At 46.5% G+C, this 71,157-nt stretch overlaps 2 protein-coding genes across 7 annotated transcripts in view; both read left to right on the forward strand.

The window, feature by feature from the left end:
- The first annotated feature begins 17,216 nt into the window (after nt 1-17,216).
- On the forward strand, nt 17,217-49,895 carry ENTPD6 (ectonucleoside triphosphate diphosphohydrolase 6). Of its 6 annotated transcripts, none has more exons than XM_046679533.1 (14): nt 17,217-17,336; nt 31,960-32,356; nt 33,987-34,063; nt 35,859-36,002; nt 37,134-37,209; nt 37,920-37,955; nt 38,847-38,935; nt 39,667-39,746; nt 40,422-40,486; nt 42,559-42,660; nt 45,131-45,271; nt 47,220-47,276; nt 48,461-48,573; nt 48,708-49,895. In XM_046679533.1, exons 2-14 carry the CDS (start codon nt 32,065-32,067, stop codon nt 48,804-48,806), a joined length of 1,371 nt encoding a protein of 456 aa, XP_046535489.1. In that variant the 5' UTR covers nt 17,217-17,336; nt 31,960-32,064; the 3' UTR covers nt 48,807-49,895. The 6 variants fall into 6 exon arrangements, with proteins under 6 accessions (XP_046535489.1, XP_046535493.1, XP_046535491.1 ...); XM_046679537.1 differs by having other exon boundaries at nt 45,134-45,271; XM_046679535.1 differs by having other exon boundaries at nt 17,224-17,336; nt 32,036-32,356.
- A 20,319-nt stretch (nt 49,896-70,214) lies between these two features.
- The window catches only part of PYGB (glycogen phosphorylase B), a 56,714-nt gene continuing 55,771 nt past the window's right edge, over nt 70,215-71,157 (forward strand). The window contains exon 1 of the mRNA XM_046678022.1: nt 70,215-70,564. Within this exon, the coding sequence (XP_046533978.1) occupies nt 70,322-70,564 (243 nt within the window). The 5' untranslated portion in view covers nt 70,215-70,321. The remainder of the gene's footprint in view (nt 70,565-71,157) is intronic.

A 71,157-nucleotide genomic window follows, 5' to 3' on the forward strand; every position in this document is an offset into this window, starting at 1 on the left:
TTTCTACTGCTTTTTTTTTTTTTTTTTGGCAGGGGGGGTTCAATTTCAATTATTTCTGCTCTAATTTTTATTATTTCCCTCTTTTTTTCCAAAAGATTTTATTTTTTCTTTTCCTCCCTAAAGCCGCCCCCCCATACATAGTTGTGTATTTCTTTTTTTTTAGTTGTGGGTCCTTCTAGTTGTGGCATATGGGATGCCGCCTCAGCATGGCTTGATGAGCAGTGCCACGTCCGTGCCCAGGATTCGAACTGGTGAGACCCTGGGCCGCCAAAGCAGAGTGCATGAACTTAACCACTCGGCCACAGGGCCGGCCCCTTATTATTTCTCTCTTTCTATGGACTTTGGGCTTTGATTGTTCTACTTTTTATAGCTCTGTTAGATGCAGTTTAAGATTGCTTATTTGAGATTTTTGTTGTTTGTTAAAGTGGGCCTGTATTGCTATAAATTTTCTTCTTAGCACTGCTTTTGCTGCACCTCATATGAGTTGGCATTATGTATTTTCATTCTCATTTGTCTCCAGTTATTTATTTCTCCTTTAATTTCTTCAGTGACCCATCAGTTGTTCAGCAGCATGTTGTCTGGGCTCTGTATATTTGTCACTTTCCTAGCTTTTTTCTTGAAGATGATTTCTGGTTTCAGAGCATTATGGTCAGAAAAGATGCCAAAATATGGTCTATCTTTGAGAATGTTCCATGTGCACTTGAGAAGAATGTGTATTCTGCTGTTTTTGGATGGAGTGTTCTATAAATATCTGTTAAGTCCATCTGGTCTAGTTTTTCATTTAAATCCACTATTTCCTTGTTGACTTTCTGTCTGCATGATCTAATCATTGGTGTGAGTGGGGTATTAAGGTCCCCTACTATTATTGTGTTGTTGTTAATATCTCCTTTTACATTTATTAGTAGCTGTTTTATGTACTTTGGTTCCCTGTGTTGGATGAATATATATTTATAAGTGTTATGTCCTCTTGGTGGAGGGCCCCTTTTATCCTTATACTCTGCTCTTCTTTGTCTCTCATTGCCTTTCTCATTTTGAAGTCTACTTTGTCTGATATAAATATGACAACATCTGCTTTATTTTGTTTACCATTAGCTTGGAGTATCATCTTCCACCCCCTCACTCATTCTTGAGAGCTGAGATATGTTTCCTGGAGGCAGCATATTGTTGGGTCTTGCTTTTTAATCCATCTGGCCACTCTGTGTCTTTTGATTGGAGAATTCAATCTATTTACATTTATAGTAATTATTGATATTTGAGGGCTTAATGCTGCCATTTTATCACTTGTTTTCTCATCTTTCTAGTCTGTGTATTTCAGACTGCCAATTTAGTTTGGTAGTTCTCTATGATGGTTTTCTCAGTTTTCTCTTTATTTATCATTTGTGTCTTTGTTCTGGTTTTTTTTTTTTTTTTTTTTTTTGGTGGTTACTGTGAGATTTGCATTAAAAATCTCGTAGATGAGATAGTTCATTTTCTGGATAGCCTGTTATTTCCTTAGTCTAAGGAGGTTCCACCTCTTTCCCCTTCCCCTTGTTATTTTTGTCATAACTTATTCCATTTTTTGTTGTTTGTGGTTAAAATGATGATATTGTAGTTACTTTTGATGTTTTCCTTCCCTTTAATAATTGTTTGCTAACCTGTTCTGATAGAGAGCTGCAATTTTCTGATTTTTGTCTGCCTATTTTCTCCTTGCTCAAGGTTTTGTAAACTCTTTTTTTCAGGTACAAGGGCCTTCTTGATCATTTCTTGTAGGGAGGTCTTGTGGCAATGAACTCCCTCAGTTTTGTTTATCTGGGAAAGTTTTTATTTCTCCATAATATCTGAAAGATAATTGTGCTGGATAGAGTGTTCTTGGCTGAAAGGTTTTGTCTTTCATAACTTTGAATATATGGTTCCACTCTCTCCTATCCTGTAAGGTTTCTGCTGAGAAATCTGCTGCAAGCCTGATAGCGGTTCTTTTGTAAGTTATTTTCTTCTGCTTTGCTGCCCTTAATATTTTTTTCTTTGTCATGGACTTTTGCCAGTTTTATTAATATATGCCTTCAAGACGGTCCTTGTACTTCTCCAAGGTCCTTTTAGGTTCTTTCACGTTTAAATCCAGCTCCTTCCTCAGGTTTTGGAAGTTCTCAGCTATTATTTCTTTGAACAAGTGCTCTGCTCCTTTCTCTCTCTCTTCTCCCTCTTGAATACCAAGAATCCTTATGTTGCAGTTTCTAATTGAGTCGGATATTTCTCAGAGACTGCATTTCTTTTTAGTCTTAGTTCTCTCTCTCCTCCATTTGAAGCATTTCTACATATCTGTCCTCCAACCTTCTAATTCTGTCCTCCATAACATCAGCTCTGGTATTCAAGGGCTCCAAAGTTTTCCTTTTTTAATCTCATTCATTGTTTTTCATCTCTAACTTTTCTGATTGAATTTTCTTTACTGTTTCAACCTCTTTTGGGATGAATTCCCTCTGTTCATTAATTTTGTTCCTGATTTCATTGAACAGCCTTCCCAAATTTTCTTTTAACTTGTCAAGTTTTAGAATAGCTATTTTGAACTCTTTGTCATTTAGATCATAAACCTCTGTGTCTTCAGGATCGATTTCTGCATGCTTGTCATTTTCCTTCTGGTCTGGGTATTAAAATACCATTTCTTACTATTTGATAGGGTGTATTTATGCCTTCAAATAGTGGAAGTATCTGGTTGCAGGTTTCACCTGCAGCCACTGGGGGTGGGGGGGTAGCTGTGTTTTCTGAGCCTGCCATGATCCTTGGTGTCTGTGCCTGTCCTTTGAAATCTATGCCAACAGGGCCCATCTTTGATTGCCTGCTCACAGCTGCTGCTTTTCTAAGATCTATATGGGCACTTTGGCAGCGGTCCCTTGCTCTGGTCAATGGCCAAGCTGCTGTTCTAGGCTGGGGGAAGGGTGCTTTGTTTTGCGTGTGGAATCCCAGGGGTGTTCTTGCTCTGCCCTCGCTATCTGCTCTCCTGGGGTGCTGGCTTGTTGAAGACATTCTTGCAATTCCTTGGCCTTCTCTGTGTGGGGCTCTCTCACGGGTGGGAGGCAGCTTGGAGAGCAAAGGTGTTCGTGCAGAGAGTTGCCCCTCCTCCCTCTCCTCGGAGAGCTGCACACAGTCCCATGCCTAGATCACTGCCAGAGAGAGAAAGGAGATCTCTTTACCTCCTTCCACTTCATCCTGGTGGTCCACCACCTCCACCTTCAGATGCATGACTGTGCATCTCTCAGATGTCTATTGTGTTGTGTGAATGTCCATTGTTGGTTTGTTAACATCCTTTTTTGTTCTATCTTAGGTGGAGGAGTTTAAGGGAAGAGCCCACTCTGCTATGATGCTGATGTCACTCCCCCTTTTTTCCTTTTTAATATGTTTTTACAACTATAAATTTCCCTCTAAGCACCGCTTTAGCTCCATCCTATAAGTTTCAGTATGTTGTGTTTTCATTTTCACTTGTCTCTGATTTCCCTGTGACTTCTTCTTTGACTCATTAGTTAAGACTGTGCTGTTTGATTTCCACATATTTATTGATTTCTAATTTCATTCCATTACAGTCAGAGAATAAACCTTGTATGATTTCAATCCTTTTAAATTAATTGAGGCTTGCTCTGTGGCCTAACAAATGGTCTATTCTGGAAAATTTTCTACGTGTGTCTGAAAATAATATGTGTTTTGTATTATTCAGTGAAATATTCCATAAATATGTGTTGGGTGTAGGTGGTTTATAGTATTATTCAAATCTTTTATTTCCTTTTTGATCATCTGCCTAAGTGTTCTATTCATTACTGAAAGTTAGATATTGAACTGTTCAACTATTATTGTTGAGTTGTCTATTTCTCCTTTCAATTATTTCCACCTTTTCTTCATGTATTTTGAGTTCAATTGTTTCGTTTCATTTATTTCTATCTGTTGCTAGGTAGACATACATCAATAACTGTTACAGCTTCCTGGTTCTTTACCCTATTAGCATTATAAAATGTCATTCTTTGTTTCTAACGAAAATTATTGTTTTAAATTCTATTTTATCTGATCTTAGAGTAGCCATCCCAGCTCTCTTTCAGTTACTATTTAAATGGCATATTATTCCCAGCCTTTTATGTTCAACTTGTGTCTTTGAATCTAACATGCATTTCTTGTAGACAGCATACTGTTTGATCACCTTTTTCATCCATTATGGCAATCTTTGCCTTTTTATTGGAATGTTTAGCCCATTTACACTCCAGGTAATTAATGATAAAGTAGGATTTATGTCGTCTGTTTTGCTATTTGTTTTCTACATGTTTTATGTCTTTTTGGTTCTTCTATTCCTCCACAACCACTTTTTCTATGTTAAATATTTTCTAGTGTATCATTTTAACTCCCTTGCTGTTTCTTTTATTACATTTTCTGGTGATTTCTTAATGGCTCCCCTGCGGATTACAATTAACGTATTAATTTAAAATATCTAGTTCTGACAAATGTTAATTACTTTTAATAGTATAGAAAAACTTTGCTTGAATGTTGCTATGTTCCCTTCCCCTCTTTTACTTTTTATTGTCATACAAATTACATCTTTATACATTATAAGCCCATCAACACAGTTTTATAATTATTGCTTTATACAATTGTCTTTTAAATCACATCTGAAAGGAAAAGACTTCTAAACAAAAATAGAAGATACTCTCTTTTCTGTTTTTCTGTTTTTTTGTGAGGAACACGCTCCCTGAACTAGCATCTGTGCCAACTTTCCTCTATTTTTTATATGTGGGATGCCACCACAGCATGGCTTCATGAGCCATGTGTAGGTCCACACCCAGGATCCAAACCCATGAACACTGGGCCACTGAAGCAGAGCGTGTGAACTTGACAACTACACCACCAGGCCAATCCCAGGATACTCTCTTTTATATTTACCTACATAGTTATCTTTTCATTCCTTGCTTTTTCATGTGAATTCAAGTTACTGTCTAGTATCCTTGCCTTTCAAACTGAAGGAGTTCTTTTAGCATTTCTTGTAGGGTAGGTCCTCTAGTGGCAAACTCCCTCAGGTTTTATCTGGAAATGTCTTAATTTCTCTTCCATTTTTGGACGGAGTTTTTGTTGGATATAGAATTTGTGGGGCTTTTCTTTTCACACTTTGGATATGTCGTTTCACTGTCTTCTGCTCGTCATGGTTTCTGATGAGAAATAAGCTGTATAATGAGATTATATGGAGAATCCTTTACAGGTAATGGGTCACTTTTCTCTTACTGCTTTCAATATTTTGTCTTTGTCTCTGGCTTTTAACAGTCTGATATGACACGTCTTAGTGTGGATCTCTTTGAGCTGATCCTAGTTAAAATTCTTTGAGTTTCTGAAATACTCAGATTAATGTTTTTCTTCAAATTTGGGAAAACGTTGTCCATTGTTCCTTCAAATCTTCTTTGTGCCCCTTTTTCTCCTTTCTTTCTGGGACTCCCATTGTGTATGTTTGTATGCTTGATAGTGTCCCACAGGTCTCTTAGCCTCTGTTCATTTGTCTTTATTCCTCAGACAGGATAATCTCAATTGACCTATCTTCAAATTTTCTGTTTCTTGATTCCATTAATTCAAATCTGCTATTGAGCCCCTCTAGTAATTTTTTGTTTCAGTATTGTTCTTTTCCAACTCTAGAATTTCTATTTGGTTGTTTTTCTTTTTTATTCTCTTTCTCAGTATTCTCTATTTGGTGAAACATCATTCTCATACCTTCCTTTAATTCTTCAGGCATATTTTCATTTAGTTCTTTGAACATATTTACAGTTCATACATAAACATATTTACAGAACATATTTACAGCTGGTTTAAAGTATTTGCCTAGAAGTCTAATATCTGGGCATCCTCAGGAATAATTTCTATCGACTGCTCTTCTTCCTGTGAATGGTCACGTTTTCAGGACTTGCTGTTCCTTGTTTGTTTATTGACTTGTCTGTACCTTTTCATTGATGTCTATTTCCCCTTCTATGTGCAACTTCTTATGTCACTACTCAGAGGGCACAGTGTTTGACATTTGTACAGTCACCCTGACCCCTTCCCCTTCTGGGGATGACAGAACTGGGCTTAACTGGGCTCTGTCTCTTTCCCTGAAGAAAGGACTGTCTCCTTTTATGTTTCTAGATCTGCCTACTGGTATCATATCCAGATTTAGCCTCAACTACTTGCTACCTGATGGTTCCATTGTTTTTGACAACATCTTGCTCTACAGGTTGGATCCAATTAAATTTGGAGCCCGTTTAAGGACTAGTCTTTGAAATCAGTTTTTGAGACTTGCTCTGACCCCACTACAGCTCTTGTTAACTGCCTCTTTCCCTGATTCTGTAAAAGTATAGCTAGCTTACCATTTCTCTTGCTGCTATTGCTGACCACCAAAATCCCCATTATTTTTGACAGTGTGATTAGCCTTGAAATTCTCCATTCTCTGTTCCACATAAACTCAGTCCCCTTGAGGAGAGCTACAGAGCCGTTTGTCATTCTGATAACCTTCCTCTCTCCTTTACAGAACCACTGCTCTTTTTCTGGAGGAAGGGACAGTGTTTCTCTTTTCTCAGAATGATACTCCTGCTTACTAGCATGGCACTAACCAGGGATGTACCCCTGGTCTCCTCAGGTCACCTCTTCTGGTATGGAGCTTCCATATTATGAATGAGCTGGGGTGAGGGCAATCAGGACCCATTATTCTTGGCATTCCAATAGAGAGTGAGTGCTCATAGGCAGAGAAAGGGAGCCACGGACCTCTTGGCCACAATTGTCTGGAATAGTGCTTCTGCAAAATGGAGCTGGGTGAGATGAGAGATGCCATCGGTCTTCCCCTTCTAGGACTAATCTGTAGCCCAAGATTGGGAGCTGAGGGAAGAAGGAGTCCATCTTCTCAATTGCATTCATCTGAAGTAGAGCTTTAGGGAGGGAGAGAGGGCAGATCGTGGCTCAATGCCACAGGCTCTCACTGTTCTCACCAAGATTTAGTGCCATTTCTTGAATAGATGTTTTCCATTTGCTGTATGCCCTTAGGAAAATTTTCATAGACTTTAAATGGCTGTCTCTTTTTTAAAATTTTTACCATTTTGGTTGTTTTGCTTGGGAGAGGGTCTGAAGAGCTCTTCACACCACAATTCCAGAGGTACTCCTCCTGTGTACGCTGAGTTTGGGGATGGTTTGTTACATACTACTGTAGTAATAGCTAACCAGTACAATACGCCTATTCCGCCTATAAACGTAACATTTGTTGTTTACACTGTGCTACCCATGGAGTAGATATTATTTTTACTTTCCATTTCACACATGATAAAATTGAAGCTCAGAGAAGTCTAGCTTCATCTCACCATCACAGAGCTAGTAAATTGCAGAGGTGGGACCTGAACCCAGAGCCCATTTAAATACCACATCACATTAAGAGAGCCTGTTGTTCACATGTTAGTGTGTGTGTGTTGATATTTACTTCAAGGGGGAGAGCCAGATGTTTCCTGAATTTTAAGTATTTCTTTAAATAGACTAATCAGAGTAAAGTAGTTAAGATATATCAATTATAATAATTAATTCTCTGTATTTAATATATTCTCTGTATTTAATATAGAAATGAGAGTCTTCCAAACTTACCTAACAAAATATATGTATATCAGAGCATAATCTCTCACTCTTATCAGATTTGAAGGGAAAATGAAGTCTGCAGGAAATTTTCCTTAGCTCTCTCTTCTTAACTAAGGATGCAATGCTCAAGGAAGAACACCCGTAACTCCTTGTGGGGAGGAGGAGGGAGTGGACTAGATTATCTCAGAACTCCCTTTCTGAAAACCCTAAGATTCTATTAACCAGGTTGCCAGTACCCTCACCCATAGCCCTCGGACCCTACCTTTCCAGCATTGAGTACAGTCAACTCCAACTGCCAGTATCTGATCTCTGCACCTGAGGGCTCTTTCCAGAGCTTGCATGTACAGCAGGCCCGGCATGCAGGGGAATTAACACTCAACCAATACCTGACAGGGGCTGATGAATAGACACCCCAGTTCCCTCCTGCCTCAGGCTCTGCTTCTGGGGGAACCCAAACTAAGACAGCATGAATCTGGAAGTATAGCTATGGAGCAGAAGAAACTTGAATGAGTGAAACTTGGAGCTGTGCCAGGCATAGGAAAGGAGCTCATGGCCAAGTATGTGCCCACCATGAGCACACAGTGGGGTCAGCAGTGGGGGAGCAAGGAAGCAGATGACTAACAGCCTTTCAAGGGTCAGAAAGGGCTGCGGGGGAAGACAGGTCAAAAGAATTAGAGGGAAAAACAAGGAATCAGGAGTAGGTCTGCTCAGACAAAGCCTCAGGGCCTGGGAGTCTACAGCCCTTGGTGAGCTTGGACACTAATAAACAGACTTATTTGTGAAGCAGGCCTGTAGCTCTTGTTAACGTGGCATTACAAAATATAAATCAATTCTTTTTTGTTCATGACAATGATGGCAACTTCTTCACCATGCTTCTACAATGCAAGTCATGAATGTAGCCAAGAAGCTCAAGATTTAGGGCTCGTCATGACCTCTCAACAGCTACAAGGAACTTTCCCTCAGAATAGGGAATTGGAGTGGTGGTAACTTCAAGCCAGTCCAGCCCTGACACTCCAGAGGAGGGCCAGGTCAGCACAAACCACACCTCAAACCATCCTTAACAAAATTATCCATGGAATAACGCTGGAATCCAGGGAGACACATGCTTCAAGCTAGACACATTGATAAAGGGACTCTCGGATTAGCCTACTACACTTCACCTTTCTGTCCATCAAATATTACCCATCCTCCAAGTGTTCTCCACATGCCGAGCTCATCAAATCTCCCAACCAAAAGCTTGCTCCAGTGGGGCAGCTAAGAGTGCGTGCTCTGGAGCCACAATGGCTGGGTTAAGATCCTGGCTTACGAGTATGACTTCAGGCAAGTTATTTATGTCTTTATGCCTCAGTTTCCTCATCTGTAATTCTCAGGAATTAATTTAAAGAGTGTGTGTATAAAAGTGAAGAAACCTAGCACATACTATCTCAACCAAGTGAATAAAGTTAGTATCACCAATAACAATACACCATGGGCTCCTGACATATGCACCAAATGAATACAACATCACTTCTGTGGTATTATACATAACCTGAATTGAATCATGAGAAAGCATCAGACAAACCCAAATTGAGAGATATTCTACAAAGTAACTGGCTCACACTCTTTAAAAATGACAAGGCTGTGAAATACAAAGAAAGTCTGAGGAACCGTTCTAGACTGGAAAAGACTGACAGAGACAACAAAATGCAATATAGGATCCAGGATTGTATCCTGGACCAGAAAGGAAGAAAAGTAAAGGAAATAATTGTTTTGTTTTGTTTTGTCTTTTCTATAAAAGACACTCTTGGTACAACTGGTGAAACTTGGTACATATGGGTTCCATGGTAGTACTGTATTAGTGTTGTTTCTGACTTTGATGAGTGCACTGTGCCTATGTAGGAGAGTGTCTGAGTAAGAAGACCAATTACAGCTATTAAACTAAGCCATTAGAGTCTTCTCCACAGTCTATAATACATAGTTTTGTTGCTTAACTCTTTAGCAGACGTTTGATCTTTGACGGCATTACATATTTGTAATACTCATAAGGTCTAACATATTGGCATACAAATTTGTTTATCCAACAGACATTGAATTAGATCTGAATTTGCCAGCCACTGTGCCAAGCACAGGAATGCAAAGACACGAGTCCCAGGTTCAGGCCCTCAAGTTGTGTCTATTCTAGAGGGAGAGGCTGCAGTATGCCTTAAAGGGAAGAGCAAGGGGTGGTGGTGTGTACTGATTGGCAAGATGAGAAGAAAAGGAATTGAAAGGAGGGAAAGAAACCTGTGCTAAATAAAGATAGAAATGACAGGAAGAAATGGCAAGACCTAAAAGGCCCTGTTTAAAATTACTTTTTGTGCGTTTTGTATGAGATGAGGTTGGGCTTGCCTGTAAAGATGAGAAGATAAGAGGTGGCAGATGTTCAAGGATAGTCAGTGTATCATCATTTGTAATAACAAAAGACTGGAAATATGTGGCTAAATAAGTCACATCTGTACATCAGAATATATGCAGCCATTAAAAAGAGTTGAACTTCTCTGTAAAACACAGTCGTGGTTAGTTGCAGGGGGTTGTGACCAGAAGCGGGGAGGAAGGGCTTTATGGGAACTGGACATAGTCTACATCACAAGGGATTGGTGATGACACAGGTGTGAACATCTGCAAAAACTCATCACAACCCACACTTAAGATCTGTGCACTTTACCATATGTAAGTTATAGCTCAATTTTTAAAAAGCTTTAAAAAATTATTCTCTTTGTAAGGAATTATTTCCAGGGTATGTTGTTAAATTAAAAATGCATATATAACAATGTGTATTGAATGCAATCTTTGACGGGGGAAGGGATTTCAATAAAGGAAATAAATACAGCTCTATTCTTACCTATATCTAGAGCTTCACTAGAAAGAAATGGGAGAAATGGGTAAGGCATTGCTGCCAGAAGAGAAGAGAACTGGATGGCCATGGGCCTGGGGCAGGGAGCAGATGTGTGAAAAGGAGTCAATGAATCTTTCAAAGAGAGAGGAAATGTAAAGCATGGAGAAAGTAAAGCACGTTATTTTAACAACACAGATTATATTTGTTGTATGGGTTTAAGTCATTTGAAGCTAACAGTTCTGAGGGATGAGGCACATGCAAATGCACGACCTGGGAATGCCAGGCAGGGAGTCTGGATCGGGGACCGCTTTAAAATTGCATTTTTCTCAATAAACTAAACACAATTGAGTCCCTTGTCAGATCCTATAGCTCAACTTTTTAACAGATTTTAAACTCAACCAAGTACTCATTAATTTATTAAAATTGGGTAGGCCTTTACCTACACACATATGCAGACACGCATGACCACAAGAGCTCCAGATACCTGTTATGCAGAGAAAAACTATGTGAAATTGAAATGCACTTTTTGGAAAGACCCCACCCCCACCCAACCCTGGGGCCGCCATTGTCTGTATTATACTGCCACCTAGTGTCCCCTAAACAGACTGACACCAAACATTCTCCGAAATGTGAACCGAGAAATAACAGAATAAAAACGGTTGAGGATGAGCCATTTTATTATGATTGAAAAATAATTTAGTCTATACATATGCACAGATGTTTGTGTATATATAAAACACCTCTGGAGAATACAAACAAGCTGTTAACAGTAGTTGCCCCCAGGAAGGAGAAGTGGGTGGTTCGGAAAACTATCAGTGTATATTATTTTGTATCTTTTAAATTTTCAGCCATAACAATGTATTCCTAATTGAAAAAATTAAGTAAATTTTAAAAAGAAAAAAATTGGCTTATTAAATTTTGCTGCTATGTTGACTAGGAGGTCATCTTTTCTTCATTCATTGATTCATGTACTTAACACTCACTCGCTGAATGCTTCCTATGTGCTGGGCACTCTCTGGAGGAACAGGGTGAAGAAAACAGACACACTCCTGCCCTTCCAGAGTTCAGCCTCTCTGGAGAGGATGGCCTTGGCCAGCACACGTTGAAGGTAAGCTTGGGTCCTAGGATGCGTGACTGTGGAGCAGAGCCAGCCTTGGGTCAATAAGATGGGGCGCAATCATCCTCCATTTGATTCAAACCCATGGTGGGGTCTCATCTCAGTGCTTTAGCTTTATCTTAATTAACATGACACTTCATAAGGATCATCTAATGGGTATTTTATTCACCTAAGAGCTGAAACACACATTCTACTCAAATACGCATGGTAAATTTACAAAAAGTAGCCACAAACAGGGCTACAAAGCTAGTCTCAACAAATTTCAAAGAATGGATATTACAGAGATTACATTCCTAGACCACAATGCAATCAAGTGAGAATTTGCTAAGTAAAAGGTTAATTTAAAAAATTAACTCAAAACTTTAAAAACATATTTCTAAATAACTCATGGGATGGAGAAACATTACAATAATCAAATTTGGAAAGTGTTTAAAACTGAAAATTATAAAATGACAATATAGCAAAACTTGTGGGATAGAGATAAAGTGGTACTTAGAAGGAAATTTAAAGCTTTAAATGCATTTATTAGAAAAGAGTCTGAAAATTAACAAGACAATTAATTAGAAAAAGAAAAAACAGAATACACTCAAAGTAGAAAGAAAGAAAAAATAAAGATAACAGAAATTTAAGGGGCCAGCCCCGTGGCTGAATGATTAAGTTCGTGTACTCCACTTCAGTGGCCCAGTGTCCACTGGTTAGGATCCTGGGCACGGACCTACACACTGCTCATGCGGCCATGCTGTGGTGGCATCCCACACAGAAGAACTAGAATGACTAACACCTAAGATACACAACTATGCACTGAGGTTTTGGGGAGAAAATAAAAAGGAAGATTGGCAACAGATGTTAGTTCGGGGCCAATCTTCCTCAGCAAAAAAAAAAGCATATGAGGAAAAAAGAGATAAAATTTTTCCTTTTTTTTTTAAAGACTGGCACCTGAGCTAACAACTGTTGCCAATCTTCTTTTTTCTTTTCCTGGTTTTTCTCCCCAAAGTCCCTCAGTACACAGCTGTGTATTTTTAGCTGTGAGTCCTTCCAGTTGTGGCATGTGGGATGCCACCTCAACATGGCCCGAGGAGCGGCACCATGTCTGTGCCAAGGATCCGAACCGGTGAAACCCTGGGCCGCTGAAGCGGAGCGCACAAACTTAACCACTCGGCCACGGGGCCGGCCCCCCAAATTTTTTTTATAAAAGAGAGGGGCCAGCCCCCCAATTTCTTTTTAAAGAGAGGGGTCAGCCCCCCAATTTTTTTTGACAAAAAGAGAGGAGCCGGCTCCGTGGCCAAGTGGTTGAGTTCATGCCCTCCGCTTCAGCAGCCCAGGGTTTCACTGGTGAGAATCCTGGGCGCAGACATGGCACCACTCTTCGGGCCATGCTGAGGCGGCATCCTGCATACCACAACTGGAGGGACCTACAACTAAAAATACACAACTATGTACCGGGGGGCTTTCGGGAGAAAAGGGAAAAATAATATCTTTAAAAAAAAGAGAGAGAGAAACTTACAAATACAGAAAGATATAACGGAAAATTCAAACCTCACACAAACACTTTTGGAAGATTTAAAAACAGAATCTCCAACTTTTTTTGTAAGGCTGATATAACCTTGATAGTATATCCAAACAGGTACAGTATAAGGAAGAAAATTAGAAGCTAATCTCTCTCATGAACACGGAAACAAACAGCCTAAACACAATGGCAGCAAATCAAATCCAGACACATATTAAAAAAGTGCTTTCTGTTGGGAATCAGAAATTATTCAACATTAGAATTTAATTTACCACATTTACAAATTAATGGAGAAAACCCATATGATAGTCTCAATAGATAAATAAAATGCACAAAATAAAATTAAACATCCATTAATGATTTTTTAAAACTCAAACTATAAAGAGAGGAAAATTTTCTGAATCTGATAAAGCGCACCTTCATATTTAATAGTAAAATGTTAAGGGCCTCCATGGACGGGAGGACAGCAAATAAACAGCTACTCACGGCATTAAGCAGGACAGTCATCCACACCAGCCTGTGTCTACTCTGAATGTTAACCAATCACACAGAACATTACTTACCCTTGTTATAGCTGCACTTACCACAACTCGACTGACACTATGGTGCAGGTGGCCTCTGCTGACCATCCGTCAGGAAGCCAAAAGAGATCTTGGAACTGCCAACAAAGCAGGCAGGAATAATGAAAGCCAACCTCCCTCAGGCAAGGGTAAGACTTTCCTCACATCTTTCATGTGTAAACTAGATTGTGGAAAATGGAAGACTAGCCATGAGCGCAGAGAGTCTGGCTTTTCTGGGGAGCAAACGAGGAAGAATTTGAACTACAAGACAATTATTTGTGGTGAAAGACTTCAGAGAATCAGAGGAAGAAATGAGATGAAGGAGGTGACTAAGTTATTTTATTTAGTATTATTATCAAAATGACCTATGAACAAGGGATGTCTTAGGTCAAATTTTCCCCCAAAAGAAACCCTGAGAAAGGATTTCAGTGCAAGTAGTTTATTTGGGAGATGACTCCAGGAAACACCAGTAGAGTGGGGAAGTGAGACAGGGAAAGGAAGAAAGCCAATATGGGTTACCGCTCTGGGCAACTGGGGCTCTATTCCACTGCAGAACATGCCAAGAGTTGTCCCATTTGAGGGCCAAGGGAGAGAGGGGCAAGGCATGTAGGGTCTTCACATCTGTCACCAGCTGAGGGCTGCTCCCAGGAGCATTACGTCCCTGGCACATCCAGTTTGGGGCATGCTCGGGCCAAAAGAAATCCACCATGGGGAGAATCACGGGTGCTTGCAGTGGCACAGATGTGGTCAGGGAGGGCGCAGGCACCATCTGCTGCCAGGGCACTGTGGAGTCCATGTTATACTGCTTCACGTAACATACAGATCTGCAGCTGTCCTCCTAGACTGGTGTCGCATAGACAGGCAAATCTGAGCAGACACCTGCACAAAATAGTGGGCTTCCTCCACTCTGTCCTTAGTCACAAGTGGGTACACTGAGGCAACTAAGTAACTCATCTGCCTCTTCTAAAACCTTCTCATCCCCCAAAAGCAAGGCCAAGCACTCCTGCCTGCTGTCAGAGCACTTGTGTATCTGTCCTGCTACAGCCCATATGTCAGACACCTGTTCCACCTCCTGTATTCCAGGGTAGGTGCCCATCGGCTTCCATCATCCTCCACCTGCAGGCCTGAGCTGCTGCCTCTGGCTGACTAGTGAAAATTGCAGAAGCGCTGTAATTAATCCACCCACTTCTTCACCAAATATTTATTGAATATTGTCTTAGTTCGGGCTTCCCCAAAGGCAGTCTTGAGACAGGGGCTTAGATGCAAGTAGTTTATTTGGGAGACGGGGCTGAGGAAGCAGGGAAAGCCAACCCAAGGGGCTGGTATGACAGAGCCGGTTACCACTGTGGGCAACTGAAGCTCAGTCCTGCTCCTGTGAAGCATGGAAGGCTGAGGTATTCCTCCTTAGTTCATTAAGGGTTAACTGCCCTGAACTTCCCAGCTAGGCCTGCTCCCTGGCTTCCAGAGAAAGCTCTAAGGTGAGCCCAAAAGGGGACAGCAAAGAGCTGCTCAAGGTGGCAGCACTCCACTTGTGGGAACTTTCCACCACCACGGGAGAGCTGAAGTCTGACGTGGGATGAGGGGATACCGGCACAACAGTGTCTGCTACGGGCACCTACCATGTGCCAGACAGAGCACTAGGTGCTGGGCAGCTAACAATCTTCAGAACAAACTGTTTCCCTGCTTTCACGGAGCTTGCCTTTCAGTAGTGGAATAAAGAATATACCAACATACAAATCAATAGATAACGATGGGTGTGATAAGTGCCATAAGCGAAGTGAACAACAGAAAGGGTGAAAAAATATCTAGACCACTGTAGATAAAATTGTTTGAAGTGGTAACCTTTGAGCTGAGTCTTAAAGGATGAGAAAGAATCTATGTCTCAGTCTGTTTGGGCTGCTATAACAAAAATACCATAAACTAGGTGGCTTATAAAAAACAACCACTTATTTCTCACAGTTCTGGAGGCTGGGAAGTTCAAGATCAAGACGTCTGCAGATTCCACGTCTGGCAAGGGCTGGCTTCCTCAGAGCGCTGGCTTCTCACCGTAGCCTCACACGCGGAAGGAGCGAGGGTTCTCTCTGGGGCCTCTTTTATAAGGCACTAATCCTATTCATCTCCCAGGGCCCCATCTCCTGACACCTTGAGCATTAGGATTTAAAGAAATGAACTGAGGGAAGTGGGGGCACATTCAGACTATGGTAGTTTACTAAGGAAAGAGCTTTCCAAGGAGAGAACAGCACATGCAAAAGCCCACACCAGTAGACCCGACAAATTCTCGAAGCTGTAAGAGTGAAATATGTTGAAACGGACGTTTGTGAATGAAGTACACAGAGGCAGGGCCATCACAGTTCCATGAACAAAGATTTCAAAATATTAAATAAATGTAAAACGTAAATTGTAACTGTACTTGAGAGAGAATTTTGCAACAACTGGATTGGTAAAGATCCAAAGGGTTGGAAAGACTCTACCGGTGAAAACGTGGGGAGACCCACACTCCTACACATTGCTGTGGGGTGTCAATTAGTAGTGTCTAAGGAGCAATTTAGCCATATGTATCCAAAATTTAAAGAACAAAAAGGAGAGTGGGGAACATATCCTCTACCGTAGCAATTCCTGTTCCGAGCGTGATTCCTGCAGACACACGGACACGTGCACTCGGTGTAGCATCGCTCCAGACCAAACATCCGGAACAGGGGAGCGCCGCGCTCACTGCAGGAACAGGCGGCTCTCAGCGGCCGGAGCCGGCAGAGGCGCGGCGTCCACCAGGGGCTCTCCCTGACGGCTCGCTCCGGCCCCGCAGGCCTGGCCCTACCCGTTGTCCCTGCGTCCCATCTGTTTAGCACGCACTCACTCTCAAAAGTGTCCCCGTCTTGACAACAAACTTACGACCACTGTGCGATGCGGGGACCTCTGAACAGCTCCGGGGCCTCCTGCGGAAGGGGCAGTTCCGAGCCTGGAAGGGGCGCGTCCGCCTCGGCGGCCGGCAGCCCCACAGCAAGGGGAGCGGGGCGGGGGCTCCGGCTCTGGCTGCTTGAGCGACATGCGCGCAGCCCCTGCCACCACGACCCCTAAGGAAGCGGGGGCCTGCACGGACGACTGACCCAAGTCAGGAGACGGCAACCTTGGCGGCTTCCAGAAGGAGAATTTTTAAATGTGGGTCAAGAATAGGAGAGATTTGACCGCATGCCTATTCTGTTGTGGTTGCGCTTTCTATCATGTATCACCTTTAAAAAAAGGAACTTTGGATGTGGAGGCACCCAAGGAAAAGTCGGCCATTCCGCAGGCCGGTCGAGGCCCAGACTGTGAGGCTGCGCGCTGAGTCCCGGGCCAGGCCCGACGAGGAAGACCCCTACGCCGGGCCGGGGTCTGACTCCGGCCGGGGAGGGCCGCTCGGGCACACCGGAGTCCAGACGCGCCGAGATCACTTCCGGGCAGACCTAGCCCGGCCGGGCGTGGGACACCACCCCGCGCCAAATGCGCGAAGGCTGCCGCGCCTGCGCACCGGGCCCGCGGCGCCCCGCCTCCACGCCGCGCCTGCGCACTGGGCTCGCGGCGCTCCGACCCGCCCGGGGGGTGACGCGACGTGCACGTGGGCGGGGCCCGGCCTCGGGATCAGCTGGCTGGCGCCCTGGGTGGAGGCCGAGGTTACGCCGGCCGGAGCAGGGAGCGGCCTCCGTCTACCGCCGGCTCCTCGGCGACCGACACCTCCCCCCGCGGGTAGGGCAGAGGGGGCCTGGCAGGATAAGCGGCGGGCTGGGTGCGTGCGGGGCCGGCGGGCTCGGCCGAGCCCGGGATGAGTGACTACACGTGGGCCTCCTGCACGCCGGTGCGCTGCGCCCTGGGTCGGAGTGGAAAAGGGTCGGGTTCCCCGGGTGTAGACCTACACTCTGGTAGCTCCCCGGTCTCGAGCGGCAGCGTCTGGAGGCGGCCTCAGGGTAACTCTCAGCCCGGTCTTCTCTCCTGCCGCCTTCTTGTCCCGGCGTTATTAGTTATCACTGAGCTCGACTCCGCTGACCCGGGAGGGGCCCGATTAGGGTTCTGGCAACTGAGTGGAGCGGACTGTAGGGGTCTCTGTGCTCAGAGGGCCTATAGCCCTGCCGTATTCATTCATTCAGCCAGCATTTGCTGATTCGCTTCCCAGCTCTGTGCAGGTGCCGGGGATCTAATAGCGGCAGGGCCTCACAGCCCAGTTGGGAAGCCCAGTGAAATGGAAAGATCTTGCCAATCAGACAGTACTGAGGATGTGAGGAATTAACTCTGGCATTGGAGTGGTGACCGGGAAATGAGCTCCTGAGGTGGTCAGGGTGGTTCTGCCTGAGCTGACCTGTCAGCCAGGAGCGCTCCAGGCTTCAGGAGGGAGAGGCCCTGAGGTGGATAGAGCTGGACCCCAGGCTGGACTCCTTTCAGTGGAAAGCGTTGAACAGCCAGGAGTGTGGCAGAGGACAGAGTGATGGGCAGGGGACCATGCAAAGAATAGTGGCTTTTATTTTAAGTGCGGATGGGAGCCATAGAATGGTTTTAAGCGTTGGGGGAAAGCCTGAATTGCTCCGTAGATTATGGTGAGCACAGCCCCACATGCCGGGTCCACCCAAAGGAATCAGTGCTTAGGCAGTTCCAGGTGTTCCTCCAGGCACCTATATTCCAGGATTAGGTGTATCAGGCCACACATCCTACATCCTTCAGGATGCCATGGAGGTCCTAGCCCACAGCCCCCAGTGAGGGAATCTGAAACTTCCAGAAAGGAGGTTCCTTGGGGTGGATGGTGATTGTGATTACAAGGGCTCTCTGACCCACTATGCAAGAGCCGTGATGGATGGGGGGGATTAGGGTTTGTCTAAAGGTTTTCCTGTTGGCGTTACCGATGCATTAACAAGGTTCATGAAAAGTCTAGCAAGAATAATGGTACAAATCCAGAACCTGGTTTTTCTCCCTCGACTCCTGCCCTCGGAAGCCTCAGTTGGCTAATATGGTGTATGCCCATCTCCCTCATGGAACCTCATGTGAAGAACCAGCGAGATGGACAGTGGTGTAAAGAGGTCTGGAAGTGCCTACCCTCCCGCCATGGCCTGTGACAGGCAGTCTTGACAGGGTGGATTCATGTATGTATAGGTTTTTGTAGAGAAGGGGAGAAAAGTCTGTTTAAACCTACCAGGAGAATAAGTAGTGGTTTGATAAAATGCTTTAATTTGGGGTAGGTTTTCAGTGTGTGTGGCAGTCATTTGCATGAATGGCCCTTTTGTGTACTCGAACTGAAAACCTTGAAGAAACTGGCCAACAGATTAGGCGGCCACCAATCCAATCAGATAGAGCTTGTATTTCTGAGAGCCAGCCTGCCATCCCCAGCTCCAAGAAAGCTAGCCAGGGGCTGAGGCTGGAGCCTGCCTCTGACACCACTGCTCCACACCCAGAATCCTCCTCTCGGGAGGAGGTGGTGACGTGTCTGTGCCAGGCAAGTCCCTTTGTAAACATTCCTGGGGCCTTGGTGCTGTCATATAAGTTGTCATATGTCATGTGGTATAAATGCCCCAGCCTTGTGGGCCTCTATTAAAAGGATACAGCATATGTAAATGGGTATTTTTTTTAATGGGTAGACAAATTTAATAAACAGCAACCTTTGTCTCAAACTTTGATATACCACCTGGTAATCTGATCATGTCGATCAAGTCTCGGTTGTTAGACTAGCATAGGACATGATAAAGTTTGATTATGTAAAAGGGTCTATAAAGTACTTTCAGAGCTGTAAGATGTTAGTATCGCTTTTGTGTCCTCACTGTTCATCCTTAGAAATAGCTGTTTTAGAACTTCATAACAACATTTTTGTTTAATGATCTCTTAACAGTGGGAAACTTTGGGTTGCAATAACCTAATGAAAGGAGGCATTGAGAGGGCCAGTTGTAGCATGAGTGCTGGCTGCTGTGGATGGGCATTCTTCAGGTTTGGTCCCAGCCTCTGCTTGTTCCTGGGTCTTCTCTCCGTGGTTGATTTCTTCACTCACGACCTCAGCTAATATCCCCATAATGCGTATCATTCCCTAGGCCCCAACCCAAGCCTGTCATCTCTCACAAGGATCGGTTCTACTTCTGACTATGTCCTGCTGTCATTTCAAACTGGACATGCAGAAAACCTGGTCACCGCTATCTCCTGCCCAAACAACCCCTTCCCAAATGGCCTGCTTTTGTTGGTGGCCATCACCCATCGATGCCTCCATCTTTCCCTGGCTACTGGTGGAGTGCTGAGCCATCAGCTAGCCTCCTTCACCAGCAGGCGTTAGCTGAGCCGCTGCTGAGCTCTGGCCTCGTGTCAGGGGTGGGAGATCCACGATGAGTGGCCTGGTCCTTGCTTCCAGAAAGGCACTATCTAACCAGAGGAAAGAGAGGCACAAATGAATCACTCCAGATACAACTTACTCAGGGAGTGGAAATGTGTAGAGCACCAAGGAGCCTAAAGGAGGAGCCACCAGCTGCCAGGGTTCAGAGCAGCAGTAAGCATCCTGGGTAAGTTTTGCAGAGATGTGGAGAAAGGACCAAAGGAATGGGATGCTTTAAAAAAAGGATATTTAAGGCAGGAAGACTCTCAATGAGGCATGATCTCTCACCTTTGTTGCAAGAGTAAGGCATGACTAGTAACTTTAAAACAGTTTGAATTTGATGCAACAGGCAGACCCTGCCTTATTCATTCTCCCTCAACCACTGCCTTTAGTCCTGTGCCCACAGAACTCATTTATGTTACTTACCTGGCCTCAGAGCCCTTAAAGGTTTTTTCTTTATTGTGATAAAATGTATATAAGATAAAATTTACCATTTCAACCATTTTTCAGGGTACAGTCCAGTGGCATTAGGTACCTTCACATTGTTGTGCCCATCCCCACTACCCATCCCCAGAACTTTTTCATCTTCCCAGACTGAATCTCTGTGCGCATTAAACAGTAATTCATCTCCGCCTTCCCCAGCCCCTGGAACCACTCATCTACTTTCTATCTTTGTGAATTTGACTACTCTAGGTACCTCATATAAGTGGACTATTTGTCCTTTTTTGACTGGCTTATTTTACTTAGCACAGTGTCTTCAAGGTTCATCTATATTGTAGCATATGTCAGAGTTTCCTTCCTTTTTAAGGCTGAATAATCGTTCTCTATATATATTTATATGTATATACACCACATTTTCTTTATCCATTCATCTATGAGTGGACATTTGGGCTGTTTCCACCTCTTGGCTACAGTCATGTGTCGCTTAATTATGGGGTTACATTCTGAGAAATGTCCTTAGGTGATTTCATCTTTCTGGGAACACTGTAGAGTGTACTTACACAAACCTAGATGGGGTAGCCTACTACAACACCTATGCTCTATGGTACTAATCTTATGGGAACACTGTCATATACACAGTCTGTCATTGACTGAAACATTGTTATGCAGCACATGACTGTATTGTGAATAATGCTGTGGTGAACATGGCTGTGGACCCTGGTTTCAGTTCTTTTGGATATGTCCCCAGAAGTAAGATTGCTGGATCACAGAGTGATTGTATGTTTAGTTTATTGAGGAACATTCCATACTGTTTTCCTTAGTGGTTGCACCATTTTACAATGACACAAGGGCTCCAATTTTTCCAGATCCTTTCCAACACTTGTTATTTTCTGGGGGTTTTTTTTCCTATAGTGGCTATCCTGATGAGTGTGAGATGATATGTTATTGTGGTTTTGTATGTCTCTAATGATTAAGGATGTTGAGCATCTTTTCAGGTGGCTTTTGGCTATTTGTATATCTTCTTTGGAGAGATATCTATTCAGGTCCTTTGCCCATTTTTGAATCAGGTTGTTTGTTTTTTTATTGTTGAGTTTTAGGAGTTCTCTCTATATTTCAGATATTGTTCCCTTATCATATATGTGATTTGCAAATATTTTCTCCCACTCTGTGGGTTGCCTTTTTTTCTGTTGTTAGTGTCCTTTGACACACATAGGTTTTTAATTTTGATGAAGTCCCATTTGTCTATTTTTGCTTTTGTTGCCTGTGCTTTTGGTGTCTTATCCAAGGAATCATTGCCAAAATCAATGTCATGAAGCTTTTCTCCTATTTTTTTTCTAGGAGTTTGGTAGTTTTAGTGTTTATGCTTAAGTTTTTTTTAATCCATTTTGAGTAATTTCTGTGTATGGTGTAAGGTAAGGATCCAACTTCATTCTTTTGTATGTGGATATCCAATTTTCCCAATACCATTTAATAAAGAGACTGTCTTTTCCCCAATGATTGGTCTTGGTACCCTTGTTGAAGACCATGTGACTGTATACATGAGGGTTTGTTTCTGGGTGCTCTATTCTGTTCCATTGGTCTATGTGTCTGTCTTTATACCACTACTACAATATCTTAATTACTTTGTAATATTTTTTTAATAATATAATATGTAACATGTTTTGAAATCAAAAAGTATGAGGCCTCCAACTTTGTTCTTTTTCAAGATTGTTTTAGTGACTTGGGGTCCCTTGAGATTCCATATGAATTTTAGGATGGTGTTTTCTATTTCTGGGGGAAAAAATAAGTCATTGGGATTTTGATAAGGATTGCATTGAGTCTGTGGATCACTTTGGGTAGTAGTGACATCTTAACAATTTTAAGTCTTCCAGTCCATGAACATGGGATCTCTTTCTATTTATTTGACTCTTATTTAATTTCTTTCAACACCATTTTGTAGTGTTCAGGGTACACTTTCATGGCCTTGTTAACTTTATTACTAGGTATTTTGTTCTTTTTGATGCTATTGTAAATAGCATTGTTTGATGGTATTGTAAATGAAATTATTCAATGCTATTATAAGTGGAATTGTTTTCTTAATTTCCTTTTCAGATTGTTCATTGTAGTGTATAGAAACAACTGACTTTTGTATGTTGATTTTGTGTCCTGTAACCTTGCTGAATTTGTTTATTAGTTCTAATAGTGATCCTCCATGGCGCCTTTAGGGTTTTCTACATATAAGTTCATGTCATCTACAAATAGAGATGATTTTACTTTTTCCTTCCCAATTTGGATGCCTTTTATTATTTTTTTTCTTTCTTAATTGGTCTGGCTAGAATTTCCAACACAGTGTTGAATAGAAGTGGTGAAAACAGACATCCTTTCTTGTTCCTAGTCTTCAAGTGGAAGTTTTCAGTCTTTCACCATCGAGTATGATGTTAGCTGTGGGTTTTTCATATATGGCCTTTATTATGTTGAAGTAGTTTCCTTCTACTCCTAGTTTCTTGGTGGTTTTTATTATGAAAAGATGTTACATTTTATTAAATCTTTTCTGCATTAATTGAAACAATGTGGATTCCCCCCCCCACTTTATTCTCATAATGTGGTATATTACCATGATAGGTTTTCATATGTTGAACCATCCTTGCATTCCAGGAATAAATCCCACTTGGTCATGGTCTATAATCGTTATATATGCTGTTGGATTCAGTTTGATGCTATTTGTTGAGGATTTTTGCATCAATATTCATAAGGAATATTGGTCTTTATTTTCTTTTCTTGTAGTGTCTTGGTCTTGCTTTGGTATTAGGGTAATGCTGTCCTCGTAGAATGAGTTAAGAAGTGGTACCTCCTCTTCAGTTTCTGGGAAGATTATGAAAAGGGTTGTTGTTAATTCCTCTTTAAATGTTTGGTAAAATCAGTAGTGAAGCCATCTGGTTGCGAGCTTTTCCTTGTTGGGAGGGTTTTGATTGCTGATTCAGTCTCCTCAGCTGTTCAGATTTTCTCTTTCTTCATGGTTCATTTTGGTAGGTTGTGTGTTTCTAGGAATTTGTCCATTTCATCCAGGTTATCCAATTTATTGGCATACATTTGTTCAGAATACTCTCATAATCATTTTTATTGTATAAAATTAGTAGAAATGTTCCCTCTTTCATTTCTGATTTAATTATTTGAGTTTTCCTTCTTTGTGCCTTAGTTAAGCTAGCTAAAGGTTTGTCAGTTATGTTCATCTTTACAAAGAACCAACTCTTGGGTTTGTGGATTTTCTCTATTGTTCCATTCCCTATTTTATTTATCCTGCTCTAATTTTTATTGTTTCCTTCACTCTAGCTTTATGTTTAGTTTATTCTTTTTCTGGTTCCTTAAGGTGTAGAATTAGGTTTTTGGTTTGAGGTCTTTTCTCTCACTTAACGTTAGCATTTACAGCTATAAATTTCCCTCCTGGCACTGCTTTTGCTGCATCCCGTAAGTTTTGGTATATTGTGTTTTCATTTTCACTTGTCACAAGGTATTTTCTGATTTCCCTTTTGATTTCTTCTTTGGCCCGGTTGTTGTTTAAGAGTATATTGTTTAATTTTCACACGTTTGGGAATTTCCAGTTTTCTTCTGCTATTGATTTCTAGTTTCATCCCATTGTGATTGGAAAAGATACTTTGTTTGACTTGCATCATTTTTCAATTTGTTAAGCTGTGTTTTGTAGCCTAACAGATCATCTGTCCAGGAGGATGGTCCATGCACATTTGAGAAAAATGTGTCTTCTGCCCTTGTTGGGTAGAGTGTTCTGTATATGTCTATACTTTTTCTATAGTTTTGTTCAAATCCTCTATTTCCTTATTGATCTTCTATCTGATTTTTCTAACCTTTACTGAAAGTGGGGTATTGAAGTCTCCTACTATTATCTTACAGCTCTCTGTTTCTCCTTTCAATTCTGTCAATTTTTGCTGCATATATTTAGGAGCTCTGGTATATATCTTAGAATTATTATATTTTTGTGAATTGGCCCTTTTATTACTATATGTCTTTCTTTGTCTACTGTGACAGTTTTTGTTTATTTATCCATTTAGCTACTCTATGTCTCTTGACTGGGATGTTTAATCCATTCACATTTAAAGTGATTACTGATGAGGAAGAACTTACTTCTGCCATTTTGTTCTTTTCATTATGTCATATAGCTTTTTTAATCCCTCATTTCCTCCATAATTGCTTTCCTTTTTCTTTAAGTGATTTTTTCTAGGGACAGTTTTGATTCCCTTCATTCCTTTTGTGCATACAGTCATGTGCCACATAACAACATTTCAGGCAATGATGGACCACATATATGACATGGTCCCATAAGATTAGCACCGTATAACCTAGGTGTGTAGTAGGTTGTACCATCTAGGTTTGTATAAGTATGTTCTATGATGTTCTCACAGTGACAAGATTGCCTAACGATGTGTTTCTCCGAACATGTCCCCAGTGTTAAGTGACTCATGACTGTATTTTATAGATGTTTTCTTTGTGGTTACCACAGGGAAGACATATAACATGCTAAAGTTATAATAGCTTTAAAAATTTGATGCCAACTTAACTTGAAGCTGATATAATCACTTTACTCCTTTACCTCTCCACTTTTCCCACATCGTGTTTTGATGTCACAGATTACATTTTTGTGTACCCATCAATGTAGGCTTGTAATTATTTTTTTATGCATTTGTCTTTTAAATACTGTAGAAAATAAAAACAGGAGTTGCGAACAAAATGGACAATAATACTGTTTTTTATATTTCTCCATGTGTTTACCTTTACTGTATGGTAAAGTTACACTTATGGTGTCCCATAAGTCCCTTAGGCTCTGTTCACTTTTCTTTAGTCTTTTTTCTTTTGCTCCTCTGACTCAATAATTTCATTGTCCTGTGTTCAAGTTCATTGGTTCCTCTGCCTGGTCAAATCTGCTGTTGAAACCCGACTAAAAAATGGCTGGTGGGGAGTGACATCAGCATCATGGCAGAATGAGCTCTTCCCTCAGACACAATGACAAGGACATTCATAAACCACAGGGGACAGTCATAGAACACAAAAGACATCTGAGAGACCCATGCAGCCGTATGTCTGCAGTTGGAGGTGCTGGACCCCCAGGAGGAAGTGGAAGGACGTGAGGAGAGCTCCTCTCCCTCCCCGGCAGCTATCTAGGGTGCAGGACTGCATGGCTCTGACAAAAGAGGGGGAAGAGGCAGTTCTCCACAGGAACACCTTGCTCTCCAAGTTTCCTCACAGCCTGTGGGGAAGCTACACAAGAGAAGTCTGAGCTGTTGCAGGGGTGTCTTCATCAAGTCAGCACCCCAGGAGGGCAGATAGTGAGGGCAGAGCCAGAAGGGCCCTGGGATCACACATGCAAAGGAAAGCCTCCTCCATCCACCCAGCACTCCAGCTTGGCTGGTCGGCCAGAGCAACCACACATAACTTAGAAAAGCAGCAGCTGTGAGCGGGTAGTCGCAGATGGGCCCTGTCAGCATAGATTCCAAAGTAAACGCACAGATACCAGTGATCACAGCAGGCTCAGAATACAGAGCTCCTGAGCAGCAGGTGGAATCTGCAACCAGATACCATCACTATGCAAAGGCACAAATCCACCCCATCAAATAGTATGAAGAAATGTATTAATACTCTAGCCCAGAAGGAAAAGGACAAGAACCCAGAAATAATCCTGAAGGCACAGAAATCTACAATCTAAATGACAGAGAATTCAAAATAGTTACCATAAAAAAAACTCGATGAGTTACAAGAAAATTCAGATGGACAGTTCAATGAAATCGGGAATAAAATTAATGAACAGAGAAAATTTTCCACAAAAGAGATTGAAACTATAAAGAAAAACCAATCAGAAACATTGGAGATGAAAAACACAATGAATGAGATAAAAATCTGGAGTCCTTGACTAACAGAACTGATGTTATGGAGGACAGAATTAGCAGGTTGGAGGACAGAAATATAGAAATGCTTCTGATGGAAGAGGAGAGGCAACTAAGACTAAAAAGAAATGAAGAAAGTCTCCAAGAAATATTGGACTCAATTAGGAAATGCAACATAAGGATTATAGGTCTTCAAGAGGGAAAAGAGAGGGAGAATGAAGCAGAAAGCTTGTTCAAAGAAATAATAGCTGAGAACTTCCCAAACCTGGGGAAGGGGCTGGAATTACAAGTAAAAGAAGCTAATAAACTCCTAATTATATGAGTGTAAAAAGACCTTCTCCAAGGCATATAGTAGTAAAACTGGCAAAAGTCAATGACAAAATATATTAAGGTCAGTAAGGCAGGAACTTACAAAGGAACCCCTATCAGGCTTTCAGTGGATTTCTCAGCAGAAACCTTACAGGCCAGGAGAGAATGGAATGATATATTCAAAATTCTGAAAGACAAAAACTTTCAGCCAAGAATACTCTATCCAGAAAAATTATCCTTCAGATATGATGGAGAAATAAAAATTTTCCTGGATTAAAAAAAAGCTGAGGGAGTTCATTGCCACAAGACCCCTGTACAAGAAATGATCAAGAAAGCCCCCATACCGGGAAAAAAAAGGAGAAAGTATTTACAAAGTCTTGACCAAGGAGCTAAATAGACAAAATCAGAAAATTGTAGCTCTCTATCAGAACAGGTTAGCAAACAATTATAACATTAAAGATAAAGGGAAGAAAAACATAAAAAATAACTATAATCTCATCATTTAACCACAAACTCACAATACAAGATGGAATAAATTGTGACAACAACAACTTAGAAGGGGAAGAGGAAAGGTATGGAATTGGCTTAGATTAAGGAAATAAGAGGCTATCAGAAAATGGACTATATCATCTACGAGACTTTTTATATAAACTTCATGGTAACAACAAACAATCAGGACAGAGACACAAATGATAAATAAAGAGAAAACTGAGAAAACCATTATAGAGAACTACAAAACTGAATTGGAAGTCCAAAATACTTGGAAGAGAAACAAGGGAAATGCAGAACAAATGGAAAACAAGAAATAAAATGACAGCATTAAGCCTCCATATCAATAATCTTTCTCCATACACAAAAATAAATTCTAAATGGATCAAAGACTTGAAGGTAAGACCTGAAACCATAAAACTTCTAGAAGGAAATATAGGCAGTACACTCTTTGACATCAGTTAGAAGGACCTGTTCAAATACCATGTCTACTCGGACAAGGGAAACAAAAAATAAACAAGTGGGACTTCATCAGACTAAAGAGCTTCTGCAAGGCAAAGGAAACCAAGAACAAAGCGAAAAGACAACCCTCCATTTGGGAGAAAATATTTGCAAATCATATATCCAACAAGGGGTTAATCTCCATAATATGTAAATAACTCACACAAGTCAACAACAAAAAACCAAACAACCCAATCAAAAAATGGACAGAGGATGTGAACAGACACTTCTCCAAAGAAGATATACAGATGGCCAATAGGCACATGAAAAGATGCTCAACATCACTAATCACCAGGGAAATGCAAATCAAAACTACACTAAGATATCACCTTACACCTATAGAATGGCTATAATCGCTCAGACTAAAAATAACAATTGTGGAGAGGGTGTGGAGAAAAGGGGACCTTCATACGCTGCTGGCAGGAATGCAAACTGGTGCAGCTGCTATGGAAAACGGTATGGAGATTTCTCAAAAAATTAAAAATAGAAATACCATATGACCCAGCCATCCCACTACTGGGTGTTTATCCAAAGAACATAAAATCAACAATTCAAAGAGACTTATGCACCCCTCTGTTCACTGCAGCATTATTCACAATAGCCAAGACATGGAAGCAACCCGAGTGCCCATCGACTGATGAATGGATAAAGATGATGTGGTATATATATATAGAATGGAATACTACTCAGCCATAGAAAGACAAAATTGTCCCATTCTCAACAACATGGATAGACTTTGAGGGTATTATGCTAAGTGAAATAAGTCAGGAAAAGAAAGGCAACCACCTATGATTTCAGTCATATTTGGAAGATTAACAAAAAATAAAAAACATACAAACAAAACAAAACAACAATAAACACATAGATATTGAGAAGAGATTGGTGGTTACCAGAGGGGAAGGGGGGTGAGGAGAAGGCAAAATGGAAATGCATAAAGGTGGTCAATTTTAAGGTGACAGATAGAAACTTGTTTTTGGCGGTGAGTGCACTATAGTATATACAGAAGTCGAATTACAATGTTGTGCACATGGAACTTATATAATGTTATATATATATATAAAATATGGTGAGCTCAATAAAAAGGAAACCTGCAATTGAACCCCTCTAGTGAATTTTTCAATTCAGTTATTGTATTTTTCATCTCCACAATTTCTGCGTGGTTCCTTTTTATAATTTCTGTCTCTTTGTTGATATGTTCATTTTGTATATCGCATTCCTGATTTCTTTTAGTTCTTTGTGTTTTCCTTCAGCTCTTTCAGCATATTTCAGGCAGTTGTTTAAAAGTCTTTATCTGATACATCCTTTGCCTTTATTTCTTCACAGACAGTTTCTACCACTTTTTCTTCCATCGAATAGACCATGTTTTCCTATTTCTTTGTATGCCTTATGATTTTTTTTTTTAAAGAGCCACCTCTCCCAGTCTTTGCATGCTGGCTCTGTGCCATGTAAGACCTGCACTAATTAGCAGGATGTGTCTGAGCCTTGGGGTCAGCCCAGGGTGAAGGCTTAAGGTTTGCTCAGGGTTTTTCTGAGCATGTGTCTTTCCTGGGCCTGTGTATGTGCTGTTTTCAATCTTCCCATTTACACATCTGCTTTTAAATGTGTTAATTTCCCAAGGAGTCTCACCCAAACTCCTCCTTGGTCCTTAGATGTTCTGTTGTATCTCCCCCGCCCCCAGCCTCTCGCCCCAGGTGTGTGTGGGTCTGCAGTCCCCCTGGTTTTCACTCTTGCTTTCCACAGCTTCATCCCCACCTGAGCTCTGAGCTCTGAGTCAGGCAAGACGGGGACCTGTGCCTCAGGCAGCCCCGGGGCTGGTCAGGATGTTGCCAGAAGGTCCGCTCTGCTCCCTCCTGTCTGAGGGAAGGGACTAGGAGCTGGGCTGCTGCTGCTTTCAGACTGTTTCTCGCAGGAGGGAGTTGGGCAGGGGTGAGTGAACCCACAAAACGTCCTACTATCCTGGATGTGACTTTTACTTGAATGGGCATTTGCTTGGTGGCTGTAAACCTTTGTTTTTCAGAACTCCCATGAAATATTCTAGCCAGTTCCTTTTTTTTTTTCAATATTTCCATGGGAAAACAAGGGCCTAGAGTTCCCTATTCCACCGTCTTGCTGATGTCCTCTCCCCGTTAAAGGATTTTAAATAGGGACATTTTGTGTGTGTGGTGACCGTATGGAAGGCGGATGGGGTGGAGGAGTGCCCTCCGCCCTTCGGGATAAGAGCCTGTGTTCCAGCTGGGCTGCAGTGGCACAAGATAGGCGAAGTCCCTGCCCTCGGGGCTCATGTCCTACAGGGACAGTGATTTTCAGGAACTAATCCCACAAACACCGTCATCATTATAGATTATGGTGGTGCTACGTCAGAAGGAGGCAAGGAGCTCAGAGACAGCGTGACAGTGGTGGGGCTGTTTAAGTTGTGGGTAGTGGAGAAGGTGGGGACAATAACATTTCAGCTGAGGCTTAGGGACAAGGACAAGGACGCCAGGTTGGTGGATGAGCATTCTAGGGAATGGTAACTGCGCAAAGGGCCTGAGGCAGGGAAGAGCTGTGTTCTAGGGACTGAGGGAGGCGCTGGATTCTTGGAGCGCTGTGAGCAAGGGCAAGAGAGGTGTGAGATGAAGCTGCAGAGGCTGATAGGGCCCGGGCCCTGGCAGGGGTACAAGGTGATTCTGAGAGCAGTGGGAAGCTCCCAAGTGCAGTAAGACCCAAGAAAGGCCCAAAGTCAGGCAGGAGCAGCGCCTGGGGAGGGGAACTTGCTCCTTGGCTCCTGTCAAGAGAGCCTTTCCAGGGCCAGCCCGGTGGCGCAGTGGTTAAGTCCGCACGTTCCTCTTCTCTGCAGCCCGGGGTTCACCGGTTCGGATCCGGGGTGCAGACATGGCACCGCTTGGCAAAAAGCCATGGCAGGTGTCCCACGTATAAAGTAGAGGAAGATGGGCATGGATGTTAGCTCAGGGACAGCCTTCCTCAGCCAAAAAAAAGAGGAAGATTGGCAGCAGTTAGCTCAGGGCTGATCTTCCTCAAAAGAAAAAAAAAAAAAGCCTTTCCCACAGCCCTGCATGTGCTGGATGCTCAGAGAGGGGTGATTTCTCCTGCCCCCTGCCCAAGCTTGGGTGGCGGGGCACTGGGGAGTCCTCTCCCCTAGGCAGAGGCACAGAGGAAGCCATGGGTTTAAACAGTGCTGGTCTGACATGAGCTATGGGGGCCTAAAGGCATCCAGGTATGGCTGCAGGGCAAGACCAGAAAGGAGGGACCACAGATGACCTCAACTCTGTGCTCCCCCACCAAGGGCCACTTTGATCCCATTTCCCATCCACCCAGACAGCCTCATGGTTGGCACGGAGGCCACCACAGCCTTGCCCCCTGCATTTCTAGCCCTGGCCCCCACTTTTCGCTTTCCCAGACAGTGCAGTTGCTCTCCTCCAGCACACCTGTCCATCACCATTCCTGGTCAGGGGACATTACCTCTTGCTGCCCTTCTGTAAAGCCAGCATTCAGTATGTGTCCATTCTCAACACATCGCACAGCAGACAGCAGCGTGAGGCAGCTTTCCTGTGAGCAGCCCTGCCTTCCGGATGAGGAAGAACAGCCTCCTGTGAAGGGTGGCTTGCCCGGGGTCACACACTGCTGCGGGCGGAGCCGGCACCCACGTCCTGCTTTCAGTGCAGCACTCCCTGTCTCCTTCCCCCAGGGGTGTCCACTCCACTTGCTGCGACTGAGAGAGGGAAGGGTGGACCTTTCCTGAGGGTGGGTGCGGCCCTGAAAACCAGGCACTTTGGCTCTGCTCTCTGAAGCCTCAGCTTCCCACACGGTGCCTTGCACTAGAAGCTGCTAATAAAGCTTGAACAATTGAACCAAAAATAATGGTGCTGAATTAATTTAGTTTGCTACCTGGGTAGCATTTTTATAGACATTGAGAGCACCCGGGCGTAATTTCCTCCTTGACAGGAATGTGCTGTATGAATGAAAAGAGGTACCTGCTGTGGAACTTCCCAGAAAGTGAGCCGCATTTCTCAGATTTGTCTGGGGCCTTCTGTAGTTCCCAAGGAGGAGGATTTTAAACCTTTTGAAAAGTAAATTACCTATATGGGAAGAAAAGTGAGAATTGAAAGAATGGGTTGGATACATGTTTCTGATAGCTTGAAAGGGGTGGGGACATACTTACACGTGGCTTTTACAATAGCAGCGAGTCCAGAGCAGTTTGTCTGGAACAGCTCTTAGAGGGGAGCCAGCTCAGGCTGGGGGCTGTGCCCAGTTGGCAGCTGCAGGACGGGCAACCTTGGACAGGTTACCTGGTCTTGATAAACCTCGGTTCCTCCTCTGTAAAATGGGGTCACACCTTCCAGAGTCATTTTGAGGATCAGATGAAGCTTCTGATTCCAGAGGAAAGAATGCAGACTGGTTTCTAATTGAGCCTTTTGTCCCTCAGAGCAGGGATTTCTCACTTGCCCGGGAACCTCGAAGCCTACTGTGTTTTCCTGCCTCTCCTCTGTTTCCGCCAGCAGCCGTGGCACAGTCCTCAGCACACAAAGAAATGAGAAAAATACCAAGTAATGGCAACCTGAAGATGACGAAGGTGGCGTACCCCCTGGGACTGCTTGTGAGCCTGTTCATCTATGTTGCCTACATCAAGTGGCACTGGGCCTCCGCCACTCAGGCCTTCTTCAGCATCACCGAGGTGGCCACGGGGGCCCGGAGGGGCCAGCAGGCCCGCACTGCCCTGGGAACGGCTGCACGTGGTCACGAGGTCTTCTACGGCATCATGTTTGACGCAGGAAGCACTGGCACCCGAGTGCACGTCTTCCAGTTCACCAGGCAGCCCAGAGGTATCCCAGGGCCGAAAGCCCTGGCCGTGCCATCTCTTTCCATCTCACAGCAGAGCTCTTGGGACCTCCTCCCCCTGAAGACGATGGTTTCTCAGGGTGTGGGCTGGACTTACCTGGGAGCTTGTCAAATATTGCAGTTTCTCAGAGATACTGGCACAGGGTGTGGGTTGGGGCCCAGGAATCCAAATTTCCCAGGGGTCCCAGGTTGTCCTTACTCGCAGTAGTTGCTGGTGACCACCTAAGGGCAGCTAAGATCCCAGAGGGTGTTTGGTGGCCTGTCCCCTCCCAGCGTTCTCTTTCAGGTCAGGTGGCTGGGACCATAACTTAGGCCAGAAGTCAAGTTGGCTTAGTTTAAGGCAGGAAGTAACCCCACATTCAAGCCAGTGGGAGCCAGGAGTCCAGGAAAGGCCGATAAATTAGCAACAACCCGGAGCCCAGGCTGACGCGGAGCTGCACAGTGGGGCCAGGCAGCGAGGGGAGTGACAGACGAGAGTGGCCTCAACAGTGAGCAGGGAGCTAGAGCCAGAACCCGTCAGCTTTGCTTCCCAGGGTGAGAGTTTGGGCATCTTCACCTGCTGGCTTCTCCTGTGGGGACACCCCCATCCCTGCTCAGCTCTCACCCTGTTCCTACTCCCTTTGACCTCTTCCCCAGCCTCTCTTTTGTGCCCATCGACTCTGAGAATCGCCTCTCCAGCCTCCAACCAACAAGTGGTTTCTGCCAGCTGTTCAGCAGGCCCACTGCTATGGCTGGTGTTCCCTCTTCTCTGGTTCTTTGCTGACCCTTGATACCTTTTGAGTTGACACCATTCTGGGCATTTAACTGAGCTGGTGGCACCAGACACTTTTAGTAGCTCTCTCCGAAGCTGTCATGGCATGTTTTATTTTCATCTGCTTTACTTTTAAACTTATTAAAGTAGTTAAATATTTTTATGCTGGACCTACCTGCCTCCAAAATGGTTTTGAAGCTAAGTTTAAGACAACACATGTCCACGTGTGATGCTTTAATAGCCATATTCCAGTGTTTTATCTTTGGAGAGAAGTCCTTGCAAAAAGTTTTATCGCGATTTCTCTTCACGCGTCTTCGTGTCTGAGTTCAGACCAGCATCCCTTGGCACCATGTGCCTCTGAACTCTCTCCCTTGCTGTATGTACATGAGCTCAGGCTCCTAATTATTTAAAAATTAAATTTTTAAAAAAGAAACAGAAAAATATTATTTAAAACTGATATGCATCCATCCTAGAATCAAGGAAATGACTTTCCTGTTTGCAGTTTGGAATCATCTGCCCTGATCCTCTGTTGGTTGAATCAGCAAGAATTAACTATGTGAAAATTTAACACTTTAAAGGGATAGTTTTTTGTACGTAAATTACACCTCTATAAAGTTGATCTTTTTTAAAAAGTAAAGTTCTGGCCAATCGTTAAGTATAATATTCATCTCGTTTAACTGCGCGAAAGAGGCAGGATTTAGATGAGAAGCAGTGAAGGGGTCCTGTCCCTCTGGGATTGGTCTGTTTTCAGATGTCTGCCTTTGAAAAGTGCGGCCAGTCCTAGTTGTATAGATTCGTATATTCGTGTATATATTCATAACTGTACCCTTTTTACCCTTTTTAAAACATGTTTTTTCCCTTAGGAACTCCCACCTTGACCCATGAAACCTTCAAAGCACTGAAGCCGGGTCTTTCTGCTTATGCTGATGATGTTGAAAAGGTGACGACTTTCTCATGTCTGTTAGTGCATCAGATTTGCCTTCTAACTGTGCAGCTCGTTAAAGCAGCTCCCTTCTCTCGGATGGAGTGGACTCTGATGGTGCTGACCTGCGGCCTGTCGTACTGTGCAGGGTGGCCCGATGAGGAAGCTGGTAGAGGGAGAAGCCACAGGAGGACCACTGCCCCCCGCCCCCCCCCCCCACCCCCCACACACCCTGACCACCCTCTGCCAAGCAGCACGTGTGCCACCCATCAGTCTTGGTGTGTTTCAAAAGCACAAATGCTGCAAACTTACAAAAAGCATTATTTGAAAGTTTAATACTTTTTTTTGTTTTAGTTCCTCTGACTGAAGATGACAAAAATTGACTAAAACAAAATATTAAAGTTAAAAGTGTATTATGCAAAATCCAAAAAAAACAAATAAGTGTAAAAGAAATTTAATTAAACTGTCAAATAATTGTTTTGGTAAGTTTGTAGCATTTCTGCTTCTAAAGTCCTTAAAGCTTACCACTGCATGAATATGGACACCTGTATTTCCACTAAGGCACTCATGAAACTGTCACAAATACAGCTGTAAGTTCCTTTTAGTTCAGGCATGTCTTGAATCAAAAGCTAATACGGGATTCTTGCCCACAGGTGTGTCCTGATCTCAGACAGTGAAGTCCTAGCCTGGCTTTCCTGTAGCTTAGTAAACAAATTGAAAAAAATCAAAATTAGTGATTCTAGAGTGACCATAAAGTTAGACCTAATTAAATTAGATGTCTTTACAGCAAACTCATCGAGCTTTTTAAATCTTAATTTGTTTGAGTAGGCAGCACAAATTCAAGTAGGACAAATTTCCCTGCTTCCCAGGGCAGACAGCAAAAACTGCCCTCCACCTCTAGTCTCCCCCGGTTTCATACGTGTCCTTCAAGAGCAGGTTTCGGTGTCCATGAGCAAGTGGATCTGTGTTCCTCTCCCCTCTTTATTTTACAGACACAGTAGGATGGCATTAATTTGTTCTCCGCTTTGCTTTTGCAGATCATTTACTGTCAGGGTATGAAGAACTTGCTTGATTTTTCTGGCTGAATGGTATTGTAGTGTATGCATGCACATTGAATTTACAGACCCAGTTCCCTCCTGAAGGACATTTAGATAATGTCCAATCTTTTGATCTTAACAGTATAAGAAAAGCTGAGGTTTGTCGCTTTATATGCAGTTGGTGACCCCCTCATGCAAGGGTGTCTCACGAATGAATTCTTAGAGTGGGATTTCTGAGTGAGAGGAATGTGTTTTCCCTGTGGACAGACATTACAGACTGCCCCTCTGGCATTGTACCTACTAAGAGGCTCAGAGGTCCTCTACCAAGGTTCCCCCCCACCCCCACTAACACAGGCCCTTATCCGAATTTTGGACCTCAGTGATTCCTCGATGTAGTTATTCCTGGGGTTTTAGCACTATGAGGGACCCCAGAATTCATTCATGATCTCCAGGGAAGTCGCGACTTGTCTGAGGTCACCCAGTGAGGCTGGTGACGGGGCCAGCTGGGGTTTTGGTTGCAAGCGTGGTAGCACAGCAGGAGCCCCTCTCGTGTGTCCTCACCCCACCATGCTCTGCTGCCGAGGGCAAGTCTCCATGTTTACCTGGTCCCTGGGCCCCACACCCCCACCAGCACCACTTAAGTCACTGTTTTCTGCTGATTTGGAAAATTAGAAAAAAAATAGATTTATAAATTAATGAAACCGAAAGGGTCAGGGGAGCATCCTTGCTCCTGTATGCTGAGCTCTGACAGACCCTGCTTTACTTGTACCACACAGAGCACTCCGGGGATTCAGGAATTGCTGGATGTTGCTAAACAAGACATTCCTTTTGACTTCTGGAAGGCCACACCATTGGTCCTCAAGGCCACAGCTGGTTTACGCCTGTTACCAGGAGAAAAGGCTCAGAAGTTATTGGAAAAGGTGATTTTACCCATTTCCCCCTTGGAGGGTGCCTTATGAAAACACTAAATATTCAGCCGGTTTTGGAGCAATCAGGCTACATAGAAGCTTCCTGAAGAGGGAGACGCATCGAAGTGTTAACAGCATCACCTTTAGGGGAGGGATTGTGACTGAATGATGTTTTCTTCATTTAAAGCTATTCCTGCTTATAGAGTGAATCTGTGTTTTACCATAAAAAGTGTATTTTAAAAATCCATTGTGCCTTGGAAGGGCTCTCTTCCACCAGGGCTCACTGTGTTTCCAGGGCTGTGGGAGCTGGATCCCTGGCATTTTGGCTGAGGCCAGCTTGTGCTCTTGGGAACCGCTAGTCCTCTCTTGGTGTGATGCTCAGATATAACTATTGAGAAGGCCCTTTAGCCTTCCGCTGCCCAGGTCCAGCTCCCACATTGCCAGGTGTCCCGGGCCCTGTATCACCCCCGGGGGCCCAGGAACCTGTCTTCAGCAGGTGCTTGGAGGGTTCTTCTCATCAGGCACGTTAGGGAAACTGTTTTAAGCAAAACAGTCCTCCTCATCCTCTACAATGCGTCTCAGCTATTTAGCTGCTAAATGATGGGTTGCTGCGCATCTGTAAGGTCCCTTATAAAAACTACCTTGACTCAGGTCGGATTATGGGCACATGTGAGCAGGGTGTCGGAGGCACTGAAATTTCTCTGTATCATACTTGCTAAAACATGGAGAAGGAAGTCCACCCAAAGCAGCTGCTTACTGCCGTCTCTCCTTCCACCGCCATCTCCAGGGAGCAGTGCCCACCAGGCCTACTGAGGTCCCAGGTCTGAGCTCCACCTCCTGGGGCTTCCTCCCCTTCATCTCCATCCTTAAAGCTGGGCAGCATTTTGGGGCCCAGCAGGTTCATCAAGTCCAGAGTCACTTAAGATAGGGCTCTTAGGGCAGCACCCACCTCAGCTAGCCCGGGAGTAGATTCACAAGGAAACCGATTGCAGAGGATTAGGGAAGCTTAAAACAAAACCTGAGCTTCGTCGCTTTGCAGCACCAGCTGGCACCCTCTGGTGTTTGTTACTGCTGCTGACACAGCGTGATTGGGCACCAAGTGTGGGATTCTAAAGGATAAGACGTGTGTCTCTTTACATTTAGGTGAAAGAGGTGTTTAAGGCGTCGCCTTTCCTTGTGGGGGATGACTGTGTGTCCATCATGAACGGAACAGACGAAGGTAGAGTTGCCAGAAGCTCTCTGTGCGATGAGGCTGGCCTGGTGAGGCCGCTGTGTGCAGGGCTCTGTCAGCGTTCTGAGCGGGAGCTTTCTCCTGGTCAGACACTGGGGTGAGCAAGACCTGAAGTGACGGGCCCATTCTAATTCACAATTTAACTGTCTCCGAGGGTCTTCTTAGTGCCCGTATTAGAGACAGTTTCTCCTCTTGACTGGCTTCAAACATGGCGCAGGTGGAGTTTCTGAAAACGTTTTTTCAGTTTTAAGAACATTTAGAGAGAATCCCCAGTTGCTACCATGTTTAGAATGTTGCTGTTGCATTGTTAATTCTAAGAGAGAGACACTTAATCAGGTTCCTCACCAGCCCCTGATTTTAAATACAATCTGAAGGGTTTGTATCGGGGAAGAAGGAGGGAACATTCAGTTCTCTTCCTACCACTTCCAAACAGAAGTTGATGATAAGGAATAGGAAGGAGAGATATGACACTCGGCAGAGTATTCTAGTTGTTTAGTATGGTATTTTCTAGAACAGTCTGCAGAAGCTGCTGGATGACGTTCTGAATAAGGCTCCTTTCTGTAGCTGGTCTGAAGGCTGAGACTAGTGAGGTAGTGTTCCCTTGGTGCTCTTGAAATCTGAAAGTAGTCGTTTGAGTCTTGTGTGTTGTTAACAGCATCTCAAGTGATTCACATGCTCTTTGTGACCCTCTCTTGTAGGTGTTTCAGCCTGGATTACCATCAACTTCCTGACAGGTACGTTGACTTCATTGTAAAGGCTAACAGTTCACAGATGCCATTCCTGCCTTGTGTCTACTCTTTAAAATAACCCCTTGGGGTTTCACAGTGTTGCTGGCCCGCAGTAGGGTGCTGGGATGGGTAGGGGAGTACACCCGGGTCGCGGGGCGAGCATCGCGCCTGCGGGTGTGAATGCTCAGAGCGGCTGCCTCTCTGCAGCCCTGGGACTTTTTGCCAACAGGGCTCCTGCCCCTCCTATGCGGCATCTACCAGGGATCCTGTCCTTTCATTTCTGAGAGAAGTCCTGAGTAAAACTAGCTGTGTCTTCACATGTTAAGTGTGATGATGTGAATGTTGATTGCCTGTAACTGAATTCCTCTGCTGCACAGGGAACAGAAGCAGCGGCTCTGGGAAAGAGGTGGCAAGGAGCATTTTTTCTTAGGTTGTCTCAGTGCATGTGGATTTTTGTCCCTTGTAATTATGGAAAGGATCAATGTGTCTGACATGTGTATGAAGAAGAAAGAAGCTTCCTGGCAGCATTAGCCCCTTGGGGCTGGAGGGCCACATGGGCTCTCCTGGGCGAGGTGGGGGGAGGCCAGCCTCAGGGCCCGAAGGAGTTTCAAAGAAGTCAGCATCTCTGAGAGGGGAGTGGTAGAGATGGCAGGCCCCGCATCTCTGCTGAAGGTCAGTGTGGTCCTGTCACTCTTCACATCAAAGCCACAGCTGGTGGAGCCACCGTGCGTGTCCCTTAGACAAATAGTGCATCCTTACGTGGAGAGTTTTAAATAGCTACAGCTCCTTCCCCATCTTGTTTTTCTTTCCACTGGCATCTAACCTCTGCTTTTTCTGCTGCTCTCATCTGTTTACTAACGCGACAGTGCTGTGTTCGCTTTACTCACTGTGCTCCAGGCAGTTTGGAGACCCCGGGAAGGAGCAGTGTGGGCATGCTGGATCTGGGCGGAGGGTCCACTCAGATCACCTTCCTTCCCAGAGTCGAGGTAACCAGCCCCTGCTGACCCACCGCCCCCACCCTCCAAGGCCGCCTGCTCCGTAGGGGATGTGCTGGGGTTGGGGGGCGGTGAGCCCCAGCTTTCCGGGGAGGGGGAGGCCCATAGACCTGGTGCCTCGGGCTTTGTGCTCAGTAGTTCTCCTGAGGGCCAGGTTCAGTCACAGGTAATGCTTCTTAGTGTGATTTTAACTCTGCCTGGAAAAAAAATTGTGTTCAGTGGGGTGATAAATTAGATGATGCCTGGAACCCTTTGGAGCAGAGAATGTGAAGGGGGCCGCCCTCCCTGAGGGCTTCCAGGAAGGGCCTGGTTAGTCTGACTCACAGCGGAGGGCAAGCTGCCCCTTTGCCGGATGCAGTTTCTAAAGCTGTCAGAAATGCTTCCACTTAGGGCCATCACTGCTTTAAAACAGTACCTTCCTCACCCACCACTTTTTTTTACTATTTTTAGTTTTAAATGGAAGAGCACTTAAGTTTACTCATAATTGTCTGGGTTGGGCCGTATTTGTCAGAATGGGTAAATATTAGTCATAAGGAGGAAAAAAGTGGTTATTCATTTGGACATTTTATTTTTCATTGCTTGCTCCAAGCTCTTTCACAATACATGCCTCAATGGAAAGCTAATTTAATTGAATACATCTGTGCATATCCATTTTCTTTCAAATGAATTGAGGGAGTGGGGGGACAAATAGGAAAGATGGTAACCCTCATGTTCTTCCGCAGGGCACCCTTCATACCTCCCCCCCTGGCCACCTGACCTCGCTCCAGATGTTTAACAGGACCTACAAGCTCTATTCCTACAGGTTGGTGTCCGGGAGTGAGGGTAGGGAGGTGACTCTCCTCACACACAGCTCAGCAAGCAGTGCACGCACCCCTTGCCTCTGATGCCTGCCTAGTGGGGTGACCAGAGTCCACAGAAACCTCTGCTGTGGGCCCACCTGGAGCCCCTCCTCCTCCTCCTCTTCCCTCCTTTCTCCTCCTCCTCTTCCCTCTTTCCTCCTCCTCCCTCCTTCCTCCTCCTGCCTTTGTTTTTTGGTTCACCTGCAGTAAAATTACATTTCTTTGGTGCTTATTCTGTTCTGCTTTGGAGGAGGCTTTAGAAAATTGGGGAAGAGCTGTGGTGCAGGAATTTTGGGGGTATCTGTTTGCCATGTGGCACCTTCGTTGGACTCTCTGTAAAGCACACGTGCACCATAAATATCGAGGTCAAGCCTGCCGCATTCACCAGCGTCCACAGCTCCTAGACAAGCTCCTGTCGAGTCACGGGGCTTCATTTGTTGAACTGACTAGCTGAACGCCCTGAGCTCCACAAAGAAGCCTCTCGAAGAAGCAGGAGAGCCGCTAACTGCCTTTCCACAAGTGTCCTCGTTTCCCACTCATTTTGGACCCAGACCAGGCGATGTACTGGACGTGGAGAGGAGGACAGCGCCCAGGGCTTCCCATGGCAGCCAGCCCCTCACCCGGCCTTCTCTCCACAGCTACCTGGGGCTCGGATTGATGTCTGCACGGCTGGCGATTCTGGGCGGCGTGGAGGGGACGCCTGGTGAGTGGATGTGGGTCCCGGGCCCTCCTTGCTCTGCAGGCCTGAGGAGTCCTTTGGGGGAGGGGCTTTTGCTCCTCCCTGCCCCCCACCGTCAGCGCAGCCGCTGGCCCCTGGCCTGCCTGATGCGCCAGCAGGACTCGAGGCCCAGGAGGGCTGAGTGTGGACGGGCCCTAGACATTGTCGGGGGGCACCTGACGATGACGGAGCGTGAGCGTGTTCCTGTGTACATTCTAAGGTATTGTCAGAGGGAAGAAATGCTGGTGAAGTCCCTCCTGCAGCGCTGACCAAGGGGGTTTAGAAACCCAAGTACCTGTGCAGTCGTCACCTGCACTTGGAGTCGACTTGTTTTTAAGGATTTGAAGAGATGGCCTTGTTCTTCAGGACAGCCCACGAAGGAGCTGTGAGGAGGCAACTCTGGGGCAGGTGCCACGGGTCTGGGGGAGTTTTTCTCTTATTCACAATGATGCTGTCCTTGCAAGGACATCGCGCCGTTTTCTCTTGCTCTGTGCAGGGTCATAAAACACGGGCTGGGCCCCTCCTGCAGACCTGGCGTTTGACTGGAGGTGGAGTCTGTGTCTGAAGAGGTTATTAGAGGTGTCTTTGCTCCCGGGCCTTCTCTGCTCCTCCCTGACAGGCTGCCTGAGGAGAAGCCTGGCCTTGGCCGCAGTGCACATGAACTCATAGGGGATCTTAGGGCATCGCCGCCTCCCACTTGGGGAGTAGGGGACACTGTTCTGAGGCTGGCACTGCCTACCTCTCCCATGGCGTCGACTGGGGCCCAAAGGCCTCATCCCGTGCCTCTTGTCCAGGGATGTGCACATGCTTTCTCCCGCCGCACGCCCTCCCCTCCCCTGGCCCAGCACTCTGCCCACCTCTCCAAGGGTCTGGCTGTTCTGACAGGGTGGGAGTGTTCAGCTGGAAATTTCATTTTTCCAGGTACATCCTATTTCCATTTTTCTTTCAAATCCTGATGTTTAACCTCAAAGTGGTATCCCCTTTGTTGCAAACCAAACATGTCCACATCTCAGAAACACTTGCAACCCTAACTCTGGGGCCAAAAAACACCTGGTTAGCCAACAAGGAGAAGGCAGGCACCTGCTTGCCCATCCACAGCTAGGCTGAGAGTGCCCGACTGGGACACATGGGGCCATGATGCCTGCCAAGCGGGACGCGAACCGCTCCCTGCCACAGAGGAGCCATCTCCCTGTTGTGTTGTCTCTTGTTTCACAACAGATTGCCCACCAAACTGAGTGGTTGGAAGCAAGAAACAACAGTCATTTATTATATCTCGTGATTCCACAGGCTTCAGCTGGGCGCCTCCTCTACTGGGGTCCCTGGGGCCTCGTGTGGTGGCAGTTGGGGTGGCTGGCTGGATGTCCGTGCCTCGGTGCCCCTCCCCGTGGCCTCTCCCCACAGCAGAGCAGCCAGCACTTCTCCCTGGTAACTCAGAGGAAGGCTGCTCCACGTCACATGACGTCATGTCCTGCACGTTCTGTCTGTGAAGCAGGCCTAGGCCAGAATCAAGGGCTGGGACAGGGACCCCTTTTCAGGAGGAGAAGCTGACATGCTTCTCAGCATGCACGTCCTCGAGGGGTGGCCTCGTGGAGCCAGAGCAGCACAGATTCGTGGCATGGTGGTACTTGGTGGCATCATCCTGGCCATGCCAGCTGACTCGCAGCCTCAATCTGTAAAATTGGGTGGTGATAACTCCTCTGCTGTTAGGATCGTTATGACTGGACTGACGAGTGCTTGGCCTGGTGCCTGAAGCCTCAAAGCCCCTCCATGAACGGGAGCTGGGAGTGGCCATGTTTCTAGGCAGATGGGGCTTTGCTGCAGCTGCTGTGATAGAGAAGGGCCTTGCCCCGCAGCTGACCTAGAACACTTCCATGAATCAGGTCTCATCTGGCAAAAAGGAAGTGTCTTCCCTTGTCCTTCTGAGGCCTCCATTAGCGACGTGAAGCGCTCTCTGTGCTCCAGGCCTCCCCGCAGAGGAACCCGGGTCCCAGCGCCATGCACGGCAGTCTCACCATGGTAACGCGCCTTTGTTTTCTTTCCGTTTCTTTTGATTTCAGCTGCGGATGGAAAGGAGTTGGTCAGCCCTTGCCTGTCTCCCAGTTTCAAAGGAGAGTGGGAACATGCTGAAATAACATACAGAATCTCAGGACAGAAGGCAGGTATGGCAGATTTATCGTTTGCCTGTGGTTTCTGAGAGTTAAGAATGACAGCCTGCCCCCTCCCCTGGGCTTTCCACATGCCTCTGAGAAACAGGGAGGCTACTGCCAAACCTCTGTCACAGACGAGCCCGTACTTGGCCACAAAATGGAAGCTGCCCTGCCGGCCTCACCAGGGCTCCAGGAGGCCCTCGCCAGCACGCTGGGAACTGCCGGCTCCCGCGGGGTCTCTGCACAAGGCTTCCTTGTCTGCTGCCAAAAGCTTTCTTCCAAAGGACCGGACTTCCTAACAAGCCTCCAGTGAGGAAGGACCTGCGCGTCCCTCAGCTCTGAGATGGACAGCCAGACCCAGGCTATGGGCCAGCAGCTCTGAGGGCACCTTGGGAGAGCGAGAAATGGCTTCCCCTCGGGCAGAGTTGGCCTCCCTCCCGACTGAGCAGACAGGAGGGCTGCTCCCCTTGACAGTGGCATACTGTCCCACCTGCCTGGCCCTCTCACCCCATGCGGTTTTTGTTGCTCTGTGCTCTTTTACTTTCTTCTAAAAGGAAAATTGAAATATTGTTTCCAGGCTGGGCACACGGGCATGAGGTTTGTCTGCCTGTCGTGACAGAGCTGTCTCTACTCACAACACTAAATGTGTGGGGATTTCCCTCCACCAGCACTTCTGTTCTGACACTGACTGCGTGGAGTTAGTGCAGACCCCACGGGCTGAGGGCTCAGCCGCACAAGACTGCCCCCACTGCAGACGCCAGTCTCAAGCAGTGAGTCCCCAGGGTGCTCACACCTCTAACTTGGCCGCAAATCCGGGGTTCCCACGAGCCCCTCCTCAGATTCCATAACTGGCTAGAACAGCTCACAGAACTCAGGGAAACACTTACTGGTTTCTGATAAAGGCTGCAACTCACGAACAGCCAGATGGAGGAGGTACACAGAACAAGGTGTGGGGAAGGGACACGGAGCTTCCACGCCCTCTCTGGGCACGCCACCTCCCAGCATCTCCACAAGTTCACCAACCCGGAAGCTCTCTGAATCCCATCCAGTGGGGGTTTTATGGAGGTTCATTACGTAGGCATGATTAATTAAATCACTGGCCACTGGTGATTAACTCCATCCCCTCCTGGGAGGTTCAGGGATGGGGCTGAAATTTCTAACCCTCTGAGCACAAGGCTAGTTCCTCTGATAACCAGCACCCATTCTCAAGTCATCAAGGGACCCAGGAAGAGTCACCTCGTTAGCATAAACTCAAGTACGCTTATTATATTATTATAAAGGGCCTTATTATGAATAACAGAAGTCCCTCTCACTCTCATCACTCAGGAAGTTCCAGGGGTTTTAGAAGCTCTGTGTCAGGATCCAGGAACAGACAGAATGTATGTTTCTCATTATCCATGACCCTGCAGGTCACTGACTCAGTCACCCCTGGTGCATGTGCCGTGTGCCAGGCCCTGCCACAGGCACTGGGCGCACAGCAGTGCATGGTGCAGACAAGATCTGCGCCCATGTGCAGCTAACATTCTAGGGGGAGGAGTCAGACAGTAAAACACATGAGAAAGTGCTTTGAAGAAAAATAAAACAAGGGGAAGAGGAGGTTCTGAGGGGGAGATTGCAGTTTTAAATAGGACGGCCTAGGAAGGCCTCATGGGGTGATATCTGAGCCAAGACATGAAGAGATTTGGAATGGGCCACTCAGATATAAAGCAGCAGCTCTCTAAGCTGTGAGAGCAGCACGTGCAAAGGCCCTGAGGCAGCTGCTGTGTTTAAGGAACAAGGAGGAAGTGTGTGACTGGTCTGACAAGGGAGAGTGGAGGGAAATGAGGTCCGAAGGGAAAGTCCTGGCTCTAGGCCATGGTGAGACCTGGATGGAGCTGTCAGCAGACAGCTGGGAGGTCTTAGGGTAAGATGGGAAGCTTGAGGTGTGGGCTGTGGGACATCCATGTCCGTTAACCTTTAGGGCCTGTGGTGGTCTCCTTCCAAGCAAGGAGTTAATGACCTGCCCTGTGAGCTTGGGAAGCTGCTTGCTAGGCCTGTTTCCTCATCTGTGACATAAAGAGGGTCTAGGCCCCACCCCTAAGGTGGCTCACAAGATGGAGCAAGACACAGCCGTGCGTGTCAAGGGTGACAGGGCAAGTGTGGGGTGGACAGTGCAAACTTGAGCCACTGGCCTGTGTCAGGACAGCTGCTGAGCCTGGCCGGGGCTTGTGTCCTTCAGGCTTGGGGCCGTGCTCCCCAGCTCCTGCATGTGTGGGGATTCTCTCCCTTGACCTGGGTCAGCAATGCCATGGCTCCTGAAGGGTTGCTGTTGACGTGCGTGGGGCTGGTGAGCCTCCTGACTTGGGGCAAGATCTCTGCAGGCTTCTTGTCCCACCTCACCCTCCAGGCCAGGATCTCGAGTCACTGGGAAAGGCCCCAGGGGCTGCATGGCCCGGTGCTCGGAGCCCACTGACCGCTGGCTTCCTGCTTTTCCTCTGCCCAGCAGTGAACCTCCACGAGCTGTGCGCCAGCAGAGTGTCGGAAATCCTTCGGAATCAAGTGCACAGAGTGGCAGAAGTGAAGGACGTGGATTTCTATGCTTTTTCCTACTATTATGACCTTGCAGCAAATGTTGGCCTCATAGGTAAGGGTGGGGCCCAGTTGGGCTGTGCCAGGACCTTGAGTCTGGGCTCACCCGGGCAGGAGCCTCGGCAGGAGTAACTGTTGTCAGTCACCCTCAGGGCAAGAGAACTAGACTTAGGGGGCAAGCCTCTTGTCCAAATAGGAAGTAATAAGCCCCCCTTATATAAATAAGTCAGTTCTTTGAGCCACTTGGTGAAGTTCCATTGTCAGTGCGGGAACAGTGACTTGTTGATTTATTCTGCTCTGAGGCAGAGCTGACTCACCTGTGTAACTCAAACCCTCAGCTGTTCCTGCCTCAGCCGGAGTTCTGGCTGAGGAAACTGTTGGTGATGCAGCCACGTGGCTGGCTATCCCCAGCTGGCGCCCAGGCTGGCATGGGGAGGAGTCAGCCCACGCCACAAATCACCCTTAGGAGTGTATGGAATCTCACTGGCTCCTTCATGCCCCATGAGTGCAGTCAGGGCAGAAGATGATACTAGGAGTTTGCCGAGGCTGATGGTGTTCAAAATCAGGGTAGAAACTCTTGAGAGCATTGTGAAGTCACTTCAGTGGATCGTGACCAGTTTTTTAATGGAATAGATTGAGAATATCAGATGCATTGCCTGTGCTAAGGATAAGAACATCAATGTAAATAAAAGGCCTCCAGAAGAAACCAATGATGTCAGATTCTGGTCCCTGGGACCCGAGCGCTCCTGCAACATCACCAGGCTCACTGAGGCTCCCCACTGGCTGGGCCCAGTGTGGAAGGCAGCCAGCCAGTGGAGGGGGTCCAGGTGGAAGGGGACCTCTCTTACCCCTCTCTGTGGCACAGAACAAGGTCCCTGGCACCCCCAACAGCTGACCTTGTGACTCCTTGTCCTGTGCCCTGCGGGCTCCCCATAGGTGAAGCTAGGACAGACTAACCCTTATTGTCCTTACTGTGCTGCTAGCTGCAGACATCGCGGTGCCCAGGGTCCACCACACCCCAGCTTGGCCTGGCAGCCTGCTGGGGGCCCCAGCCTCTGGGGTTGTCTGTGCAGGGCTCCGCCCCAGCATCCCCTCATCAGTTTGGAGTCCCTCACTCTGGCTGCAGGCTGCCTTTTCCCTGGGGAACCGACCTCTTCCCCTGGTGACCTCAGGAGATGCTGGGCTGGCAGAGAAGCTGTTCTGATGCCCTTTGTGGTCACGCATGGCTCTGAAAGAATGGCTTGGGCCTGTTTTCAGAAATGGAGTCCACCCCTAATGATGACATTTGCTGACTTACAAATGCCCAAAGCCAAGGGAGAGTCAGGAGGAGATTTCGTTTTTCAAGACATTGAGTAGCTGCCTTATACCAAATAAATGTGTGGGATACCCCAGGGGCCGTCTCTCAAACATAGAAGTTTTGGAGAGCGTTGAAGAAACAGTCTCCATCTTTGAGAACTGGGGACACAGCTCTTCGTGCCTCCCTCTGTGGGAATGGCAGAAGCCTGGGGCCGTTCCCTCCTCAAGAACCTCATAAAGGCTCTGCCCATTTGTTTTAAGACCTAACCACTCCTTGTTTTTTTTTACAGGATTTTTTCTTCACACTCAGGAAATTAATACTAGAATACCATTATTGAGCTCAGGGCCACAGCTTCAGGAAACATTTCTAATTCTGTGTTTTTATTTTTTTAACTTAAAATTAAGAATTTGCTCAATCTTTGGGGTCCAGGGATCCATATGAGCTGTCTCTGGGGGTCCCTCTAAGGTCCCTGACCATGCTCACCACCCCCATATGGTCTTGCACGAAAGACCTGCCCATCCCAAGCTGTGTCACCTTAGAAGCCATGATCGGTGCACTTGGGGCCACTGCCCTGCTCACAGCCTGGCTCCAGGACACAGCCCTGCCTCTGCTTCTCCAGGCTTCCCGGGTGCCAGCCTCGGGGCCACAGGGGCATTGCAGCTCCTGCAAGGCTGGTGCAGACGGGGCACTTGGTCTCATCCCACAGATGCTGAGAAGGGAGGCAGCCTCATCGTTGGAGACTTTGAGATAGCAGCCAAGTATGGTGAGTGGCAGCTGCACTGCCCAGGTGAGGAGGCCGGGGCCTGGAGACGGGCACCGTCCCAGCACGTGGCAGACTGCTGCAGTGCTTGAGAGGCAGGCGCTAGCACCGGAGTCCTGGGTTTGGTTCCTGGCTCTGTCAACCAGACGAGTGTTCAGAGGCGTGAGAATGTGGAGTTCAGAGTGTACGTGGGGTCACCGTGCTGGGTCCAGACCACAGGTCCACTATGTCCAGAGTGGGCACAGGCAGGTGGGGGGGTCTCAGTGTCCCCAGCTGGGAGAGGCCTATTTCTAGTCCCAGGGATGGGAGAAACGGACTCCCTTGATTTCACTTTTTACTTTGACTTGGGTGACCCTAAGAGTGATCTCCCCTGAAATTTTCCCAGCAAATTCACAGTTGTCACACAAACCCAAAGAAGCTGGGGACCCTGCACAGCAGAGCCCAGCATGTGGGGCGTGACGAGCTGCCCCGTGAGGCAGCCCTGGGCCACCCCTGCCTATCTCCCTTCCCCTCCCTCCTCGTCCCCTGGTGTGAAGTGAAGGCTTGTCATAAATATTCTGCTCTTTTGGTTGCCAGTCACAACTGCAGATCAAAAGAGTCAAACTTTGTGTGTTTCCCCATAGAAAATCCTTCCTCTCTCTCCCCTCCCCAAAATGGCTTTTTTTAAAGCTTTCTTGTCACTTCTGGGCTTATCCCGTGGACACTGGGTGTCTGATTCTTCAACGGGAAAAGGTTCAGAGCAGAATTCTGGGAAGGCTGTTGGTGGGTTTGTCCATCCTCCTTGAGAACAAGAGTGGATTGTTCTGAACCGGCTTTGTCAGTGTTTTCATTCTCCAGAAAACCCAGGTCCACACCTGGGAGAGGTGTCCAGGGTCACAGGCACCTCTCATGTGGCCCATGAGACTGTGGCCTTCCACCCATGACACCAGCATCTGACGCACAGGCCCCTCTTGCCCGGCCTGCTGGGGACTGGGCTGGCCTGGAGCCCCTGCCTCATGGTGTGCTCTTGGCGGAGCACCTCCTCGCTCTGAGCTGCAGTCTCATCTAAATCAGCAGCGAGGACCTGGGGCTGGCCCAGTGGTGGAGGTTGGGGGCTGGAGTGGGTGGAGCAGGGTCTGCACGTACCCTCCCCGGCCCAGGAAGTAAACCCCCTGGGGCCTGACGGAAGCCGGTGTTTGTGCCCTCAGTGTGCCGCACGGTGGAGACCCAGCCACAGAGCAGCCCCTTCCTGTGCATGGACCTCACCTACGTCAGCTTGCTGCTCCGAGAATTCGGCTTCCCGGGAAACAAGGTCCTGAAGGTAAGCACTTGCTTCTTGGGAGCCCCTGCACCCTTTATAGCGTGAGGCTGGACCGCTGCTTCCGGCCTCCCAAGCAGGCCTGCCTTCCACACGTACCCAGTGATCCCCTCTGCCCCTCCCTTTATCTTTTCAAGCTGACTCGGAAAATCGACAATGTTGAGACCAGCTGGGCGCTGGGGGCCACTTTTCATTACATCGACTCCCTGAACAGCCGGAAGAGTCGGGCCTCCTAGCAGCCGAGCTGCGGCGGCGGTCCTCACAGAAGCGGCTGCATCTCCATAACAGACCCCTTGGGATCCCTGGACATGTTAGGAGGACGCCACAGTTCGTCTGTGACCACTCCTCCCCTCGGCCTTGCAGACCTGCCTCTGGTGGGGTAGTGGGCTGGAGGGCAGCCCAGGCCCAGTGCTGCCTCCTACCGGCCTTGGCTCCATGTGGGCAGCAAGCCAGACAGGGCGAAGGGCACACGTGAGGCCAGGGCGACGCAGCCCCACTGTCCCCCACCGTTGCTCTCTGCAGGGCTGAGGCATTTGTGATGTGTGTCCTGTGACAGGCGTCTTGTCTTGTCTCCTTGCCCCTGTTTCCCCCGCCCCCACGGCAGACCTCCACCTTCTCCCCGAGAATCCATGGGGAGGTTATCCAGGCCATCCTGGCTGCTCTCAGGGTGAGCTGAGTGGGAAGCATCACGCCCTCTGGGAGGGTAGGCTGGGCGGGACACTGTGAACTCTGGACTTGAACCTGTTTGGCTCCTCCTTGGGTGTGGATGTGTGAGGTCATCCGGAGGTCTGTTTCCTCAGTCCTTGAGTGGCTCAGGCTAATTGATGGAGTTGGCACTAGGACTGGGAGGAGGGGCGGGGGAAATACCTCTTCATGGCCCTCGTGTGCCCTGGCTATTCAGAGAAAGTCTAAGTGTGAGCTGAACTGCTGTGAAATATTGTGCTGCGTGAATGACATCTCTGTATGTGGTGCCGAGTGCTTGTGTCTCTTGTGTTCTAAACCCCAGTGAATGTATTGCTGCCTTGAGGCATTCACAAACCCAGAGGTGTCAGAAGACACAACGTCTGCAGGTCAGCCGGGCCGCAGTCCCTGGAACTGCCCTCTCGTGGCTCTACTCGTGTCTGGGGCCACAGCCCGTCCCCCAGGGGCTCCACAAGATGCTGACTCGACCGTCTTGCCTCCGTGGCACGAGCTCTGGGAGATGGGGCAGTGCACTGTGCTCAGATTTGGGTCCCGGGTCCACAGTCATTCCTGCCATGAATGTACAGTACACCGAAGAAGCTGAACCTCACTTGTTCTACTCAAAATAAAGGGTTTGCAAGGGTTTCTGCTTCTCTGTGATTCCTGTCAGCATCAGCAGCACTTGCCCACCCCAGCTCCGCAGGGAAGCATCTGGGATCCCTGGCTACCAAAGTTTTAACAAAAAACTACCCAAGCAGGGTGACAGATGGTGGCACAGTTAGGTCCTGTCAGTGTGTCTCACAGCAGACATGCGAGGGTACAACAGCAGAAGGGCACATGGGGTCTGCCCCTGGCCCCCTGGCATCCCCCATCATAAGTGGCCCTGTGGAGGCCCAGGCTGTTATAGGGGTCTGGCAGGGGAGCCCCACACCTTCCCTGTGCTCTGTCAGAGCTCCCTCTCCTGGGACTGTGACCTGCAGTGCCTGCCAGAGAAAGCGTGGTATTGGAGCAAGCACTGAGCCCCGGTTGCAATGTGTTTAGTCAGAATCTGCCTTTAATCTGGGACAGTTGGAGGGGGTTGCATGCCAGAAAAACTGGGCAGACCCTCTCCCCCAGCACTTGGTGCTCACAGCACCCACACCTATCTTGGGACCTCACAGACGGGAGCACGGAGCGGCCCCTTGACCTCCCAGGGCCACAGTGGGACCAGAGCGGACGTGACTGCTGGATATGCCTTCATGGTGGAGGCTTGTGGGGAGAGAAAAGGACTCTGCAGAAAAAAGTGAGAGGATAATTTTACTTCTCACCTCCCGGAGCTTGAACTTCCCAGTGGGGGAGGCAGGAGAGGGATCCAACTGTAAAACCTTTGATGTTTGAGAAGCGCCCTACTAGCAAGGCACTCAGTCAGGGGAGGGCTTCTACCCTTTTCTAAGTATCCCCATCTGGTGAGTGGGGTGACTGTTACAACCCCAAGTCCAGGAGGCTGCAGGAAGACCACCAGGGTGCAACCACTGATAGAACTGGAGCCAGCTCTCCTCTGCCTGGTGTTTTCCCCAAAACATGAATCTTAGGGCAGAGGTCTGGAGGTCTGTGTGCAACACAGCAGGAAAAGACAAAGCAGGAAAGATGCTTCCTCCAAATAAGAAGCCACGTTAGGACTAAAGCCAGGAGGCTTTCGCTTGACAAGGGCTCAAAAGCCCAGCTTCTCCCCACGGCTCACCACCCCGCCTTGGTCTGCCAGCCCCTTTCCTTCCATGATATCTGACAGTTTAAATATTTAAAGAACTCCGGAGGCAGGGAATCAAAAATGCATGAAGGTAAAAGTGAGGATTGATTTGGTCCATTTATAGGTTAGTGATCTCACATCTGAAAAAGTGTGAACAACTGGAAGTTTCCCAAAAGATTGCCAAATAAGTCATGGAATATTTTGAGCCCAGCAAAATATGCAAGTCATTTCACTCTAAGTGTCTTTTGTGATAATAAAGTAGGCTCTTGTTTTTTCAAAAATAGCTACATATGCACATCCCGACATGTTGTAAATGATGCAAACTGGGGACGCAATGAGAATTTTGTTCCCTCCCATGTGTCCCACCTCACAGAGGACATGGGCATCTATGTGCTCAGTTCTTCCTTGCACTCCTCACACACTACCTCCTGCCCACGTGTCCCACACCATCCTGTTCCCACTTAGAAGTGTTGGTGCACACTGAGCTGCTTTGGTCCTGCAGTGGCTGTTGACATTCCCACATGTGGGTGACAGGACGCCACAGCATCAAGTTGTTTCCAGGCTTATGTCCATGTGCGTGAACCATCCCGACATTGCCGAATTCAAGGGCAGGAACATCGTTTTGTTTTAGAGTGCTTCTTAGAAGCATATGTTAATAAGGAATTTAAAATCTGAGTTCGATTGCAGCTTAAGTTGAATGATGAGGGAGAAGAATGCATCAATATAAGTTAGGAAATAATGGAATTAAACTGATTCTTACTCTTTAATGTGAAATGTGTCCTCTCTGATATTCATGATAGTTCCACTTGCTTCCTTTATCTTCACAGGGATGGATCATTAAGCATCTTGAGAAAATAGGAAAAGTGCCAGGGAGCTCTCTCTCTTAGGCTGAGTCACTGAGGTATCCCTCTGACCCCTTGTCTTCACCTCCAGGGTCAGATCTTGGAAAGTTGTTGTGCGGCCTTGGGCATCGGTTTCTCCCTGCCCTATTGAAGAGCAAGGATGAGAGTCTCAAGAATGAGGTAAATAAAGGGGTCACAGTGGCAGCCTTGCCAATCCAAGGAACCACTGTTGTTCTAGGCCAGTGGAGGGAATGAAAAGCCTGTGAAGGTAGGGGCCCTTGTGGGAGTCAAGAGTCCTTTAAAAGGCTATGTTTTTTCCAGAAAACAAAGTTTTGAGACTGCTAGAAGAGTTTAGGGAAGGAGTTCACTTGAAATGCTCCCAAGGGTTTACCTGCTGTTCTTACCCAACCTCCCACAGAACAGAAACAGATTCACCCGGGCAGGACGTGAAATCACTGCTTGGAGTCTCCATAGCTTTTTTATAATTGAGGTCTAATTGACAGGCACCATTATATTGGTTTCAGGTGTACAACGTAATGATTCAATATTTGTATACAGTGTGAAATGATCACCATAATAAGTCTAATTACCATCCATCCCCATACACAGTTAAAATTTTGTGTGTGTGATGAGGACTTTTAAGATCTACTCTCTTAGCAACTCTCAAATATGCAGTACAGTATTGTTAACTGCAGTCGCCATGCTGTACGTTATGTCCTCTTGTCCGTTTTGCCCACCCCCAACCCCTCTGCCTCCAGCAACCACCAATCTGTTCTCTGTAACTATAAGCTTGGTTTTTGTTTTTGATTTTTAGATTCCACATGTAAGTGATATCATATTCTCTGTCTGACTTATTTCACTTAGCATAGTGCCCTCAAGGTCCATCCATGTTGTCGCAAATGGCAAGATTCCATTCTTTTTTATGGCTGAGTCATGTTCCATTGTATATATACCTCATCTTCTTTATCCAATCATCCATCAGTAGAAACTGAGATTGTTTCCATATCTTGGCTATTGTAAATAATGCTGCAATGAGCAGAGGAGTGGCTATATCTTTTCGAATTAGTGTTTTCCCTTTCTTTGGCTAAATACCCAAGTGGAATTGCTGGATCATGTGGTAATTTGATGTTTAATTTTTTGAGGAACTTCCATACTGTTTCCATAGTGTGTGTCTCAGTTTACATTCCCACCAACAGTGGACAAGGGTTCCCTTTTCTCTACTTCCTTGCCAACACTTGTTATTTCTTGTCTTTTTGATAATAGCCATTCAAGTATGAGGTGATGTCTCATTGTGGTTTTGATTTGCATTTCCCTGATGATTAGTGATGTTGAGCATCTTTTCATGTGACTGTTGGCCTTTGAAAAGAAGGCCAACAAAGAAGAAAATGTCCTCTTTGGAAAAATGTCTGGTCCAATCCTCTGCCCATTTTTTTAATTGGATTTTTTTTTTTTTTTTTGCTGTTGAGTTATATGAGTTCTTTATATATTTTGGATATAACCTCCTTATCAGATATATGATTTGCGAATATTTTCTCCCATTCAGTAAATTGCCTTTTCATTTTGTTGATGATTTTGTTTGCCATGCAGGGCAGGAACATTTTAGATTGTGACTGTATTGCCGGATTTTCCTACAACTCCGCTGGTAGCTTTGGTGCCTGCTTCCCCAAGCCCTCACCAACATGGCTATGACCAAACCCTTTGCTCTGCCATTCTGGCGCGTAAACAATGATACCTGGTGGTTGTGCTGTGCGCTGACCTAATTCATCTTGCATGCACATCTAAGAGTTATTTCCTTCTCTGTGAAACATCTGTTCATGTCCCTTGCCATTTTTCTGTGAGATTGTGGTCATTTTCTTCTTGATTTCAGGAGATTTTTTTTATATTAAGGAAATTCACCATTGTGATAGAATGCATTGCAAATTTTTCCCCACTTTATTATTATTATTTCCCCATTTATTATTTTTGACTTTATGATGTAATGACATCTGGGTTTTCTGTCATAATTAGAAAGGCTTCTCCACTGAGATAGTTTTAAAAGTTAACATAATAGTTTTGGTTTTTGTTGTTATGGTTTTAGTTTTTGCCTTACTTTAAGAACTCCCAGCACATGCATTTGCATACTCTCAGGCACAATGAATCATAGTTTCAGGATGAATTTGATTTTTAGAGCCATTTCAGAATCACTGGAAGGCGAATGTGATATTCAAACTGGGATAATACCATTTTTGGCTAAAATCAAAGATGGCTATAAAGTAATAAGGCAATTCCGAAAGGGAACTTGGAGAAGTTCAGAGTCATGGCCCAGTCAATGATGTCTTTATGGAGAGTTTCCCGAGGTGAGAACTTTAAGAAAACCACACTTGGGTGTCAGTTTCTGGTAGTCGCTTTAAAATGACTTGTTTGGACACCATGAAATGTGAGGAATGTCGAAGCAATTGGAGCTGTTCATCCTTGTGGAGGAAAAAATGTTTTCTCCTTCTGCTCCTCTACTCACCACCTACACTCTACGCTCAATACCCACTCGGACACCAGATGTCGGGGTTACCCCACACCAAGCGGTTCTCGGACAGCAGCTGGGTGTCCTGCAATTTAACTCCATTCTGACACTATCTACCTGGGGTTAGTATCGGATCCCACAGGCTAAGGGCTCAGTCCCACAAGACTGCCCCCCACCCCTGACTTCAGATGCCAGGCTCAGGTCCAGGTTGTCACCTGTACTTCTGACCAACTGGCCAGAAATCAGAGGTTCCACCACCCCCTCCTCAGATTCACTGATTTGCTGAGAGGCTCACAGAACTCAGGAGGACAGTTTACTTCCATAGCAATATTGCTAGTTTGCCACAAAGGATGCAAATGTACAGCCAGATGGAAGAGACGAGTAGGGCAAGGTATGGGGGAAGGTTTCAGAGCTTCCGTGCCCCAAGCCCTGTACTTCAGGAGTTTTTATGAAGGCTTCACTATGTAGGCTTGGTTGATTAAATCATTGGCATTGATGATTAAGTAGCTCTCCAACCCCTCTTCCTTCCCCAGAGGCTGGGTGTCGGGGAGGCTGAAAATCCCAAACCTCTAATCATGTGGTTGGTCCCCTGGCACCCAGTCCCCATCCTGCAGTCCCCTAGGGGCTCTCCAAAAATCACCTCGTTAACGTAAACTCAGATGGGGTTGAAAGGGCTTATAGGACCTAGGACAAAAGACCAAATATTATAACAAAAGATGCTCTCGTTGCTGTTATGCTCAGGAAATCCCAAGGGTCTGGGGAGCTGTGAACCCAGAACAGGACGAAGACTGAAACTGTATTTCTTAGAAATCACAGCCTCACAGGCCTGGACAGCGAGGCTTCAGGGTGGCCGGGAATCTGACAGCCGTCTTGTTATTACCGAGATGTCAGCGCCGGGCCTCGCCTCTGTTGCTGCAGAGGCCAGAACTCAAACATGGGTAAATGCTCGGGAAGCTGTCGTCAGGCTCTAACTGTCCAACAGGAAAGATGTCCTGAAAGAAGACAGGCTCTTCTGCGTGCCAGCCTGCCCAGTCGGCATTCAAGGGTGCTCGCCGGGGGGCCCCTGCATAGGAGGAGAGAGTTCAGAATCAGGCACCTCCAAGGCCTCTTCACACTTGAGATCCTTGTGTTCACCTTGAAAATTATCTTGAACGTCAGGGTGAGATAAGCATGCTTAGATGTAATATCCCTCAGTTTTGAGCTGAAATAGCCACAGTGGCTCGTGTCTGTGGAGTGCTTGCTGTGTGTCTGGCAGGGGGCGACTGCTTTACTACACAGCTAATGATTTCATCATCACAGCAGCCCATGGGGCAGGTGCTGGTCATTTCCATCACGCAGCAGAGAGCTGAGCCTGAAGAAGCGAAAGGTCAGTGAGTGAGGAGATGAAGGGCCCTGCTCTGATGCAGGTCTGGAGGCTTCCAAACCCCAAACTAGTGTGCCATGTTGCCTCCAAAGTTAGAGTGTCTCCAGATGACTTTTTCCTCATCGCATCAGGCCTTGCAGGCAGTTAGTTATCAAAAGCAGTTCTCTCTGGGGTCGGCCCTGTGGCGTAGTGGCTGAGTTCACACACTCTCCTTCTGCCCAGGTTGGGATCCTGGCCACAGACCTAGCACCACTCTTCAAGCCATGCTGTGGCGGCATCCCACATAAAACAGAGGAAGATTGGCATACATGTTAGGTCAGGGCTAATCTTCCTCACACACACACACACACAAAAGCAGGTCTTTCTGCTAAAGAATCAATCATCGTGGTAATAATGAGCTTTGAAATATTCAGAAGAACACAGTTGAGAAATAAAAACTAGCTCCAGGCCTAACTGCCTCTATATCATTTTGACAGCCTCTGATTCTTACCTTTCTGTGTTACTGATTGGTGGATAAAGGTTTCCATTTAAGAGCTTAAGTGCAGCCAATAAATCTTAGTGTCTGCCCCAGGATTTACACAGGCAGAAGCAGCCCCTATAAGGTGTCCTGTCTGGCAAAGCCTCTAAAGGTCAGAAAAGCACCAGAGTTGCATTTTTATGGTGCAGAACATGGGGCAACAGGATGGCTCCAAATATAACTTCCAAGGCACGAGATACTCAACACATACGGCTATGTGGTTCCTCCAGACCCGCCCAGAGGGCAGCTAAGGATCAAAGGGTTTTGCACATAAAAATGCCAAAGCCTAGAGGCTTTCAAGGACTTGTTTGAAAGCAACAAAGAGAAATGAGAATATAAACCAGGATTTTCAGCTTTCTGGTGATGAAGAGATTTCAAAGGATTTTTTAAATGATTCTCCATACATTGGAATATTATTTGGCAGTAAAAATGAATGAAGTACTGAAACACGCTGCAACGTGGATGAACCTTGAAAACATTAGTCTAAGTGAAAGAAGCTAGATACAAAAGATCACACAGCGCATGGTTCTCTTTATATAAAATGTCCAGAATAGGCAAATCCATAGAGACAGCAAGCAAATGGGTGTTTGCCCGGGACTGGGGTCGGGGGAAGAATTGGGAGTAGCTAATTGATCTGGTACCAGGGTTTTGGGTGATGAGAAGGTTCTAAACTTAGATTATAGTGATGGTTGTATAACTCTGTAAAAATACTGAAACCATTGAATCATGCACTTTAAGTGGGGAAATAGGTAACTTATGGTATGTAAATTATATCATAATAAAGCAGGTTAAAAGACTGGAACTCCAGGAAGGCAGCAGCCTATAGCAGTAGGCTTCCCTTCAGAAAGTTCCCTTTAGGCTTAACCATGTCTTACCATTTTGTTCCCATCTGAAGGTACATGATCCTTTCTTCTTTTTTTCAACTCGTAGACTTTTTTTTTTTCATTGAGGTATAACTGACATATAACTTTATGTTAGTTCCAGATGTACAACATAATGATTTGATATTTATATATGTTGCAAAATGATCACCAGAATAAGTCTGGTTACCATCCGTCCCCAAATATAGTTACAATTTTTTTTCTTGTGATGAGGACTTTTAAGATTTACTCTTTTAGCAACTCTCAAATATGCAGTACAGTACTGTCAACTATAGTCGCATGCTGTACCTTACATGCCTGGGGCTTATTGATTTTACAGCTAGTGAAGTTTGTACCTTTTGACTCCCTTCACCCATTTTTCCCACCCCCTACCTCCCACCTCTGGCAACCATCAATCTATTCTCTGTATCTATGAGCTTGGTTTTTTTGTTTCGTTTTGTTTGTTTATTTGTTTTGTTTTTTACATTCTCTATATAAGTAAGATCATATAGTACTTGTCTTTCTCTAACTTATTTCACTTAGCTTAATGCCCTCAAGGTGCATCCATGTTGCTGCAAATGGCAAGTTTCCATTCTTTTTTATGGCTGAGTCACATTCCATTGTGTATACATACATCTTCTTTATCCAATCATCCATCAATAGACACTTAGGTTGTTTCCATGTCTTGGCTGTTATAAATAATGCTGCATTGAACAATCGAATGAGAGTGCATGTATCTTTTCAAATTATTGTTTTCATTTTCTTCAAATAAATACCCACAAGTGGAATTGCTGGATCATATGGTAGTTCTGTTTTTAATCTTTTGAGGAAACTCCATACTGTTTTCCATAGTGGCTGTGGCAATTTACATTCCCGCAACAGTGCACAAGGGTTCCCTTTTCTCCACATCCTCGCCTATGCTTTGTATTTCTTGTCTTTTTAATAATAGCCATTCTAACAGGTGTGAGGTGATATCTCATTGTGGTTTTGATATGCATTTACCTGATGCTTAGTGGTATTGAGCATCTTTTCATGTACCTGTTGCCCATCTGTATGTCTTCTCTGAGAAAATGTCTATTCAGATCCTCTGCCCATTTTTTAATTGGATTGTTTGTTTGCCTTTGAGTTGTTTGAGTTCTTTATATATTTTGGATATTAACCCCTTATCAGATATATGATTTGCAAATATTTTCTCCCACTCCTTAGGTTGCCTTTTCACTTTGTTGATGATTTTCTTTGCTGTGCAGAAGCTTTTGAAAGACCTATACACTGAAAACTGTAAGACATTGATGAAGGAAATTGAAGAAGACACAAATAAATGGAAAGATATTTCATGCTTATGGATTGGAAGAATTAATCTTATTAAAATGTCCATACTACCCAATGTAATATACAGATTGAGTGCAATCCTTATCAAAATTTCAATGGCGTTTTTCACAGAACTAGAAAAAACAATCCTAAAAATGTGTGAAACCACAAAAGACACCAAATAGCCAAAAAAATCTTGAGAAAGAAGAACAAAGCCGGAGACATCATGCTCCCTGATTTCAAACTACATGACAAAGCTATAGTAACCAAAACAATATGATATTGACATAAAAACAGACACATGAATCAATGGACCAGGATAGAGATCCCAGAAATAAACTCACATATATATGGTCAATTAATTTACAACAAAGGAGGCAAGAACATACACTGGGGAAAAGACGGTCCTTCAATAAACGGTGCCAGGGAAACTGGACAGCCACATGCAAAAGAATGAAAATATACCACTGTCTTACATCATACACAAAAATTAACTCAAAGTGGATTAGAGACTTGAATGCAAGACCTGAAACTATAACACTCCTAGAAGAAAACAGGCAGTACTCTCCTTGACATTGGTCTTATCAATGATTTTTTTGGAACTGACTCCCAAAAGCAAAGGCAACAAAAGCAAAATTAAATAAATAGGACTACGTCTAACTCAAAAGCTCTGCACAGAAAATAAGATCATCAACGAAATGGAAAGGCCACGCTTAGACTTTTTTCAATCTCGTCATGGTGTCCGCTTGGACCTGTAGGCTGAGAGAAGATCCCCTCCCCGGAGGTGGGGTCAGGTCTGGTCCTTCCCGGTGAACTCCTGGATCCTGCAGGAACTGGACTCATGGGGAGGGGCCCTCAGCTGCCTATTGTATAATGAAAGTTTGCCTAAAAGCAAAGAGGAGAATTGAAAACCCTGAGAATAGGGACACTGACGTTCCCTCCCCACCCCCAGGTTTCCTTGTGGAGCCATGAACTTTCTTGTTTTCTCAATGAGGAGTGCCAAGCCAGGACTCCACCCAAACCCAACAGCGAGGTTAAGCTGTTAGGAAAGCAAATAGCCTTTCCACGAGAAGCCTTCCTTCACTTCCCTCTTGGATGGACGTTTCATGGGTGGCTCAAAGCTTCAGCTAGAATTCCTCTGCACATGAATCTCGGAGGGAACTTGGTGCTGCTTCCTAGAGGCCTAGATTTGCAAAGGTTGCCTGTTTGATAGAGGTTGTATTTGGCACTTAAGATCTTTCTAGCTTTTACTCCTGACCTAGTGAATTTTTTTTTTTTTTTTTTTTTTTTGGCCAGGAAAGATTTGCTCTGAGCTAACATCTCTTGCCAATCTTCCTCTTTTTTTTTTTGTTTCCTCCCCAAAGCCTCAGTGCATAGTTGTATATTTTAGTTGTGATTCCTTCAGTTCTTCTATGTGAGCCACTGCCACAGCATGGCTACTGACAGATGAGTGGTGTAGCTCCATGCCCAGGAGCCAAACCCGGGCCGCCAAAGCAGAGCACCCTGAACTTTAACCACTAGGCCATCAGGGCTGGCTAGTAAACTATTTTTAAGAATGTTTTTATTGCGGTATTCTCATATAGTAAAATGTGCAGATCTTAGGTATACAGTGCAAACAATTTTGACAAATACACACACCCATGTAGCCCATACTCCTATTCTGTCACCCCAGAAAGTCCTAGACACTGTTCTGATTTCCATGCCAAACCTGACCTGTGCCAATTCTGGAACTTTATATAAACGGAATCACATGGTGTGTGCTCTTTTGTGTCTGGCTTTCAGCTCAGCATAATGTTTGTGAGACTGACCCATGTCAACATGTGTATTGTTAGTTCATTCCTTTTTTGAGGAAGATTAGCCCTGAGCTAACATCTGCTGCCAATCCTCCTCTTTTTGCTGAGGAAGACTGGCCCTGAGCTAACATCCGTGCCCATCTCCCTCCACTTTATATGTGGGACGCCTACCACAGCATGGCTTGCCAGACTTTGCCATGTCTGCACCCGGGATCTCATCTGGTGAACCCCAGGCCCCCGAAGCAGAACGTGCGAACTTAACCGCTGCACCAGTGGGCCAGCCCTGTTTCATTCCTTTTTATTGTTGAGTAGTATTCCATTATTTCAATATAATACCCTTTGTTTCTTCATTTTCTGCTGATAGTCACCTGGGCTGTTTCCGGTTGGGGCTTTAATGATGAGGGTCCTGTGAAGATTCCTGCGCAAGTCGTTTTGTGGACATGTGTTTCATTTCTCTTGAAATGAATGAGTACCTAAGAGTGGAGTGGCTGGGTCATATGGTGAGTGTATGTTGAACTATTTTATAAGAACCTACCAAACTGTTTCCCAGGGTGCCTCTACCATCCTCCTCTCTCATTAGTGGGGCTCCACACCCTCATTTTAATGTGAACCATTTCTGCAGGTGAGTTCTGGTACCCCGTTGTGGTTTAATGTGCATTTCCCTGATGTGATCTAGTGAATTTTAAAGAGGCTTCAAGAATCCTGCCCAGGCCAGTCACATCCCCAACCCCCAATCCATCCTTGCCTGGCAGGCTGCACATAGAACCACTGGGATGGACTCTTTTCAGTGTCCACTCGGGGGGCCTGTGTGTGGGGGGCAGTGCTGGGGACACAGGAGTCCCTCCCCACAGAGTGCACATTCCAGGTCAGGGCAGCAAACTCTTTCTGTAAAGGGCAGGTAGTAAATACTTTAGGCTTTACACCCCACACAGTCTCTCATAGGTGCTCAGCTCTGCTGTGGAAGGGTGACAGCAGCCCGAGACAAAATGAAAACGAATGAGTGTGGCTGTGTTCCAATCACACTGGGTTTATGGACACTGAAATTTGAAGTTAATATAATTTTCACATACCATGAATTCTTCTTTGGATTTCTTTCCAATCATTTAAACATGGTCGGGTGCCCACCTTCAACTGCCACCTCCTCGAGTCCCCGTTTGCCCAGCCCCAGGCCCCACCTGAGCACCTGCCAGGGAGGGGCTGAGACTGGCCTAGGAAGCTAGCCTGATGGGGTCATAGTTTGTAGGAGCAGTGCTGGGTTCAGCCCTCCGCTGAGGGAGTGTCCAATCTGAGCCCATGTAGGGTGGTCCTCGGGAGTGTCTGAGAGTCAGGGAAGCCCATGAGGGAACCACTGCAGGACTACTGGCAAGAGGACCTGACAGAGCAGCTGAGGATCAATGAAGGGGAGACTAGACCCACAGGGAACAAAATGGCTAGAGGCCCCTGACTTCCTCCTAAGACAATCAGCTGCTGAGACAGAGTCCTTGGGAGCTTGGGGGAGAAGATGGGCCCACCAGGCCTGTGTGTTGTTGGTACCTGATCTGGAAGCAGGCAGGAAGCCACTGGCCTAGAGAATGATGTAGAGCCCTATTGGATGCAGGGGGAGGGCAAGGAAACAGGATAAATTGGGGAGGAAGATGGTGGAAGGCCATGGGCTGCACGGTGTAAACACACACCCACAGATGCTCCCCATGGGGGTGGCTCCTAAGTGTGCATGTGATGAACTTTTATGGTTGTACACACCACACTGCAATAAAGAGCTTTCCTAAACCCCACAGGCTCGCTTACACCCACCCCCACCAGCTGTATCTACCCCTAATGTTCAAACACCATCCTTAGGTCTGGCAGCCTAGAGGTTTGCCTGTCCTCGAACTTCATGTGAATGGAACCCTTCAGGAGGTGCTCATTAGTGCTGGCTTCTCTCACCCACCATTATTCATCTGTGTCATTGGGTGTGGTTGATCATTCCCACGGCTGCAGATTATTCAGCTGTGGGAACATGCCACAATTTATTTATCCACTCCTGTGTTGATGGCCATTTGCATGGTTTCCAGTGAGACTGTTTTGAATAGGGCTGTTATAACATTTTTGTACATGCCTTTTGATTGGCATGAACATTCTTTTCTGTTGAATATTTTCTTTGGAGTAGAATTGCTGGGTCAGAGGCAGGTGTCTGCTTGGCTTTAGTGAATACTGCCAGTTTTTCAAAATGGTTGCATAGACCTGTAAGGACTCTCGTTGATGTAGAAACTACAGAGGCCAAGATGAGATCAGGGCCAGTGGGAGCAGGACTGAAGCCAGTAACACAAAGATGGCCCTGAGGAACGCCATCAGTGATGACAGTAGGTGCAGAACTGAGAATTGCTGGCGAGAATGAGTGAGGGGATCCTGAGCCCAGGGCCTGCAAGCTGGAACCAGGTGACCCCGTCTTTGGGAAGGGGAAGGGGTGCTGAGACAGAATCTGATGGCGTAGTGAGGGAGAGAGATGCCACCAGGAGTGGACCACAAGTCCAGGACCTCACCCTCAGCTCTGCATGTTGGGAAACTCAACTTCATTCATTCATCCAGGCGTAAGCAGATGGCAGGAAATTGTCATGTAGCAAGTCTCAGGAGATACCAGTTAATAAATAGAAAGAAAGTATTTGATGTGTTTATGGTGTGGCATACGTGGTCCCCAAAAAGGCATTGGTTGTCCCTAACAGCTCCACAGGTAAGCTCGCTCGGAGTCACAGCACAGTCTGGAAACTCCAAGTCAGAAGAGAGAGCTGGGTGTACTGGAGGGACACCACTGTCCAGCCCAGCTGCCTTAAGGACCTGTCCTGCTCCCTTCCCTGCTCAGGACTCCGCAGCAGGGAGTATGGGAAATTATGGATTCTTCAACACCTCCTTTCCAGTTATCTTCATCATTTTTACTTCTCTCCAGAGCTTATGCCTTAAGGCGTTGCCTCTTAAGGTGCTCCAGGACCAGGGGGATCGTTTGAAATGCAAAATGCGCCCCATCTCAGACCTGCTGAATCAGAATCTGCTTTCTAACCAGACCCCCAGGTGGGTCTTACAGAAAACACCATCTAAGAGACCTGCTATAACTGTAACCCAGGTGAAACTGGGCCTCGTGAAGGCTTGATCCTAGGTGAAGATGCTTCCAAGAAGGTAGAAATCTGACTCAAGGAGCCTTAAAGGATATTGGAGCTCCTTGCCCTGGCTTTCTTATAGGATTTTTACACAGCTCATCACACAGAAAGCATCCTAAAATTCCTCTTTCACGGTCTCTCCGCCTCCTTACAGCCTGTCTCTCTTCCCCACCTGCTGTCTTTGTGGTTTCTGTGGGTGTGGAGCACAGTGCGGGGCCGAGAACCACACACAGCAAGTGTTGGAAGAGTACTGAAGATTTTCAGGAGCTCACAGGCCAGAGGAGCAGGTGCACTGGACCAAGCACCTCCTCTTGCAGCCTGAGGGGTGTGTCGGCCTCACTCAGCCCCATCTCACCGGGCTGCTGACCCTGCCAGTGCACGCAGCAAGGGCAAGTCCCCACTGCTCCTGAGGCCTCTGAGGGCATGTGTGGGCATACTTGGGTGGCACAGCCAATCAATGCAGAGATACTTGTTTTCCAGGGTGACTTCCACAGTGGGCATTATCGTTTGTTTACATTAATTCAGGCTGTGCAAAGATAGACTTTCTCACTGTGAGCTTAATACATCCCGTGGAGACAGGCAGTGCTACAACCAGGCCCGCCTGCGGACGGGGACCTCCTGCTCTGCATGATGCCAGGAGGTTTCTGAGTGAGAGCAGCGATACCGAAGACCTCTGATCCTCTCGATGATGATTTCCTCATGGCCCTGGCCTGGAATGACAGGAGATGGTTAGGTGCAGGCAGGCACATCAGAGTTATTCTGCTCACGCCTGGCCCCGAGCCCTCTAGGCTGCCAGTTCACCCTGCCCCTTGGATGAAACCATGGTGACCTAGGTCACTCTGGAGCAGCAGAAAGTCCAGTCTAACATTCATCTCCAGGGTGATCACCAAAACTCCAAGGGCTTGTCCAGTTCAAGCCCCCCAAAGTAGGGGAATGTTTCTGGCTTGGAGGATGGCAGGGTGATGGCCCTGGGTGTCCTGGTCCAAGCTGCTTCTTTCTTTAGCATGTCCGTCGCCCCTGACCATCACCGACTCTTATTTGTGCCGCCCTCCCTTCCGGACGGGGAGGGAAGCACTGAGTGAGTCCATGAGGTGGACTTCTCAAGCTGACTCGTGCTACTCGGCTTTAGAACCAGTCTCAATAATTTAAGAACTGGGGACCTTGGGCCTTGGTTATAGACGTCGGCCTCATGGCCCAGCTGAGCATGATAAGACAGTGTCCTGCTCTACACACTGGGCAACTCCATGGTGCATTTACAGTGGTCCCCCCTTATCTGTGGTTTCGCTTTCTGCTGTTTCAGTTACCCGTGGTCAACTGCGGTCTGAAAATATTACATGGAAAATTTCAGAAATAAACAATTCCTAAGTTTTAAGTTGCACACCATTTTGAGTATTGTGATGAAATCTCACGCCATCCTGCTCTGTCCCACCCGGGACTCGAATCCTCCCTTTGTCCTGCATGTCCACGCTGTAGATGCCACCCGCTCCTTAGTCACTTGTTAGCCGTCTGGGTTATCAGATCGACTATTGTAGTATCACAGTACTTGTGTTCAAGTAACCCTTATTTTGCTTAATAATGGCCCCAAAGTGCAGGAGTGGTGATGCTGGCAAAGTGATGCTGGATATGCCAGAGAGAATCCGTAAAGTGCTTCCTTTAAGTGAAAAGGTGAGAGTGCTGCACTTGATAAGAAAAAAAATTGTATGCTGAGGTTGCTAAGATGTACAGTAAGTTTTATTACAGTATATTGTTATAATTGTTCTATTTTATTATTAATTATTTTTAATCTCTTACTGTGTCTAATTTATAAATTAAACTTTGTAGGTATGTATTATAGGAAAAAACATAGTATATGTAGGGTTCGGTACTATCTATGGTTTCAGGCATCTACTGGGGGTCTTGGAATGTGTCTCCTCTGGATAAGGGGGGACTACTGTATTCGCATTCCTACTAGGACCAGGACCTGGGTGCTGGGTTAGAAAGGCTGCCTGGGGCAGAGATTCCCACATTTGCCCAATAAAAAGAATGCCCTTGGAACTCTGGATTTGGGGCCTTGCTTGTAACAAGCCCCACAGGGAGTTCTCATCAGCAAGTTTGGGAAACTGCCTTAGTTATTATCCACACCTCTGTAGGCTGGGTCCTAGGAGTCTTCACTCTATTACTATGGTGTATAATAGTAAACTATATTATATTACTATATTATAAGTGACATTGTGTCCTTCTCATTACCTTGAACCAGGAGGCACAAGTCTCAGTTTGTCCCCTTATTGGTGATGCTAGCTTGAATCACTTCATGAGGCTTCAGTCTGTCATCTCTCTCCATTGTAAAATGTCTTTTCCTCCTTAAAATTAATAAGGTAATCTGTGGGGAGATACTTTGAGACTGACTGAATATCCTGTTCCCCTGCAGCCACTGTCCACTCCTACATTTACTTGGCATATCATCTGTAGAAAAAAGCTTTCTTCCTTCCTCTCCACCCCCATTTTATTTCCTTTTAGTATCACTCTGATCTCCAGGATTTTTTTTTAACATCAATGTGTTAAAATACATTAATGTCACTAAGAATATCTGTTTACCTGACCCACTAAAAGGAGAGCCCAAATTCCAGTCATTCTAGCTTCATTCTACTGAGCTTTACAATTACTGACCTCTCAAAAATAATGCATTTGTTATTTGCCTCCCGTCTCCTGAAAGGCCATGTCTGTGTTCATTTGCAAACACTTACTTGGCCAGCACTGATCACCCAGTGGCGTTGCCAGGATCCCAGTCAGTCCTTACCCTTGGCACATGCAGTCTCATGGCTGGCGCTGCTTCTGAGGCACTCACTTAACCAATACTTATTGAACCCTGATGACCAACGAGACATGCTTCAGATCCTCGAGAAGCTTAAGCCTAAGCTTAAACAGACCAAAAATGTCTGTTTTCCACCCATTATTTCTTCTAAATCCCACAGCATTTCATTCCACACACATCTTTTTTTAGGAAGATTAGCCCTGAGCTAATGTCCACTGCCAATCCTCCTCTTTTTGCCAAGGAAGATTGGCCCTGAGCTAACATCCATGCCCACCTTCCTCCACTTTATATGTGGGATGCCTGCCACAGCATGGCTTGACAAGTGGTACATAGGTCCACACCCAGGATCCGAACTGGTGAACCCCAGGCCACCAAAGCAGAGTGTGTGAACTTAACTGCTGCACCACCGGGCTGGACCAAGACATCTTTCATCTCTGTTTCTGAAGCAGGGAATTAGCTACAGACAGTCTTAAATACCTGTTTAAAAGAACTTTAAATGTAATTTATTATCTCCAACATATAGAATAGCTCACCACAAAAGTAACTGAGCCTCGACCAATATCCATCACTTCTTAGTAAATGACTTTTTACCATAGTCTCCCCAAAAGAGAAGAAAGAGACTATAGAGAACCTGTCAGTCTGTAACAAGGCAGCTCGACTTGCCCAATCCCTTCTCTGGACCGGTGAGCAGGTGCACCTGGCTCACTCGTGGCTGAGCCCAGGCCGTTAGAACAGTTCTTCGTGGAGGAACCAATTTGAGCCGACTTTCTTTCCATTTCTGTCTGTTCTGAAGCCCCACGGCTTTGTTGGAAGATCAGATCCAGGTTCCCTCCCTGGCTGGCCTGGCCCCATGACTTGGCTCCCCACCTCAGGTCTGAATCCACCTGTTCGTCGTGGAGGGGGAAGAAAAGACTTCTCTCCATCTTAAGTTCTCCATCTGGGGCCTGTAAATTTGACTGGCCAAAGACAGATTAACAAGAGAAAAACAAACAAGTTTATTAGCACGTGCATCATGCACACCCCTGGGAGAACCCAGAGATGAGTAACTCAAAGGAGTGTTTGGAACTTGGGTTTATATATCATCTTGGGCTGAAACGAAGGACAAAGGGTTTGTGGCTTCTCGGCGGGGAGGCAAGTGATGGGAACGTGACCAGGAGAAATATGGTGAACAAAGGTTGTTTACTAATGCTTTATAGGCAGACTTGTCAGAAGAAGGAAAGATGTTTACTATGGGAAATTTCCTTCGCAAAAGGAAAACTTGTGCCTTGTTTTTAGAGCTTTTCCTGCTTCTAGTGTTCCTCAGAGGCCTTTAGCTCAAGATAACACATATGCCGCAGAAGCATTTGGGGTAGCGTATTCTGGTATCTTCAGTTGCTCGCTTTGCTCCACCTACAGTAGACTTTCTGTTCTGTGAACTGTCCAGGTGGGTGCCCACCTCAGGGCCTTTGCACCTGTTATTTCCCCAGATTCACTCACTCATTAATTTTTTTGGTCTCAACTCAAATAGTACCTCCTGTGACTAGCCACTGAACCTGCTTTTCTTTACACCACGTATAACTATCTAAAAGTTGTTTATCTGAAAATGGCTGTGATGAGCATGGGCTCATTGATCCGTTCCAGTGATATTAGTGGCCGGGGGAAGTGAGGGACACAAGGGTGAAGAGGCTCCTCCGTGCTTCAACCACATGTGGTATGAAGGAAGATTCAAGACTGTACTGAGGCCACGGTGGAGGGGAAGGGCCATGGGGGTGCCCAGGAGGAGGAAATCACATCTGGGTGGGAGGATCACAGAAAATTTCATAACGGATGTGTAGCCATGAAGGATGAATAAAAAGACTTAAAATTTATTTAACAGGAGTAACAAACGAAAAACTAAAAGTCAATTCCAGTAAGAGAGAACACATAGTCCTTAAGTCAGCAACCATTAATATGGTCTGCAGCCTCCAGTTTTTCTTATACGTATTTTAATTATAAAAGAAATACTGTAGAAAAAAATGAAATGCAAAAAGTATAAGGAAAATAATAATTCCCCTGATAATTCTGCCATTCAGTAATAACCAGTGTTTATGTTTTGATATAAACCTGTGTTTCCAACACAGTGGCCACATGTGGTTATTTAATTTAAATTTAAATGAAATAAAATTAAAAACATCACTGTAATTTCTGCATCACATCCTTCTTATTTCTGTCTTTTCATTTATCATGATTGTATCATCCTTTATAGGTTCCTAGTTAGTTATGAAAATTGTCTTTCCCTTTAGGAGCACAATAGTTTATGACATTATTTTTGAGTTTAGAGAAACTGTGCGGGCTCATGCAGTGGGACGGGACTTGGCCCTGGGGGTGAATCTTGGCGGTTTCCCTTATTAGCTGTTTGAGCTTAGGGAAGTGTCTTAACTTCTCTGAGGTTCTGCTTCTGCAGAGTCAAGTGGGGGTCACAGGAGGCTCTTTGTGGGGTTATGAGTTAGTGCACAAATGGAGCACAGTAAGGATCAATGACCATTAGCTCTCCCATTCCTTGCCCCGCCTGCTCCACAGTTGGGCCGTTGAACCCTTACCAGGTTTTAAAGTATAACCTACAGCACAACAGAAAACATCCTTGTACAACTTGTTTTTGAATTTTTCCTTGAAATGTATACCCCAGAGTGGTACAACTGGTCATAGGCCACAATAGTTTATATGCCTCTTCTCATGAATTTCCAGATAACTCTCAGAGAGATTGCATCAGTCTGCAGAGCCTCTGGCCAAGCTGGGCAGCATTATTGCGACCCTCACAGCCCTGCCATTAGTGACTGAAGTTCCACTCTGCTGGCTTAAATCCTGAGGGAGTAGCTAGTGCAGGAGTGAATTCAAGACCTGGAGCAGGTGGGTACCTGAACAGGTGGGGTGTAGGGAGCATTCCAGATTTATTGTCCCTTGAGAAGTCTGCAGTTGGAAGAGGGTCCAGGTAAGAAGATAAGTTTGGAAGTATCCTACCAGGAAACTCCTGCACCTAGACTGTCATGACATCTGTGGGCAATTTTGACCTCCGTGTAAACTGGGAACTTTTGCAGCCGATCAGACTTAGACCACCAGGAGCAAATCTGCAGTCCCACGAAATTAGCTTTACTGACCACTGCAGTGAGGCAGCGGCACGCGGTGGGACCGCGGGGCTTCCTGAGAACAGAGGAAGAGGCAGAGTTCCTTGGGGTTTGGGGAAACTGACAGGAAGCAGTGTTCCCACAGGCTCAGAGCAAAGCAGGACTGTGTGCAAGTGGACCCGGGCCCTGTGTGCTTGGGCACCGGCATTAAGCAGATGTGGGAAGCTGTGTCCAGAGACCCTTCATCTGCAGCTGCACCAGGGGTGGGATGGAGGAGGCTGTGTCTCTGTCAGTGACCCGGATCCTTGCCCCTGTAATTTAGAGGGGAAAGTGTCTGAGGGCCCCTGACTTAGGGAACAAGGTTTCTCAGTGAGTAGGGAAGTGGTGCACCCTCAGGGAGGGGTTGTAGCGACACTTGAGGGCCACAGTGTGCCCTGGGCAAAGTTGTCCCCTGTTCACTAGCAGCGTCTGTCACCCCAGTCTGAGGATCACAGGCAGGTTGGCACTTTCTCAGTATAAACTAAGTTTTACTTTAACTGGTATTTTGAGAGCCACCCCAGCCCACAACGCAGGAGACCAGGCGCACCAGGCCTCGGTGGCTGGCTGCCTTTCAACGTGTACTCTGTGTTCCTTGACGTTGACCAGACCTCGGCCACATCCGGCACCAGGGCACTCGAGTTGAGGGCGGTTGGTGACCTTGGGCAGGCGATAGACGCCACCCGGAAATCCCAAAAGCCCAGAGGGCAGGGTCCTGTCCCCTGACTGCCCTGGGGGCAGGGGCATCAAGGAGCTCGCGCTTCCGTTCCCGAGTCATCCAGCTCCTCCAGTCGCCCTCCACTTCTGCCGGTCTCGGCCAACTTGGGATCAGATCTCAGCTCTTGGGCGGTCACTTCAGCTTTCTCATCTATAATACTGGACGCCGCCACTGCCTAGGTCCAACGACTAAAGCCCCTCCGCGCGGCCCGGCCCCTCCCCTCCCGCGGCCCCGCCCCTCCTCTCCCGCGGCCCCGCCCCTCCCGGCGGCCCCGCCCCGGCGCAGCGCGCAGGCGCGGTCCGTGTCAGCCAGCGTCGCTGCAGTCCCCGGCGCCACAGCCGCCGCAGCATCCCAGGTGTCCGCGTGTCCTCGCTGCCCTCGGTCTCCTTTTGCTCCTCTTCGCCTGGCGAGATGGCGAAGCCGCTGACGGACAGCGAGAAGCGGAAGCAGATCAGTGTGCGCGGGATCGCGGGGCTGGGCGACGTGGCCGAGGTGCGGAAGAGCTTCAACCGGCACCTGCACTTCACGCTGGTCAAGGACCGCAACGTGGCCACGCCCCGCGACTACTTCTTCGCGCTGGCGCACACCGTGCGCGACCACCTGGTCGGCCGCTGGATCCGCACGCAGCAGCACTACTACGAGCGCGACCCCAAGGTGAGGCGGGACCCGGCCTGGGCCGCGGGCCGGGGCGACGGCCGCCGGGCATCCCTCGCCGGAGGGACGCGCGCCCGCTCAGAGCGTCCGTGTTGAGCGCGGTGCCCCGGCCGCCCCCGCGGCGCCTCGGGTGAGGCCCCTGCCTCCCCCACCGCGCTTCCGCGGGGTCACCCGCCCTGCAGGGGCCCGGCCCGGTCATTCGCGCCCGGCCGTCCAGGGCGCAGAGCGGATTCGGGCTGTCGTCTACCCCCGCGGCAGTCGGGTGTGCGGAGCCGAACGCGAAGGACCCTTGCGCGAGGAGCCCGGCCTTGCAGGGCTCCGCCGCTCCTCGGAATTTCCGAGCCCTGGAGCCCTGGCGGAATTTTCCGGGCTCTTGCCAGTCGTGAGCTTCCGTGATGGCTGCGCTGTCGGTGCCCGCCCCCCGCCCCGCTGTGTTTATCTGCAGCCGCGAGTGGGAGAAAAGGGGACTGGAACCGAGCCTGGGCAGTTGATGTGTTGGAAGCGGGCGAGCTCAGTCATCTGCAGGAATTGGGAGGCCTTTTTTGGCTAGGCAGTGATCAGAAGAAAATTGTTGAGGATGCGCTGTAAAGCAG

The sequence above is a fragment of the Equus quagga genome, chromosome 12, assembly GCF_021613505.1.
Source record: "Equus quagga isolate Etosha38 chromosome 12, UCLA_HA_Equagga_1.0, whole genome shotgun sequence".
In the NCBI taxonomy this organism is placed as follows: Eukaryota; Metazoa; Chordata; class Mammalia; order Perissodactyla; family Equidae; genus Equus; species Equus quagga.

Excerpts from the sequence above, each read along its gene's own strand:
- ENTPD6 (XM_046679533.1), top strand. The coding sequence starts at position 32,065 with ATGAGAAAAATACCAAGTAATGGCAACCTGAAGATGACGAAGGTGGCG. Across the intron at positions 32,357-33,986 it reads GTTCACCAGGCAGCCCAGAG|GAACTCCCACCTTGACCCAT; the intron begins GTATCCCAGGGC and ends TTTTTCCCTTAG. Across the intron at positions 34,064-35,858 it reads ATGCTGATGATGTTGAAAAG|AGCACTCCGGGGATTCAGGA; the intron begins GTGACGACTTTC and ends TGTACCACACAG.